This window comes from Mytilus californianus, unplaced genomic scaffold (assembly GCF_021869535.1).
Source record: "Mytilus californianus isolate M0D057914Y unplaced genomic scaffold, xbMytCali1.0.p SCAF_2, whole genome shotgun sequence".
Lineage (NCBI taxonomy): Eukaryota > Metazoa > Mollusca > Bivalvia > Mytilida > Mytilidae > Mytilus > Mytilus californianus.
Window position 1 is genome coordinate 5,103,002 of NW_026262668.1, and position 72,089 is coordinate 5,175,090.

A 72,089-nucleotide genomic window follows, 5' to 3' on the forward strand; every position below is an offset into this window, starting at 1 on the left:
ATAACGTGCTTTTGATGGACCGATCAATTCTGTTGACAGCTATGATTTTTCGACTCTGTACACTATAGCTATACTATCACGCAATCTTATCAAAGAGAAGTTTTCTTATTAATAATATTATCCTGTAAACAATCTGATTGCAGATTTATTTGCTGCAACTCATAAAATGGCTTCTTCTGTAATGAAAAAGGGGGATATGATAGATATACTTGCTGGTACTGTGATGAGATGATTAAAACTTTGAATGTTCTTCTAAACAGCAATTATGCACGTTTCGTCAATATATTTTTTGATAGGTGTGGGTATTACAATGGGTACCGGTTGCATCCCTTTAATAGCAGACTTGTTCCTGTATTGTTACGAATCACAGTATATGGCCGAACTCAGTGACGATCCGTCTGTCTAAATTACATTAAATAAATTCAAATACAATTACCGTTTCCTTGATAACATATTATCTTTAAAAAATCAAGATTTTTCGCACTTTACAACGGAAATTTACCCCAAAAAGTTACTTAAGATAAATTTAGTACAGGCAGCAATAAAAGAGAGACGAAAGATATTAAAGAGACATTCAAACTCATAAGTCGAAATAAAACTGACAACACTATAGCAAAAAGCCGACTGAACGGTATAGGTTTATCTCATTTTTGAATGTAGGGGCCTCGGTGGCAGAGTGGTCTAAGTAGTCGAACATCTGTATCCCTATCCTGTCAACACTGAGGTTGTGAGTTCCAATCCCGCGCGTGGTAGGTGTGCTCGATTCCAATCTGAATTGACAAGGATTGTCAGTTTTCCTATCAAATGGCGGTTGTTCTGTCCGGGCACTCCGGATTTTTCCACAAATAAAAACTGACCGCCACAAAAAAATCACATTAATGCTGAAAGAAATGTTAAACACCAATCAATCAATTAATCAATCAATAATTTTTGAAGGCCGTACGGCTGCCTATAATTACTTACATTCACTTCATTTGAACTCTGGTGGATAATTGTCTAATTTGCACTCAGACGTATAGATATAGTGTCAAATATGTCTGCTAAATGTCCCAAAACTCTTGAATTACAAACTTTTAAATTTTCAAGATCAACATCCAGTCTACAACCAAACAACAGTGTTAAGTTTGGAGTAAGTTGATGGATGCATTATAGAGCTAGTGCATGGCTTTTAAAAATGCCTTTGCCATTAATCGGCGGTCCAACAGCAACCAACTGTGTTCCTCTTCTTGCTAACTTGTTCCTTTATTCATATGAGACAGACTTCATCCAGGAACGTCTTAGGAAGAATGAAAAGAAGCTAACATTATCCTTTTACTTCAGTTTCCGCTATACAGATGACGTACTCTCACTAAATAATTCAAATAATGATAACTATGTTGAACCTATCTATCCCATCGAACTTGACATAAAGGATACAACAGATGCAGTTAAGAATACGTCTTATCCTGACTTTCATCTAGAAATTGACAATGAGGGTCGGTTGAGAACAAAAGTTTACGACAAAAGAGGTGATTTAAGCTTCTTAATTGTCAACTTGCCATGCCTATGTAGCAACATTCCAGCCTATGGAGTATATATCTGATACGATATTCCAGGGCTTGTGTTTCCTATTATGATTTCCTTGATAGGGTGTAGCTTCTCAAAAAAGAAGCTATTAACCAAGGTTTTCTAAGTTGTAAAGTTGAAATCATCCCTTAAAATTTTTACGGACGCCTTTACGAGATGGTTGACCGTTAAAGAATATCTGTTTCACAGATGACGACGAATATGTTCCAATCATCGTAACCACAATTCCGCCCTCCTGTTCCCCGGATGTTACCTATCAAATTAGATTTATCACCGGGTTTGTACTTGCATGAACCATACGACGGATGCCACAAAAGCAGCATGATCTACCTACCATTCGGAGCCCCTGAGATAACCCTCGGTTTTTGGTGGGGTTCGTGTTGCTCGGTCTTTAGTTTTCTATATTATGTTTTTTATACTACTGTTAATATTTTTTTACTTATGAGTTTTAATGTACTCTCTGTGTTTTTCGCCTCTCTTATCTTCATCTGACGGCCACAATCCCATAGCTTTGGAATGGAATATCGGAAATCTCAGAAATTCAACGGTATGTTGCGTTTACCTATTCCAACATAAATATAAAGTGTCTAGAAAATCAATCCAAGCAAACTTAAGTTATGTAAAACATGTGAAAACATATTTAAATCTGACAGTTAAAGTTCTGTGACTCTGGAACGACAAACCAGTAAAAAATTATAATCATAAGGGAGCTTCCATTTGTCAATCCTAACAGTCATGTAATTTTTGAGGAAATGAACCTAGGCATATTAGAGTTTGAGCGTAATATGTGAAAACTGGCTGAATTCAAACAATTAATCTCCCGTAACTCTGGAACGAAAAAGTCAAACATTTTCAAAATTGAGAGTAAATTTTCTTCCGTCAATCCCAATGTTGCGTTAAAACAACTTGAGAATTCGTATGAAGTGTTGATGGATGAAGGAAGGAGGGACGGACGAAAGATGGTATACCATTATGCGTTTAGTCTTCGACTGAAAACATTGTGTTTGATCTTAATCATTATTTATCCGAAGGCTCGTCTTTATTCATGAATTGTACATTCTTAATGGTTTGACGATGCTTATTGCTCATTGAGGATAAAAAATGACGTTTACTGGCATTTACAAAATAAGACACATGGCTACAGAGAGATATTCTGAAAGGCCCGTTTGCCTCAATGAAAAAGAGATTTCAATCATTGTGAATATTCATATATTATACGTAAAATTTTATTTTATTTTATTAAGGAATAAAATCGTACCTTATATTGTATTCTGCTAAAGCCCATGGAAGATATTCCAGTTCCATTTCCTCATTCATTAAACGTGTTGAATACATCAGCCGTTTACCTTCTAATACACAGAATTCATAAGCGTTTACCCATGTCAGTTCAATAAATGGAAAATTGTATCCTGTTTGCCCTATTAGAACAAAAAAAAAAAACAGAATAAAAATGGTTTTATTTAAAAGATATTTAAGGCTATGATACTGTAAATATGTAATTTTAGACATTAGAAAATGCCTGTACCAAGTCAGGAATATGACTGTTGTTATCCATTCGTTTTATGTGTTTGAGCTTTTAATTTTGCCATTTGATTAGGGACTTTCCGTTTGGAATTTTCCTCGGAGTTCGGTATTTTTGTTATTTTACTTTTTAATATTAATTGTACCAATTATACTACACCAGATGCACATTTCAACGATTAATGTTTAATTCATTGAAAAGAGATTCAACGTAAACTATTAATATCCTAGACACATGTAAATAAAGATAAAAAAAAAGTAAATCCAATTTGGGAAGTAGATGGATTATGCTAGCGCTTAACAGTATTCTATATTTTTAAAAGATTTTAGTCCAAATGAAATATGTCGTATTCTAGATAATGAAAACCCTTAAACCGGCAATATTGAAAGAAGTCTTTATGCCAAGTAATATCTTCCCCCCTTTGAAATCTAGGAACACCTAATGACATGTGTACGTCAAATTTAACCAAGGCTCTTAAAATGAAAACAAATTCCGAAAGTAAGCATGAATATGTGCCAACAAAAGGCAACAGCAGTATACCGCTGTTCAATTGACAGTCACCGGATTAAACAGAGATGATATTGGACATGTCCTGAGGCAAGTTTTCCAAGATGTTTTGACTGGTAAAACGTTGCTTACTCATACACGTGACACATTGATAAAACATAAGATGTTACAAATTGGACTTGAACGTGTCTTTAGTAGGTTATCAAACTATACTGATACACCAATACTAGATTTCTGTCAACGGTGAAGTTGCAGGACAGGGATTTCCGTTGTCGGGGCTGTTTATATTAGAAAATATGAAAACAATCGAGTAATTTTTAGCCCTTGTGTAGATTAGGGGCGAAAGAAGGAAACTTCTTAAGCTTTTCTTGTAAAGTATGTACAATGCAATGTAAATACAACACATTTGACATGTGTTTTTAAAATCATATTGTCGTGTCAATTTCACAATAGTTTAGAATTTATCATTTCCATTCTTTAAAATGAATTAAGGAACAAATTGTAGCTTTTATTAAATGATATGCTTGTGTGAAGTAAAAAATAAAATTGTGTGAAATTTTCGAAAAACATTCACTGAATTTCTTTTTCCAATTATTTATTGTTAATTTCTATTTCTCAAACATCCAAAATTGCTGTACGTTAAAAAAATTTGAGAAATCTTCATTGATACAGTTTTGAAGAAGCGCCTGGGGAAGTGCAAATTCGAAAAACAAAATAATAAAGAATGTATCAATACCTTTTATTAATCTTTGGAACAAGATCCACGAGAAAGTCCAATATACCTAAAACATATGTTATAAAGTGAAACTTTAGGAATTATGACATTGCCATAATGACCTTTTAAAACCTGTTTTACATATTTTTTTTCTCCCTTTTGTCTAATGGTGTATATTGAATGTCAAGCAATGTTTATCGTCTCAGATGTCTCCATGTTACAATGGTCACATCGAATTTATAAAGAAACACATTTTCCTGTGTTGTTAGAGGTAAAATATTAAATACTGGGAAAAGATGATATAATTAAATACTGGAAAACAGATTTAAATACTGGAAAATGATGTTAAATTCGGGAAAATAATGTTAGATACTGGCAAAATAATGTTAAATACTGAAAAATTAAAAAAAAGACATAAATATTGAAAAAAAAAGCTTTTGCCAAAGTTTCATAAATGAAGGATTGACAAAAATTTTGATGACTGCAAAATTTTAGCCTTAAACTGTATCTAAAGTTAAATTGTAAAAAAAAATCCATTTATCAGTAAACTACGGACAAATGAAAAAAAATATTTTGAAATTTTGCTCTTGGTTCTTTCGTTTGGTCAAAAATAAGCTTCTTCACAAATTTCATAAAATTCCACGAAGGTTTGCCAAAGTAATTGCAAGCTAAAAAAATCACCGCAGACAGAACTTTAATATTGACGCCAACGACGACGGAATATAGGGTCGTTATATCTCATATCCATGACATAAATGTCGCTGGCTAGACAAAAATGCAATTGACAACAAATCAATAAATTGCTTTTTGTAATAGATTGACCAATAACGCAGCTCGGGAAGTTGTATATATGATTATTAAGCGTGAACTACCAAGTATTTTTAGTATGTTATAAACCCTTATTTTAATTCGATGTAAATAATTGATAACTAATCAACGTACCCAAATATACATGACTAAAGTATTAGTCTTTATCTTTTTTATCTCGTAGTTTTTCCTGACATCCAATGATCTGCATCCGCTGAATGTATAAAAACAAATAACTATGAAAATACACGTGTAAATTTATAAATCAACTTTCTTCGTCTGTTTTTCGACGAATGATTTTTTTCATTGTCCCATTGGTACATTCTGTCAACTAAGTAAAATTTTTATGGAAAACAAAATGATGTTCCGTAAACACGTGATTTATACCATGGAGTTCTATACTTTATATATATATATATACTGTAAAAGAATGTATATGTTATTACTAATAATATCTGATTACTTTTTACTGAGCTTGGAATCAAGTAACTAATAACGAGGATACTCGGACTAACGCTGTAAACGAGGGACGAAAGATACCAGAGGGACAGTCAAACTCATAGATCGAAAACAAACTGACAACGCCATGGCCAAAAATAAAAAGACAAACAGACAAATAATAGTACAAATGACACAACATAGAAACATAAAGACTAAGCAACACGAACCCCACCAAAAACTGGGGGTGATCTCAGGTGCTCCGGAAGGGTAAGCAGATCCTGCTCCACATGTGGCACCCGTCGTGTTGCTTATGTTATTACAAATCCGGTAAATAGTCTAATTTGGTAAGTAACATTCGTGAAAAGGGAAGGGTATTGTAGTAACGACATAAGGAACATATCCGATCTGTGTTAGCCGAGTAAATTATTAAAACAGCAGGTATGCAATAAAAGTAAAAAAAAAATGTTGTTCTATTCAGGTTGATGTAAAGTTGATGTCTCATCTTTAATTAATGTAAACGCTGATAGTAGGATGAAATTTACAACATCATTATCATTTTGGAAAAATGTGTTCTTGACTAAGCTTTCGCTTACAAATTTTTTATCAAAAAACATCCTCATTGTTGTGTTGTTTTATATAAGACAAAATATCCCGATAGTAACCAGGCTAATAATTTTGTATGCCGGACGTGCGTTTCAACTACATAAGACTCGTTAGTGGCGCTTGAATAAAAACAACAGTTGAAATGTACCATCAATTCCCAAGTTGAAAAAAAAGGAAAAACATTTGCAAAATACTATTTTAGTATACATGACATTAATCATTGAAAATCTCAAAATCTTACCTGAAATATCTAACGGCAGCAATAGTTGCAAATGTTTGAACACGTAGACTAGTAACTTGAAAGGCCAATTTATACATATTACATATCAAAAAGCAAAATTGACTTGGAAATATCGATATTGTCCCATCAGAAATAAATGCATTTCCTTTGATGCAGTATTGAATTGTATCTTTTCATAAAGGATTTTATCAAATAACGGATAAATTGGAATCCCAATATTAATAAATTTTACAGTAGTATCCACAAACCTGCACTGTACAATCCTAAATGAGAAAAGCTAACTTTCTTTAATAAATAATTCAAAATTTGAAAATCGACCCCCTTTATATTGATATTTGTAAAACGCAATTTGATAGAGCAGTTCTTAATCAATTTATAGTCAGTGCCCATTCCCATTCAGTTGAAACAAAAACATATTCAAGGGATTGGTTATGTAGTAGATACAGAACATTGGTAACAAAAAAAAATGGCCGGTAACAACCGTTGGCGTATAGTTTTTTTGCACGAGTAGTCAGGTCAACTCCGAGGCGATAGCCGAGGACCTTAACCTGACTACAAGTGCAGAAATTCTATACGGCTGGTTGTTACCATCCCCTTTATTTTGTTACTTTTATTTTGTATCTGACTGTACGACATTTTTAATAAGAAAGTGATATACTTTGCATTTAAGACGATTGCATAATTAAAAAGATTAAACACAATAAAAAAATGTGCATACCGTTATATGTACCACGATGTTTGGAGATATTTAGTCTTTAATAAACAAGGGATTTTGCGTTAACACTAATCTCAATTCTATCAGCTGTGTGCGATTAAAAATATTGCTTATCCCTTTGATACATATCAGTGAACTAGGAGTAGATTGAAAAGATGAGATAAAGGGGGGTTTTCTCAAAGTGACAAGCAAAAGACCTTTAATCTATATTTTCTATCATAATAGTCTAGAAATAAGTTAATGTCATCTTTCGAAGCCACTTTATATTTTAATAACAAAATAAATTGCCAAAGAGAGGGGATATTATAGATTTGCTACTCACTTTTGCAAGTGTGTAATTCGGTTATGTTCCCCTTTCCCGGTTCCTATGTTCCTGCATTTATATGTACCCCTCCACACCAAGAAAAAAGCATAATACGTAAAAACAAACAAAGCCAAACAAAGAATTATGTTTTGCCTACTCCATTCCCTCATTTTGAAAGTGCGGTGATTGCCCCCTTCCCCAGCTCATACCCCTCTTAAAAAAAGAAAAAAGAAATTAAACAACAAAAATATGAATAAAAGATTTAAGACATGCAACGACGTATGCAAATGAAATTAAAAAGAGTAATCAGACAAACGTAAATACAACATGTATAGATATTGTCAAAATCAATAAAATAAAGAACAAAATATAGAAATATAGAAAAAAAAATGTTTCTCTGTTTTTTAGGAAATAACATTCAATCAAAAATAATTTATTTTGTCTCGTTTTAAATTTTTGATCAATTTATTTTGGAAATAATTGTTTTTGGGAATTTAATTTCATGCTCATTACAGTAATGTGATATTCGAGTAGGCCAAAGTATAGATCACTTGACACAATATTTTTTTTTTCATTTTCCATTCCTAAATCCAAAATGGATGGACGTGTGTTGACGTTGAGACTGATTTTGCCTTGTCACAATTCGACTTAAACAAATTCCTTGAACATGAAGAAAAAAGAGGAATCTTCCGTATAGTTTGAATTACACAAACACTTTTCATATAAATTATATTTATAAAATAAGGTAATTAGATCACAAGGTGTACGATAAAGTGCCTATGAACTCACTGAATGCACGAGTTACTCTATTCATAAAAAGTGTTCGTGTAACTTCATAAAAAGTGTCCGTGTTATTGTACTGTTTTTCTATAGCTCTGCTGGGGGTAAAGTCGTACAATTATAGATACAATTCCTTAATATTTTTTTGCCAATCACGGCCCCCATAATGAGCAGAATAATAGCAATCATGATTTTTAATCACAATACAACAAATAGATTTACAAAGTAAGACTTGATAAGTTTTAAAAGAAATGAAATAAGTAATTTATAAAAATGAAATTATAACATGTAAAAGGGGTGGTATTCTTATATTGAAAGTCATAAACGCTTGTTGCCTAGCAACAGGGAAGAAGTTAAAGATGAACACCATTTCTTTTCAGTTTGTCCACGCTATGCAAAATGAGATATACCTATTTTAGAAAATAATCACATATCTAAGTTGTATAAAATTGCTTTCAGTATTTTCTAATTACTAAGGTATATATCCAAACGGATGGTCAACAGTTCATCGGTCATTATGAAAATCACTGCACATTATATTAATAATTGTCTTTCGTTAAGAACGGTCTAAAAGAAATGTGTCTAAATCTTCAATACTGACTAAATTCAGAATTTTTTGCAATTGTTTTATAATTTTGAATATTGCAGTGGTGTACATATCGCAAAAATAAAAACTTATTACTGTGGATTCATTATTATTCGTTGGATACCAATTTTCGTGGATTTCGTGGTTACAGATGAACCACGAAATTAAATGTTCAACGAATACCAAATTTTCTAAAGGCTTGCATGTAGACTTTGTCAAAACCACGAAATTAAATATCCACGAACATGCAAGTTTCCCTTAATCCACGAAAATTGGTACCCACGAAAATAAATGAATCCACAGTATCAGTTTTGATAGCACTATTTGTATGCAGCGTTTCCAGAAATAGCCATAACTTATTTTACAATTGTGTCTATTGTTCAGCAATCGCGACAATGAGTACGCACAAAAATAAATAATTTACAGTATGTTGGCATTTTTGTACATGGAAATAAATACACTTATATTTGTAGTCATTTTGTTTTGATTAATTCTCATATGAAAGCCACTGTCACTCCTATAATATTATGAATATAGCTGAATAGAATTATTTAAGACAGCAGGGAAGAATAATTCTGTATTGTTTATTACTTAGGATATAACTGTATTGTATTTATAAGCTTGGCCTTCGTAAAACGCAGATTGTACCGTCGCAAATTGGGTTTACCTAGCGACGCGTAGCGGAGCTAGGTAAACGGATATTTGCGACAGTAAAATAAAGTTTTACAAAGGCCAAGCTTAAAATACAATACAGTTATCTCCATTATAATGCCACATATTTAAATAAATTCCATTTAATAAATATTTTTGCTTAAAATGCCATAAATCAAAAGGTCCGAGAAACAGTTGCATCGTCTTTGGTATCTTAACAATGTGACGTCATATGTATACTGCGATGTCAAACATAGACACTAGACGTATTTATACTTTTCGAACGCTTTTAAATGGTTTCAATATTGACAAATGGAAGATTTTGAGGAACAGAATGTGACTTTCTTGTGTATTTTTTGAGAAATTACATACCAAAAAACAAATCGGAATTCAAAATGGTGGCTTCTTAGTTACGGACTAGTAGAACGTGGAATCTAACCCTTCAAAATATTTGTCAACGTCCAGTGAAAATAATCGTTACAAACGAATTGCATTAGAATCAGGTTTTTCCAACTATAACTTGTCGTTTCGCAAGTCTTCTGTGTTGAGTGTATAGCAAAATAATATTTAAGCTGCTCAATTTCTCGAACGTTCTTAAAAGAAAAGATGTATATTTATCAATTCAAAACTAGAAATAAATTTACATCATCCCGATAACCAATTTTTTATGTCTCCTAATATCATCATTTTCCTGAATACATTTCAAAATGTACTAATACTTTGGCCGCAAAAAAGCAGTATCTTTGAATTGTATGTGTTCATTTAATAACTGAAAAGCCGCGCGGTGACTCTCACATAACTACTAAGAATGTTGGTTTAATAAACTTCTTATAGGCAACAATCTATTACGAAAGGCCTTGAATATCGTACAAACTTGAGAAATATACTCGATATTAAAGTACTACTAGACTGTTAGGACATATATCGATTTGGAAAATTTTTAAGTCAGAAATCCTGTCAATGATAATATGTAATAGTGTATGAAGGGGGTGTATTGAGATATTTTGCGTCGAAACCAAACGTTTTTTATTGTGCTTAAGCCTTTTAGATTTAGTCTGGAATGCAGCGATATATTGCCTGTGATATATCTTGAATTTTTGTTTTCCATGGACTTTCCCCTATGCTTTTTGTTTGGTCTTATTTACATTTACCCCACGCCTCTTTCAATTTAGATTCATGATTTGGACACTTTTACATGAATCCTAATAAAAGATTGTCAATGAGACAAGTATCCACCAGAGACCAAATGATGCAGATATAAAAGCACAATACATGTCACCATACAGAATTCAATTATGAGTAGGACCAATAACGAATAGTGAATTATGAAAACGTTAATATACATATACATTTTTGATCAAGTCACTCATTTTGAATATGGAAATTTTGATAATAAAAGCGATTGGTAATTAGGCTTCTTTCTTTCTTAGAAAAATATGAACTGTATATCAATTGTCAATTTTTGAAATATCAACCTACCTTAAGATGCATATTTAATATTTCTCTATAGGACAATTACTAACGCTTTTATTGGGATTGTTAAATTCAATATTATCATATTATTACAAGGCGTATTAGATGTGTTATCAGCCCATGTTTCAATATCAATCAAAGAACCGAAGGCTGATATTGATCGCGGGCTGATAATACATCTGATATGAAAAATGACATGTTATGATCATATTCTTCAACAATGGAGTTAAATAACAGTTTTATATATTGATCCTTTTACGTAGTTCTCGGGTAGAAGTCTAAAAAGTGAAAATTTTACAGACGACGGACGCCAAATGTAATACATCAGATATAAAATCGTTCTATCATATGCCTCAACAGAGGAGAAAAACAACAATATGATATAAGATTATTTTATCGATAAAAAATCAACAAAACATAATAAAAGGTGTTTGGAAAGGTCAACATTTGTAAAGTTACTTGCTAAGTTATGCTGGAAACTTTGAAAACTGCATTTGTTGTATCATTTGTTTTGCATTCTACATAATACATTTTCATGTTTCCTAATATTTGTTTTGTACCCTACTTTGTTGTGTTTTTCACTTTAAACGTACCATTTAGGTATATTTTCCGGAATTTGCCGAGTAACGTCGAAATGTCATGCGATAACGTTACGGAAAGGCATGCGATAATAGCCGGAAGCATTGGATAAAATTTTCATATCAGCCCGCTAAGCACCATTTCGGAAAATATGGAATTCACGTAAATTAGATGCTATTTTCATACTGTAAACTTATAAGTTATTTACTCTAAGTATATGATAACAAGTGTTGTTGTACTGTTCAAAGTGGCGAAGATAATACCAGAATTTCGACATCCGATATTACTAATATCTGACGTATGTATATGTATAGTGAAATATGTATATAATAATCTCCACATCCGCCACTGACTGATATATTATGGTACATATTGTCAGTATGTCCATTCGCCATTAGTTGTAATGATAAGTATTATTGGAGGAATATTTTTAAACCTTTTACACAATACTTGCTTTGACTCCCTTTTTGAAAATATTTCGTTCTATCATCATGGAACATGCTACTAAGTTGCTAATTTATCTTGTCATTTGATCTCCTGTGAAGAGTAGTCTCATTGGCAATCATGCCACATCTTCTTTTTTATACATTCGAAGCTGGTCTCTTCGTAGACCAGTTTTGCTTGATCAATACATTGTACATGTTTTTCATAAATTATTTTTCGTTTTATAATGGCATGAAAGACAAGTTATAAGTCGGTTGAAAACAAAACTTTACGACAAAAGAGATGATTTTAGCTTCCCAATTGTGAACTTTCCATTTTTATGTAGCAACATTCCAGCAGCACCTGCATACGGAGTCTATATCTCCCAATTGATACGATATTCCCGGGCTTGTGTTTCCTATCATGATTTCCTTGATAGAGGATTGCTGCTCACAAGGAAGCTATTAAGCCAAGAGTTCCAAATGGTGAAGTTGAAATCATCCCTTCGTAAATTTTACGGACGCCATCACGAGTTGGTTGACCGTTATGGAATAACCGTTTCACAGATGATATCGGATATGTTCCTTATGTCGTTACTACAATACCCTTCCCTTTTCACGAATGTGACTTACCGAATTAGACTATTTACCGGATTTGTAATAACATAAGCAACACGACCGGTGCCACATGTGGAGCAGGATCTGCTTACCCTTCCGGAGCACCTGAGATCACCCCCAGTTTTTGGTGGGGTTCGTGTTGCTTAGTGTTTAGTTTTCTATGTTGTATCATCTGTACTATTATTTGTCTGTATGTCTTTTTATTTTTGGCCATGGCGTTGTCAGTTTGTTTTCGTTCTATGAGTTTGACTGTCCCTCTGGTATCTTTCGTCCCTCTTTTATACTGATTTTACGATTGTAGGTTATATTAGGTATTTACAATATTGTCATATGATATTTGGTTTCACACAGGTATACTCCTTTCGATTTTGACGATTTTGTACATGGACTTTTCATAATCATTCTATAAGTTTACCGCCCTACTAACATTGTGATATATCGATATGAAAATTTTGAAATCGATTACGATGAGAAAAATACATCCTACGCTGTTAGATTAGATACAGGAAAAGTTAAATACTTCCAACGATCAGAACAAAATAACTCTACGGTAAAATTGAATGAAGGTAGAAAAAAAGAGAAGTCAATTTCCAAACTAAATTCATAGAAAAATTAAAGTTGGTAACATGAACCACGCCAAAAAATCAAATGATGTCAGGTATCATGAAAGGGTAAGGCTTTCCTTCTGCATTAGTAAAATACTACGTTTTGATTGACAAATACAAATCCATTGAATAAGTCATTAACAATAGAAAAAGACATGATCGTGGCAACTTCAATACAAAATATTCGTATTTATTTGTGAAACTGGTAGCTGGGTAACCCGACCAAAGCTGTGATGGTGTACGAGGACAATGCAAAACAAATGATATACCAAAGATGAGGACGCATTTACCTTAGGCTATCGATATTAAACGTTAGACTTGGTACACGCATTTTCAGAATAAAACATAATTCGAAGAATCATAGACAAAATTGTGACAAAAAGAAATCGATAAAATGATAAAATATAGCCAACGAAACAAAACAAAACACCGAACACTTTTTTACCAGGTTACCCGACAAAAATCAAACTTGAACTTGGTGTTTTGGAAGAGTTAGTAGCACGTGCTCCAATGAGAACACCCACTGTGCCAGTCATCTGGAAATACGTTGATCAGTCATGATTAGGAATAACACAATACAGACAAGAGCGGATTGCGAAATGTTTCATGTCTCTTGTATGTCCTTACGACATTACAAATTTTATAAAATAGCGGTTTATGTGAATTGTCTTCCTCTAACATTTAAATGAATGTGACTAAAAAAAAAAGACTGTTACCATTAGACACGACACAAAAATGAAATTAGCATACACAACACAAAATAGAAATTACAATACACTTCACTGAAAACTAAAGCAAATGCACCAAGAACACTTTTTAATGAAAATAGGGGTAAACTCAAGTGCTTCAGAAGGATAAGCAGTTACTCCTACAGTTGTGACACCCGTCAATCATCAAACATATCCGAGGTCATCTGGGAAATGAATTTTTCATAACATTCAACCAAATCATAATGGCGACGGTATAACTTTCGGATGGATGGCTTCAGCTTTATCATCTATACTCCTTGGTGAAAAAATGTCCATCTTAACAGCATATAATTATAAAACAAAACATGATAAGAAACGCAATAGGAGGGGTTAGATACCATACCTACTCCAAAGGGTGTGGCAGTTATCAGTTGCTTAAATCTAGAAGTCCTCTTTTGGTTCAAGGAGAGGTATTGTTTCTAGGATGCAAAGTCTCACATGAAGTATTGAATGATTAAACTGATCAAGATGCTGATAAAAAAATGTCAATTGCATTATTGTGAATGCTATATATATGGCCATCATTTGTATTGTATAGCCTGCTTTCATTTAATAGACAAAAAACAACACGCAAATATTAAAGAGTAAACTGTATGCATAAACATCCCTGTGGACGTATTCGTCTTTTTGTCGTTTTCTTTTTTGTCATGGCGTTGTCAGGTTTTGTACGACTCGTGAGTTTTGAATGTTTCCTAGATATCCTTCGCCTCTTTTGTTATAGCTGATAAATACTTTTAGAATTCAATAAATTTCAAGCTGGTGTTGTTGCAGGTTAAGATAAACGTTTCTTTAACTGACTACATATCCACATTTTTTTTAAGAAATGGTCTTGTTAAGACGTATGACCCATACTTTCTGTACAGGAATTGATCGAATATGAATATTTATAAATGCCCTATTTTTTTAAATCTACGGCAAAAATACAATGTAACAAACCTAACACATTTGAGATGAAATTATAATAATGCACTTCCTTTAATTTCCTTTGTAGATTATTTTTCAAACTCAAAGCTTTATTTTGTTGATCGACTAATATGTCTTAGTTTTACCAAAATCAAAAATCGGTGTTTATGTTGATCTATAAACGAAAAGGGAAAGTATTGAAGATACAATGTCTGTTAAAACAAATACATACATCTGTTACAGGGGAATATAAGAAGAAGTTAAACAACATCTGAATGATAAAACTATAATTCAAATGGCAGACATGAATGATGATTAAGTATTCACTAAAGGAGAACATACTAAAAACATTCCACCCATTAATCACATAGACAGTATTGAATAAGTTGCGAACAAAAGACAAAGATTGATACACATTGTTTGCATAGAGACGTCTATTTGTAAGGACTTTGCAGATGTTATTGTGATTGTGATACTGTTCTGATCACATGATTGTCATATTCGATTTAATTTTGTTCATTGTTAAATTTTGAACTATCATTTTTTATTTGGTGCCATTTCATTGATATGGGATTTTTGCAGACTTCTAAGAATAAAACAAAGTGTAAAATTGCGAAGTTATAAAATGCAACATAAAAGGCGTTAAAAGGTGAAAGTTACACATATGTTTTGTCGATTTTCGGCTGTCTACCTCATAACTCTGTTGGAGAAGTTCTTTGTGCAAGGAGTACCCACCTGTAAAACCTAAAACAGATCTGGCGTCTTCATATTTGGCTATTTTATCCTACAATTTCATATGATCTATTATCGTCGGTATAATCTTTGTAGCAAGCAAACAGATCCGTTGTTTAACCACTTGTTCGTCTTTTCCTTATTGCATTTTTTGCTTTTTTGCCATGGCGTTGTCCGTTTTTTCTTCGACTTATGAGTTTGAATGTCCCCTTGATATCGTCCGCTTACTTTTTCACATTGCTAAAGTTCCATAAAAAATCGATGGAGAAAGTGGTTGTTTAGTTTTGTAGTATTTTGAATTAAATTGAGTATATTGAACGTGTACCGAACTGTCTCATTGTTCACTCATTTTCATAATTTCGTTTTTGTCCTTAAACTGATTAAAATAGTTGTAGCTATAAGAATATTGAACTACTTTTGTTCAATTTCAAAGGTAACGAATAAACTCATCCTAGATACCAGGCTTAAAAGTCTTAAAATTTTGTACGCCAGACGCGCGTTTCTTCTACAAACGACTCATCAGTGATAAAGCTCGAATAAAAAAAAAGTTTAAATGGCCACATATAGTACGAAGTTAAAGAGCACCGAGGGGCCCAAATTGCGAAAAGTTTTGCAAAATACAGCTCTGGTGATATATTTCTTAAGTGGAAAATTATTCGTATTTCGAAACATTCGTACTTTTGTAAACAGTTTATTTATAGGTATGACCATGTCAATGATAATTCATGTCAACACAGAAGTCCAGACTACTGAACTGCTGACACCCTTCGAGATGAAACATCCAGCAGCAGTGGCATCGACAGTGGTTGTAAATAAACTCATTATAGATACCAGGCTTAATATTTCGTACAACAGAGGCGTGTTTCGTCTACAAAAGATTCATCAGTGACGCTTGAAACAAAAAAGAAAAAGGTAAAAAAAAAGTACGAAGTTCAAGAGAAATGTGCATTAAAACGTTAAAAGCAAAACGAAAAGCGGACTCGTAAAATATCAATATCTAATACTGATTCAACTCACTGAAATATGTACCCCTTTCATGTACAACGGTAGTACAACTAGACCATTTTAATTATTTTACCTTATATTTGGTTTTAGTTAATGATATTGGCTTGAATAAGGCAATTATTTTTAAAAAGTATAAAGTACAAAGGAAGCAATAAAAAACCATTAATAAAAAATGACAGAGAGAACCACTGCCAAAGGAAAAAATAAGAAAAGATGAATAAACTCATCATAAATACAAATAGTAGTTCAAAAAGTCTATAACAGAAAACTATTGATTTACAGAAACTACTGATACTATCAAATAGAAGCAAAGAGGAAAGGTGGATAGTTTATTTCATGATTTTTTTATCGCCATCTATCTGCAGCAATGTAGTAATCCTATGTGCACCACCAGAAACCCGAATTGTTCACATTGTTATCCAGCAAACACACAACGTTAACGTAAAAACAACTTCAGTAAAACGTTAAACATAAACGTTATTTAGCAACCTATCTTAAAAGAGGGACAAAAGATACCAGAGGGACAGTCAAACTCATAGATCGAAAACAAACTGACAACGCCATGGCCAAAAATAAAAAGACAAACGTTACATTTTTATGTTTAGGTGAACGTTATGTCTATTACGTCTTATTTTTATATTAAGTGGAACGTTATGATTATTACGTTACATTTGTATGTTAAGTTGAACGTTATAATTATGACGTTACATCTGTTATGTTATATATACTTAGTTAATGTAACATTATAATAGACGTTTGTCTTTCAACGAATTTATACCGTAAAACTTATACCATAGTTCAACGCCTAAATTACGTTTTTGAAAGACATTAATTTAAAACATGTATTTAATGTTATATTGACGTAAACATTAAACGTTTGATTACTAACCATGCCCATGCTGGAATGAGACTGCATTCCATTACAAGGAGTAGAAAATGGACAATTTCTTGTTTATGTCTGAACAACTCTGAATTATTCAGTCAATTTTTTTTAATAGATTATAATAAACATGCATTGCATTGAAAATGTAAATGCATAACTGCATTGCACGAAGAAAAGCTATGTTTTTATTTAATTTCTAAAATACAGCCGTGTAGGTTTTTCTGACACATAGTACAAGAACATTGTGGGCTGCTTAAAATCTACTTTTACTACACTCAGGGTACACAATTTTTCAAGACGATCACGTATTACATTAAAATAAAGTTAGTAAAACGTTGAAAAGAAACGGTATTTAGTAACTAATTTATCATTTTATCTTATAATGTTTTGACAACGTTATTATAACGTTATAATTATAACGTCTCATTTTTGCATTTTAATTAATTTTACGTTATAACAAACGAACAATAATTAAAAGTTATAAATAATGAAAAATAATAAGCCAAAAGTAAATCAAAAAGAAAAATAATAATGTTGAAAGTTAAGAAAAAAAAACAACACAAAAAGCAGTGTAGGACGCAATGGTAAACATGATGAAGGAGGACTGCCGTAACCCGTGCTTGAAATTTGGAAATTAAAAATCCAATGCCAAAGATTGAGAGGATGTCGCCGTTTTGGAAAGACAAAAATAATGCCAAATGTTGGTGTGCGGAAACAATTTAGAAAGCAAAAAGTTGAAGCCAAAGTCCTCTGAATTAAGAAAGAAAAATGTAAAGCCAAATTGAGGAACGCTACTATGTATTATTTAGAGAAACAAAAAAAGGTGTATGTAATTTTATAAGCCGAATGCGTGTGTTTATTGGAGGTGCAAGTGCAGTGCGTTTTATTGTTTGAGATTTGAAGTGTAAAGTTTAGTTCCTTTGTACCAGACCACAGTAGTTGTGGTACTTCAAGATGCTGGCGCACCGGGTGTTGCACGCAGAATAACAACACCCGCACAGGAAGATGACTTTTTTCCGGAAACCCTACTCGACCTCGTTCACCTGTTATGGTACTGTATTTGTTTGATTGACAGCTAAACTAGAATAATAATATCATGTGACAATCAATTTCTATAGTTAATTCGCTAATCGTGGTAAAAGGGGCAGGTCCAATAATCTTAGAATCGACTCACGCTTCGTTGACAAAAATGATTAAGACATTATTATTCATTCTTGTTACCCATTCCGCGTCATTTGATACCGTATCTGGCCTTGCATAACTTTCATGTAGCCTTGGAATTTTTTTTTTGTGTCGACACGTGACCTTTTCTCTTACCGCGACAGCTTTCTATTTTTTCAGATTTATTATCTTTCCGCAGCCATGCTTCGAAGTGTAATACTAACACAATGCTACCTTCGATCCTTCTGCCGTCTGTCAGTCCGTTTACAACACCCTTGATGACACTCTTGAATCTGCAGCCTAAAGGGATTTTAAACATGACAAATTTATCATACCGCGAGATGTTCTGTTTTCACTTGCCCTAATGAGCTTTCCTAGGTAAAATTTTTCAAACTGTTTTTCTTGAAAGATTATTTTTTATGCCAAGCACATGACACAGATCATTCATTTAACAAAGAATAATTCAGTTATCAATGACAAAAAAAATCATGTTTGGAAATATTACAAATTTAAACAAAAACCCTTAATGGCAATCAAAAAATCATCCCCAAAGCGATCTGATAATCAAATAATCGGGGTATTTTAATATGCCTTGATATTAGAAAAACATTACAATCTACAGGTTTAAATTCACCTAAATTACTGAACTTGTGTCATTAAACTTTGATCAACTTTATCCTTTTTTGAAGAAATACGTTCAGAAAAACTCATATTCCCGTATGCTCTTCGAACGCGGCACGCCATATTGATAAATTAGTTGAAAAGAAACTCTTTTTCTACGAAGATAGGAAAACTTATTAACTGTATACCATTTAAAATATACCTGTGTCCCCTGCGAACAAAGTTTGCCTTTTCGTATGTTAAAATATAAGTGAAAACTCTCTCTATCGTGGAATACGCTATTTCAAAATAGATTTGAACTAAATGGAGAAAGGAATCGGAGACAAACACAAATTTTACAATGACGTAGTTTAGGTGTATTATGAACTTCAAAATATAATATTTTTGTTTAATTTACAAGTTTAATGTCCAAAAGGAGATAACAATAATTATTTATTTGAAATGTTAAAGCAAATTACGTTAAAATACGTCAAAAACCTAAAATTCTCTTACGTGAATGTTGAATACCTGATTCATTTATCAAACAGATTATGTAATGTGATTTAAAAACAAAAACGTGGTTATTTGGGGCTTTATCTGCGGGGAACACAACATATTTGTCATAGAGATAAAACAGGTGTTTTGGGTCTTTAAAGATTGATGTAGCATGGATATTCATAGACCTGTTCAGGTTTTTAAATTCTGATTTGTATCAACAACCTCACAGCCTTAATCTATTCGTAAAGAGTATCTCGCGTTTAAACTATTGCCTAGCAGAATCCTCGAATGAATCCATCAGTATTTTGAAGTTGTGTTTCCAATTGATGGATGTGGGCTCACGATAGTTCGGGCCTTTGGATACCACATTTCGCAGATAAGTGTTATTGACAATGTTTACGACACCAGTAATAACGTGGCAAGTCGGATTATATATAAATGGAGAACTAGCATAGCTGCAATAAGGAGGTTTAGACCTGAAGTCATCAATATTGAGATCCTGAAACACGTGTTTGTAATTGAAACTTTTAGAATCAATTGGTTTGGTATAGGTATATGAAATGATAGGTACAGACTGATTTTTAAGATAGGACGGTGATTTTGGGTGAACTGATTTATGATGAAGGATATTGTCCAAGTATATGGCATCGAGATATTTGTTGGCAAAGGAAAGTTTTAGAAAGGATCTTTTCTCCTTTTCGTCTTTTTCCAATGCGAAATGGTTTGAAAAGTCTTTGACTAGCAACATCCGAGATGATAGCTGTTGTTGTATTGGTTTGAGTGGGAGTTTGTTACAGTGGTTTCCAAACATAGTTGTACAGAGAATGAAGTTTGAAAGGGTAATGAATAAATCTTCATGCGAATATGATGAATACCTAGCGACTTTTGTATAAATGGCAGCAGGTCATTAATAGAAACATCATAGAGAATAGGTGATGTATAATGTCGATAAACATGATTGCGTCTACGTCAAGGAGTAGAGTTGAAAATGTTCACCACTTTCACCGAGCTACAGGAAAGACTAGATACATAAATATATAAACTTTTTTTTCTTTTTTACGAATTATAACGTTAAATTACTAGGACGGTATAGCGACAAAATGACATTTTTCAAATACGTATTCTTTTAAATATTTATTTAACGTTAAATAATCATAATAATTCAACTTTAAACAACTAATGAGATATAACCATGATATAACATGATGATATAGGCTAGTATATGACGTCGTTTGAAAAAAAAAGAAACATAACATTCCATTACAAGGAGTTGGGAATGAACAATTCGTAAAATTTATGCTCTATGTCATTAAGCCAAAAGAAAAATACGGGTGTTAAACATTCTGATTTTGTCTATGCCCATTAATTTTAATTGAACAATTCGTAGGAATTTGTTATTCATCTGTGCATTGTTGACACTCAAGTTGATCCTTGCCAAAATTGAACAGCTACCCTAATTGTAAATACGCATACTTTAAGCTCAGTTAAATTTGGACTATAACTGAATATATTTTTATTTTATATTGCTTATTCTGAAATTAAATATTTCAATATTTTTCATACCACTTTTATTGATTTTAATGCATCATAATTCAGATTTAAAATTATAAAAAGAAGGGTTTTTGGTATTACAGTTTCGTATAATTTTTCGATATTTACAATGAGTTACCTGTTACTGTGGATTTATTATTTTTCGTTGGATACCAATTTCCGTAGATTTCATGGTAACAGGTGAACCACGAATTTAAACATTTAACGAATTACAAATTTTCCATAGACTTGTATGCAGACTTTAGCAAAACCACGAAATTAAATATCCACGAAAGTGTAAGTTTTCCTCAATCCACGAACATTTGTTCCAACGAAAATAAATGAATCCACAGTATTTGTACAATAGTTGGCAAATATAGGACAAAGTATGACACAAGTCATTAATGGAATATGTCCACGAGAATGAGTGGCTAAGAGTTTTATCGATTATAATTGTTGATTTTTTAATAGAAAATTTTTTTCAATGGAATGTTTGAAAGTGATGTACTAAAAAATGTATCCAAAATAATATTGCAGTTTTTATTTATAGTTTGCAAATATCTCCTTTGTATCTTTGAATTGTAAAGGGACTTTCCGATTTGAATTTTTCTTGAAGATCGGTATTTTTCTTGTTTTACTTTTTACTTTTTGGCACAAATAACTGCGTAAGTCTAATCAATAGCATAAACAAAAAGATTAACCATAAAAACTAACCAATTACCACAAGCGTTATACATTGGACGGATTCATATATTAATATTTACAGTATTACAATTCGTGCAAATACTTAGCTTTTATTGGCTGAAATACAAGCCATATTGATTCCTTTATATTCTTTCAATTCGTTGGAAAACCACCCATTTCTTATGAAGGAAACTCAAGAATATAAAATTATCAGCTCGTCCTATCAAATTGATCAACATAAAAATTAGGAGATGTGGTATTATTGCCAATGGAACAACTATCTTTCAGAGTTAAAATGTAGTGTGGTAAGCAATTATAGGCCTCTGTACGGCCTTCAGCAATGAGAAATTCATACCGTATAATTGGCTAGAAAAGGCCATGACATGACATTTGTGAAACAATTCAAATGAGAAACTTAACGGCCTTATTAAAACAAACACATTTACTAAAAACAAATATGACAGACAGGTACCAACGACAAATACTGTACTACAGGTTCCTGACTTTGGCATGCACATAACGAAGGTGGCAGGGTTAAACATGTTTGCAAGCGCCGAACCTTCCCCCAAATCTGTGAAAGTGGTGTAACAGCACAATATAGGAAAAAACTGTAAACATCAATTGCAATTTGCACAACTCAAAAGATTGTAACAAGGAACAAAAACAACTTCTACCGCGTTTGGTTTCTGGTGAAAAGTTGTCTTATTGGCAATAATACGACATCTTCTAATTTTTATATTAACATAAAAAACAATAGACACAAAGAACCGATATAAGAGTACTCCAAGTTACTGAACGCTAGTTAAAAGACAATTACAACTAATGAATTAATCTAGTTCTCCCAGCCTAATGTATCAATCAGTAAACATGTAACGGATTTAGTGTAACGACGTCAACAGTTTTAGAAACGCATGACCTTGTGCAATGCCAAAGAATAAGTTAACAGTATCGACAGAATTTAAGATCATGAATTCTCATAACTGTACATATAGCAATATATATTTAGTTTTTTTTGCATTGTTTGTGTACAATGTACAAACGATTATACTTTAAAAAAAATCGCAGATTTTATTTATTTGATAAACAAGAAATTTATAGTATATTTTTAGATAAGGAGAATTGATATATATATACAATTGTTAAACTATGATATACAAATACAATAATAATTGGAATCTGCTAAATATGTATCGAGTTATCTACTTGAAATCGATATCTTAATATGTCGATTTCAGCTTTATGACGTATTAAAATTTATTTCACGTGAAACTATATTGGATTGTACATTTAGATACAAAATGTGAATATTATAAAAATTGACGGCTCGTATTTGAAAATTTGTACGAAGTGAATACAAATGACCATCACATTTTAACACAGAGCACTTCATGGAAAATCTGATAGTTACTTGTTTAATTTCGTATTAATTTTCTAACAAACGGCATTCAATTCTATAGTGTGTTGAATCTACACGGATATCAACCTTTCGTTTTATTTTTTGTTAGTTCGTCTAAACAAAAATAGAATTTAAATGTGTATCTGGTGCAGTCAAATTATTATTACTCTTCATTTTACCAATGGTAATTCCATACAGCATATGCGCATTACAACACATAACGTCTCGTGTGTGGTGCTTGGGGCATTGATAATACGAAAACAAACGTGAAGGAGCTGATAAAACAAAAAATGACAAACATCAATATCAAACTTGGACAAGATATTTTGGATTTACACGAATGACATACATTCTTCATTCAAAATGATTTCACGCCATTTTCAATAAAACAATATCCGCATTGTTTAATAGTTTTCTTTGCGCCAATGTATCTTCTTACATGTTGAAATGACATTTGTGATTTAATATTTAGCCACAATTTAACAATAAACCAACCCATTGTAACTAAAACCACCACACCTTGGCAGATACAATGCTTTTCAGTTAATATTATCCATGTGACAATTTGGTGGAATGTTTAAAGTGATTACACTTTCAGTGAGTATTCTTTCACCGTCTTCCTCTGACATTTGAATTATAAATCCATCATTTAACTGCTCTTCAACTTCCTTCCTTGTTATTTTCCCCTGTAACATAATTATACTTTTTGTAAGTTGATGTGAATCTTACCTGTCATTCACGTTAAATTGAAAAACGATCCCAAGTAAAAACAAAATCGATTGTTCAGTTACATTACCCTAAAATCATAGCAGCCGATGACAAAAACGAAGTTTACTTATGGAAAAAAAATATATCAGGGTAGCTAAAAAGTATTTGTATACTTTTAAGAAGCTCTTCCATATAATTGCATCTCGTCTCTATCATGATAATACTATAACATACTGTTTTGTCCGTACATTGAAAAATGTTAGAGTTCTTTTTATAGTCTAAACCGAAGGAAAGTATACGTTATTTTCATGATGCCTCAATAAGACAACCAGTTCTTAAGCAGAATGATGGATGATGGAAAACGTCACAAAAAAGGTTACATTATTCAATCAGTTTCATATTAATTGAAGGTCTAGACCATTGGTCCACTGTTGATGGTTGTTTATATCAGTCATATATCCTAGTTGAAGTCATTGCAAAACAAATGGTTGTAATGGTATACAAATGACTTTGATCCAAGGCATGTTTCAAGAATATTATATTTCTGAAATCAAATTTATAGTTTCAAATAGACAATTTCAAAAATAGTGTTTCACTGGTATTTGTTTTTTCAATTTTCCAGTACCGTGTTAAATGTTTTGTATAGATATTTACCCATCTACAAAGACCGTGATAATTTGTTATGAAGGTTTTTAAACAATCTTCCAGCACAGTGTTGAGACGTCATTTTTAAAAATTCGTTTCGCCATTTAAGATCCATTGCTATCAAAAATGTTACCGTCTGTTAAAAATGAGATCATCGACAACTATTCTTGACTTCAGCTGAATTGTTCTCGTACGACAGAATCACTTTTAATTATTAACTTTATTATCGGTCCAATATTATTTTCCATTTGATACGATATTATAGAGCAAAGTCTATGATGATTTTATTGAGAAAAAAAGATGTTTACTATTTACAAGAAGCAATTGCCACATGTGTTCCAATAGGTAAAGTTGAATTGAACCCTTCGAAAGTTTTACGAAGGTCATCCTGATTTGATTTGAATTGAACCCTTCGAAAGTTTTACGAAGGTCATCCTGATTTGATTTGGAAAACAGGTTTTTCGCTATGCATTTGTTCACAAATAACCACGACCATTTGTGTTCTTTGTAGCCACAATCTTGGCTCTGTTGCTCGTTCAATATTAATAACCTGTTTTTCAAATATTGTGAACAAAACATTGGGTTTTTACAGTGGAGAAAAAACTACTTACTTACAAATTTCACGGACGCCATCAAGAGTTGGTTGACAGTTCTGGAATATCTGTTTCGCAGATGACGACAAATATGTTCCAATATACGTAACCAAAATTTAGGCCTCTTCTTTGAATGTGACATAACGAATAAGACTTATCACCGGGTTTGTACTAACATGAGGAATACGACATGTACCACATGTGGATCAGGACCTGCTTACCCTTTAGGAGTACCTCAGATCACCCCCGGCTTTTGGTCGGGTTCATGTTGCTCAGTCTTGAGTTTTCTATGTTGTGTTTTGTGTACTGCTGTTCGTCATGTCGTCTTTTTTTTTTGTTTTTTGCCATGACATTGTCAGTTTGTTCTCGACTTATGAGTTTGAATGTCCCTTTGGTATCTTTCGCTCTTTTTTCATTTTCATACCACCTGGCATGAAAACAGAAATCTCAACTGGCTTGTTTTGCCAAATCGAGAATAGAAAAAGGAGATATGTAAGGTTATTCTTCAGAAGCAACGACGATCACCCCTGGTTTTAAGTTGGTTTCGCGTTGCTCAGTATTTAGTTATATATATATATGTTGCGTTTTGCATATTATTTGTCTCTCAGTCGTTTTTCGTTTTTTGCCCTAACGTTGTCAGTGTGTCATCGACCAACGAGGTTCAATATCCCTTTGCTGTATTCCACATCTATTTTAGTTTTTTTTTGTTATAAAGTCTTATATTTATTTTTTTATTCATTTTTTTTTACTTCCCCTTGATCTCATTTCTCTTGTCGCAGACCTTTTGCTATTCACCCTTTTTATTATTTATGAAAATTAGATTATTTGAAGCAATTGTGTCAACTAAGGGAACAGGAACTTCAACATTTTCAAAACTAATGCTTACAATACAATATTTTCGTCTGGTTATTTCTGCGTTATTTTTTTTTTCTTTCTGTGTAGTATGTTGTTAACTGCGGAGTTTGAAATATTGTATTGACACATGTCTATTTCTGAAGATTGTGAGTTGTGTTCAAAATGTCTAATAATGTTTTGTCATTGGATTGCTGTCTCTTTCTTTTATATCTTACACATAATTTTATTCATTGTTATTTGTCTTTAACCATTATTTCCATTATTTTGTTAGTTCCCCTCTGAAGTTCAAGTTTGATTGACGCTTTAGCAACTTCTCACCTTCAGTTTCATTAAGACCAAAAAATGTGGTTCCCAACTTTTAAAAAAATCGTCAAAATTGCAAAGGAGGTGTCTGCATAAAACCAGAGGTTACGTAAACATTTTGCTAATGAATGAATTAATCTAAAATATTATAGTCAAATCCATACATAGCTAGTCTTATGGAACCAAACATTTTAAACTGGGTAAAAGTTAAATTTTAGAACGACCTTATGAAGCAGATTTTTTTTACAAAGAGACTGGCTTTAAATACCAGAATGGCTTAAGTCCTATTAAAATGCAGCAAATTAGCTAAAATGTAAATGAAAGGATATGGAATAATCATTGTGTACAAATTTCGTACATTTTCCACCAAGAACACTCGAGTTGTTGTACTACGTCCCAGGGCGGATTGACAGACCAACATGGAAAGCCTATAATATATCAATCATGAACTCTCGTATAAAATCATATCTTATATCTAGTCATGTATATATTTACTTACGTCAGCAAGTAATAATTCCATATTTTTAACTTGGTGTAATATTGGTGCGGCTTTGTAAATCAGAATAACACATGATACTGTGCAAATCAACCCCATTGTAATCGTCAATAAGCGTCCTATGGGAAACGAAGTAATTTATAATTTCAGTTTTGATTGCTGATCAAATAAATGTTTGGTGTATCAAAGTTGACCTTAGATGGATTTGTTTATTTTTTAAGTTCATTTTTGAACATATAGCTCTCCAAATTTTGAGGTTCTAACACATCATTGGCTTTTAAATATTGGGATTTAATAGTTCCTGATGAAGGTCAATCCAGAAAAGCGCTTCCGACGTATGGCATTTATATTGTGTTTTTTTTTTTATGTTAATAATTTGGAAAAATGATGAATATAGCATTTGTCAGAATCAACCAAATAACATAGTTTGCAAAGACTTTTATAAAATTTGAATATCCAGTACAGTGAAGGAAGATGATATTATTTTTGTTGTTGTGGTTGAAATTCCAATGGAACATACAATCTTCTTACGATTGTTCAATATTATTACCAATTATTATGTAATTGCGTAGACTGATGATAACAAGACCTTTGCAAAAGAAAAAAATCACCCGTAACATCATGTTTAATGTTTACCTGCCTGAAACACTGTGAAGTACAATTATCGTGTTGATAACTGTATATTTATTTCGTTTACAACAGATATTTATGACAAGTGTTTCCAAGCATGATTTGTACAAAGAATGACCGTTAGAAAGAAGAGAAAGTGAATATAGTTTCCTGTGAATAATTGCCACCAAACAGATTTGGTATAAATAGCAGACAGTAATTTGAAGATAAATAATTAACAATTGGTGATGTATAATGACGATGACCATGGTTGTATCTATGCCAACAACAAATTACAAACGAACACTAAAATGTTATATTTAATACTGTTTTACAACAGTAACATACTATCTGTTTCATCTTTAATCAGTTAATACGTTACGTTCGTGTGTGTTCACACAATACAGACGTTATAAGTAGGGGTGCACTCATTACACAAACACTGCTCCAACAGAGAAAGAACGACTGAAATCATCATGCATAAGTTAACGGTCACCATAAATTGGTTGACCGATACGAGTGGCCGGTGTCTTAAATCACGATATGTTTCACGTGTTAGATCTTCAGATACAAGTATAGTCGTCTGATCTGCCATTTAACATTTTTTGTTCATTTGTTCCTTCCAAATAGATTTCCAAGATTTTAACATCGGTCAAGTAATGTCGCCTTTTGTAGACGAAACGCTCTTCGGACGTACAAAGTCATAAGCCTGGTATTTTTGGTGAGTTTTATTTATAAAGCTGTTGAAATATTTAACAAATAGAAATGTTTGTGCTAGATAGAAGTCATTCGGGTTGTATATAAGGTACACGAAAGCAAATTCATACCTGCAGCATTCTCTCCAAATGTGCTAGTTGGTTTAATTGTAGTAGATGTTGAAGCTTGAAATGTTAAAAGTATATAATTTTCATTACACATGATTATAAATAAAGTTGTAATATTAGGATAAAGTTAAATCAAATGTGATTTTATAACTATCAGAAATTATCTCTGTTTTTGCTGAAAGATGTTTAACAATGAAACTAACAGGTAAAGAAGATGCACATGGGCAATTCAACATTATAGTTAAACTCACTAGTTAACCGATGTTCAAATCTTATAAATCGATAAGAGAAACAAATGAAGGTAACAAACAAAATTGAGGCAATCGCATTGTCAAAAAATGGAGCGAAACCGGATGCATCGAAAATCGAACTGACAATGCCATGGCAAAGAAATGAAAAATTACCAACACCTCAACCACTTGCATATGATGAAAGTTTAATATGTGCTAGATGTTGATCCTTCTACATCTCCACGTTCTCTGTTAAGCGTATTGTTTCAATAGATTATTTTCATATAACCGACTTTTGACTTCGAAGTTTGTATTTGTTCGACAGGTTACCTACTCTGTGGTCGGACATGCTGGTACCAAGTCTAGTGAGAGCAACGTAAAGAAGTAAAATCAAGCTTTCAATCGGTAAAATTTTTTGGGGAAATTATCTGATTTATATTTTCTTTACACGACAAAATCATCTGATAACAGGAAACTTTCCCCTCAAAAAGCACCGATTATAAGTTTGATTTTACTAGTTTTGGTTTCCCTTTCTTGACCGAGTAACAGGATGTCCTACCACAGAAAAGGTTACCTGTTGCAAAATTGTATAATCCCGACTCAAAAGTCGGTAATATGAAAATAGTCCATTGAGTTACATGTTTATTCTTTGAATTACAATTTAATGCAATTAACAGTGATACTGAATGTGTTTTTTGTTTTTAATTTCAAATCAAATATTTTATCAGATCACCAGCTCTTTTCTAAAAATAATAAGTGTGAAGAAAATAAATTTGCATGACGGGTGAAACATTTTCAGCAGGAGTCTCTTACCCTGACGACGCATCCGGTCTCTTTCTGTAACAGTTCATGTTGTTCTCTCAGTTTTGGTTACCTTGAATTATCTTCTTAATCCATATATGAGATTTGAGAATTGGTAACCTGATGTTGCCTTTATTTAACGTCAGACTATAAAGAAAGTATACGAAATGCTAACGCTCAACTCTGAACTATGAAGCGAGAAATGTTATAAGATTGTATGAAAAGGACATCTTACAAAGATAAAACATGAATAAACATCAATATTGAGACATGGCTATCAATACTTATGCAATAAAATCAAAAACGTACCTTGTTGAACAGTGACCATAGAATCTGTGTTGGCATTATCCTGAAATTGGAACTCTGTTGACCCAGGTTCATTAATATGTTTGTAATATCCTATTGTTACTGAAAATTAAGAATTGGTGATGTATAATGACGATGACCATGATTGCATCTATGCCAACAACAAATTACAAACTAACACTAAAATTGTATCTTTAATACTGTTTTACAACAGTAACATACTCTTTGTTTCATCTTTAATCAGTTAATACGTTACGTTCGTGTGTGTTCACATCAGAAAGATGATGAACCAGGGTTATGTCAAAGAACGTTTCGTCCTTTTTCTAAACATGTTCATTGGAAGATACCAAGACCTTGTTGATAAATATTCCGTAATAACCTCACAAATAATGTCTAGATACTGACGTTGTTTATCATCTTAATTACGTGTTATAGTGTTCTTTTGTTTGTCTTTTGAAAATATTACTTTTACTGTTAATTCTATTTTTGGTACTATCCTTTTGACGTAGTTCGGTACTTATACATCCCGTCTTTGTGTTATTGTGCTATGGTAACTTTTGTATTCTTGTCTTTCGTTTTTTTTATTAATGTGATTTGTCTAAATGCCTTTTGTATTTTCATTTGTTGACATTTTAGTTTGTTTTTATAGCGATAAAGATTATAACACAATGTTGACTGCTGTACCACTATTTTTGACTTGTATACCTATTATGTCTGTTTGTTTTGTTCACATATTGTTGTCAATATAATGGAATTTTATCCGACTTTCATACAAGTGAGAGGTTTAGCTAGCTATAAAACTAGGTTTACCCCACCATTTTTTACATAAGAAAAATGCCAAGTCAGGAACATGACAGTTGTTATCCATTCGTTTAATGTGTTTGAGCTTTTGATTTTGCCATTTGATTATGGACTCTCCTTTTTTAATTTTCCTCGGAGTTCGGTATTTTTGTAATTTTACTTTTTAGAAAATGATTTGTCGAACTTTCAATATTTTAGAACGTTTTGATTATATCATTACGAATAGCTAAATAGTAAAAGTGTTAATTTACAGAACTGATATATATATTCTCTGGTGGTGTCTACATCAAAATGAAAGATGTATGATTACATTTATTTCAAAGAAAGTATTCTTGGAAATCTCGAATGTTAGCCTACAATGCTGAATGTTTTGGGCTTCAAACTTTGCGGAGATTACTAGAAACGGGTAGTTATCAAAAAGTAAAATTACAAAAATACCTAACTCCGAGCAAAATTCTAATCGGAAAGCACCCAAGCAAATGGCAAAATCAAAAGCCCAAACACATCAAACGAATGGATAACAACTGTGATATTCCCGACTTGGCACAGACATTTTCTCCTGTAGAAAATAAAGGATTAAACCTGGTTTTATACATGTAGCTAGCTAAACATCTTTCTTGTATGACAGACACAGTATAGCACATTAGCAAAAACGAAAGACAAGAATACAAAAATTTACCATAGCAAAATATCACAAGGACGGGACGTATAAGTACCGAGCCACGTCAAATGGATATTACCAAAAATAGACTAAACAGTAAAAGTAATAATTTACAAAGACAAATAAAAGAATAATATAACCAAGTGCTTTTCTTTCAATCAAACGGCATTTAAGAGTAAAAACCAAAGACATGCTGGAACTGAATAACGTGCCTAGGTACCACACATCTTCTTGCAGACTGTAAAGATTTAGCATGTATAGAAAATGTTGTCTACGCAAAAAAAAAACACGATATACATGTATGTCGTTTGAAGTCAGCCAGCTTAAATTTAGACTACCTTTGAAAGGGATAAATTAAAGGCAATCAAAATAAGGTAATTACGGAGGAGAAAATAAGTTCCAGTATCCGATCGACCTACCAAACAAATACTATGGTAGCAACGCTTTTATTGCGTTTCTTATTCATAAAATAGTACAGCAGTGTTAATCAGGCCATACTACTACCTTATCAACACTTCAAAACAAAAGATAACTTTTCACTTCAATTTTAAGACAACCACTAGCATCTGATGGAAGCTTAATATGTGCTAGATGTTGATCGTGTCACATCTCCACGTTCGTGAAGTGTATTGTTTCAATTGCGTTACATGTTAATTCTGTGAATAAAAATTTAGTGCAATTAACAATAATACTGAATGTATTTTTGTTTTTAATTTTAATTCAAATATGTTATCAGATCACCAGTTTTTTTCTCCAAAAATATGTGTGAAGGAAATGAATTTGCATGACGGGTGAAAAATTTCTAGCAGGAGACGCTTACCCTGACGACGCATCCGGTCTCTTTCTAATGAGTTCATGTTGTTCTCTCAGTTTTTGTTACCTTGAATAAAATTGAGAATGGAAATGGGGAATGTGTCAAAGAGACAACAACCCGACCATAGAGCAGACAACAGCCGAAATATCTTCTTAATCGCTATATGAGATTTGAGATTTGGTAACCTGATGTTGCTCTGATTTAACGTCAAACTTTAAAGTATACGAAATGCTAACGCTCAATTCTGAAACTATGAACCCATTCATACGAGAAGTGATATAAGATTGTATAAAAAGGAACGCTTACAAAGGTAATACATGAATAACATCAATATTGAGACACGAAAAACTGAAACATACTTTGTTGATCAGTGACCATTGGATCTGTGTTGTCATTATCCTGAGTTCGAAGCTCAGTTGATCCAGGTTCAGTAATAGGTTTGTAATCTCCTATTGTTACTGCAAAGTAAAAAAGTTAAATTATATTTTTTCGTAGAACCCATTCATAGGTTCTTATTTCATTTTTACTGATTCCTGATTTGTATGACATATTCATTAGATTTGAAACCCGGTTATGTTTTCTGTTATTGTCAGAAGTAGAATAACAACTGCTTATCGTTCCAAAGCACACTGAATTTCTATTGCTACTTTTTTAGTTTCATTGTTGTATTACATTTAAGTTCATGTTATGGTATTCTTTGTACTTCTGTGATTTGTCGTTTCGATTATCCTTTTCCTATCTGCGTAGGTATATTTTCTTTATCCGAAAAAAAACTTTTTTTATTGTCAAATGTAAAGGATTCCCTTGTTATGTTGACTACTAATTAAAACTGACAACATTCTGCACATGGAATGAACGGTATAGATTTTGTCTGGGTTGGAATCATTGCTGAATAAGTTTTAAAAAAGACATATGCTATGATTTCCATGTGTACAATAAAGGCAATAGTAGTATACCGCTGTTCAATAGTCACAAATCGATTTAACTGAAACAAATCCGGGTCACAAACCAAAACCGAGGCAAACACATCAACTATAAGAGGAAAACAACGGAACAACAGAAACACTGAACTGCTACAAAAACAAACGCCAACATACATAGAAATGGACTTTTTGATAACAACTGCCATATTCCTGACGTGGTAAAGGACATTTTAAGAAAAAATGGTGGGTTGAACCTGATTTTATGGGTAGCCAAACCTCCCGCTTATATGGCAATGTAAAAAATACTGCTAAAATGACATCATTACGTGACAGAAATACAGTACAAATAAACGCAAGAACATTCAGGACAGAGAAATACAGAAATAAATAATATAATAGTACATTACAACATGTAAACCACAGAACACATATTTCTGCAATACGTGTCTGCAACCTCCCTCCAATACAAAGATATCTATTTAAATTATTCTGAAAAGGAATATAACACTAACTCCGGAATATAACGAAGAAGACTGAAAAATCCCATTGTTTCCTATCATTAGATATAACTGATTCATTATGCTAGATGTCCTTCAATATTATACGTAATGAGAGGTTTATAGCATTGTCAATTGGGGGACTGTTTACAATATCTAGACAACCCAGTAAATACAATTTTGCTACGAACAGTCTTAAACAAAAATTGATACATGATAAGTATTACATACGTTAATCAATTGATAATTTTTATTTATTTATCGCTATGAATATCATGTCTCATTCATATGCTGGAGTTCTTAAGCATATGTCGTCATTGATCTCTTATTTGTATGTATACAAATCACAAGTTAACGGAAAGGACATAGAAAGTAGTTTGGTCTACATAATTAAGATTTCACATAGTAACACAGTTAACTGATGTAGAATCCTAACACCCATATCTTAAAATCTTTATGCATTTGCTGGTATTTGTTCTCAACTGTATTTTACCAATTAAAGCTTTGTCAAATGTTAAACTTGTTGTTCTTGTACTACTTGAATAAGATTCAATCTTAAATTCGCAGTCTAGTGTATTTTGTACAATTCATCCTGAAAAAATACTTTTCTGATTGAACTTTACTACACATATTTTCCACCTACTGTTTTTCACTTTAATGCATGTCAGAAAAACAAATACAAAAGATAACAGGTTAATAATTTGGTGCGCCGTTTTCAAAAAGACATATCAGTGACGGTCGAATCAAAATCTTAAAAGGTAAAATCAAGTAAGAACTTGAATTTCATTGTTTTTGAATAAGTTTTGTTTTCATTTAAAATGTTCGCCGGTTTTTATCATAATTAATCAAATCACGTTTGAACTTATATATATTTCTTTTAAAACATTACCATGGATACTTTCTCCCATGATGCAATATCGTATTGCTTGTATTTTATAGATACGAATTACCTGTTGAAACTCATTAAAAATACCAGATAATCTATTGCGCTTTACGTGCGTTTCATCTACCTCAGAATCATCGTCTCGAATCGAAGCAACTGGAATAGCGAAGTAACTAAATCGAAGATCTGTGAAAACCGAACATTCAAAACATTTTGCCAAACCTGGTTAAGGCCGTCCATGCATGGTAGAAAATACCTTAAACATGAATTGAGCATTTGTTTCCACAAATTTGCTATAAACTAATTCAAAATTCTAAAGTGAATTTATTCCAAAATAAATAAACCACACGTTTCTACATCGTTTGTCTGTTTGATAGAAAGTAATCATTTTTACCGACCTTACGAGACCCTCATTTGTAGTCAAGGTCGTTAAACACCCCTTAGTAGTAGAAAGTCATGCAGCTTATAGAAATAAGAAGATGTGGTATGAGTGCCAATGAGATCACTCTCCATCAAAGTCCCAAAGTAAATAATTATTGGTTAAAGTACGGCCTTCAACACGGAGTCTTGGCTCACACCGAACAGCAAGCTGTAAAGGGCCCAAAATGACTAGTGTAAAACAATTCAAACTGGAAAACCATCGGTCTAATCTATATAAATAACGGGAAACACTTATGAACTACATCAACAAACGACAACCACTGAACAACAGGTTCCTGGCTTAGGACAGGTGCAAACAAATGCAGCGGGTTAAAACGTTTTATCAGGCGCCAACATTCATCCTGAAAGAGTGGTGTAACATTACAACATTGAAAGACACAACTATAAAATATCAATTGAAATGGCTTAACTCTATCAAAAAGGCATATAAACAAAACAAGTAAACATACACTGAACGAATAAATTTGATCTATATATATATGACACAGTATAAATACATTATAAATAAAAAAAAAAGGAGATGTAAAACAATGTCAAAAAGACAACTATAATCTGGGACAAAATTGCATTAAATAAAATAATGTACACAGGTAAATTTACCTATAAGAAGTTTGTGGTTAGGAGTACGGAAATACTTTTTACACAATAAATAAATTTGTTGTTCATAGTACGAGAACAGAACTGAAAATTTATCGTCATACTAAATACTTATCAAAAGTGGTACATAGTAAGGAAAAAACTGAGAAAGAGCGAGACCAGGTGTGTCGATAAGGTAAAAGCAACCTGCTATGCATACATCACCGCTATGTGAATCCATCCTCAGTCATCAGGGACCAGTTGTGTCGATAAGGTAAGAGCCACCTGATATGCATACATCACCGCTATGCAAATCCACACTCAGTCAAATTATCGAGAATGGGACACAATCAGTTAATTTCGATTCACGTTATTGAAAGATCCAAGACCGCGCAGAAATCATGACGCTAGTGAGTTGAGACACAGACACATCGTATCGGTCAACCTATTTGTGATTGTGACCGTTAAACTAATTAGTATAACCATACAAATGAGGAGATAAGGTATGATTGCCAACTAGAAAATTATCCACAAGAGACCAATGACATGTGAAATATATGTCACTGTACGGCTTTAACAATTAGGAAAACCTATACCTTATAGTAAGCTGCAAGATGTCCGTACATGAAGTGTCGATTTTATCTTTCCGCTTCACAAGATTTTCAGAATGTATTTTGATTTGTTTTGGTTTTCGATCCACTCCAACTTCTTATTGATTGTTTTTTAATGTTTTTATTTAAGCACCGCTAATAAGTCTACCATAGACGAAAAGAGAAATTTGCGGATAAAATAATGAGCCTGGTATCTTGTATGGGCTTTTTACATTTATCTACGTTTCGCATGCATTTGAATGTCAGTAAGATTTGTTTGGATTAAGCCTTCTTTTCTTTTGAATTAAACTTTTGCAGATAATGTTGTTTCTCCTTTCGACCAAAAAGTACCACCACTAACCATACTGCGAAATACCTCTGAAGAAGTTTTTTTTACACATATTTTATTTAATTGTATAAACAAAAACGCCTTATGACGCCATAGCAGATGGATATATTTTCTCTCATCATTTCTATTCATCGAGCTAGTATACAGATGTTATTAAAAATGTGATACATTTTTTAAAATTTAAATGAGAAAATTATCAATAAAGGTTACTTTGACCATGTCATAAAACAAAAAATTGTAACATACTTGTGAACGGTTTCATTACGAATGCCGACATTCCTTCAGTCGTTGATAATACAAATTTATAACATGTACAATCCAGAAGATTTGCAAGGAGTGAACACTCTTGAAGTGTCCAATTATAGTTGAATCCAGCACAGTATATGCCATAAGTTATTAAGGTAATACATTGTTCCTCACATTCGACTGTACTGCTTACTGAGATATTTTTCATTGATACTAGGTTTACAATCATAGAATTATTCATTTCAACAAAGGGATTTATTTCTGGAAATACAAAAAATATGTAAAATTACAGATGCAAAAGCAAAATAACCCCAAATGATTACATATTGATATCGATTTTCAATATTCTGAGAAAAAACATAAAGGGGAGGTTTTATTTTTTGTGAATTTTAAGTTTATTTTTGTGGTGTGATGTTCGACATTAGAGTAGGGTTGAGAAATCACAAACGCGTTTACCCAGAACATTGTGCCTGTTATTACTGGTTTTCGATTGTTATTGTCTGTAATATTTGTTTTTGTTTGTTTGTTTCTTTGTTTGTTATCCGTTGAATTGTTTTACATTTTGTCATAGGTAGGCTCTTAATAGCTTTCTTTACTGTATAGGTTTTCCTAATGGCCATTCTATTGCAAATAGCTCTTTAATTCATCGTCAGGTACTTTAAGGAAATTTTTACTAAAATGGGTAGTCCATTGGGACTAACAAAATCAAAAGTTAGACTTAGTCAATCAACGAAACAACTGTCATAGTCCTAACTGCGTACGGGCATTTTCCAAAGAAAATGGTGGGCTTAACCTGGTTTTATAGCTATCTGAACCTTTCACTTGTATGACAGTTGTTTTTAGTTCCGTTATAATGACAAAATTGGGTGAGCAACCTAAACAGAGATAATTGATTAATGTGACAATAATTGGGATCAAGCGGCCAAAACTGTGTAAACATAAACTAAAACAATACTGTAAACACCTTTATCGTTCGAATCACACGATGGACCCACATGTACTAGGAACGCCCAAAGCCACAAACCCCGATAGCTGCTAAAATGCATAAATACCGAGTCACGTCAAGAGTCTTACGACCAAAAGGCATATAAAAGCACAAAGACAAATAATGGGAAAACTGTAAAGTAGATAATAAGATACAGAACTTCAGCACATAGAATCTATAACACGAGGCCATTTTGTTTTATTTCTGAAGTAAACATGAAGTATTTATATAGTATGTCTTTGTGTTGTGAAGAACTTTTAAAGAAAAAATGACATGACGAGACGCTCTCTAACAAAACCCTGCCTTATCAATTTTTTGCTCCGACACCGATTACGTTCTACAAACTGTGAGTAGCAACTGCAATATCTTGAACATCGTATGAGTTGAGAAAGGTATACTCCATACTCGGGTGAAGTTGGTATATTGCTGCTAAGGTGAGGAAAATTTATACTTTAAAACTTGAAATCGTTTCGTAAAAGATTCTGGTAACGAGATAACCGCTGTAGTCAAATTTAAGGTATTCGTCTAGTAATTAGGCGAAGGAATCTGTATCTGAGATTTCTGTAATCTGTAGTTCAGGAGGATATATATTAATGGGACCTAATCAGAAAAGTCTGGATTGTTAATGGAAAGTACAAATGACTGAAAGAACTACAAATAATAAATAAGCGTCATAGCATGTGTGATTATGATTATCTTTTGGTCCACCTAATGTTTCGATTGTACCCGAAATGATGAGTCTCATACTGGCGATGTCAATTTATTTTTGACTTATGAGTTTGAATTTCCCTTTGGTAACATTCGCCTCTCTTGAATATAGACAAAACGCGCGTTTGGGGTACAATATTATAAGCCTGATATATATGATGAGTTTTAACAACTACTTGGTCGATTCCACTGCTGGTGGACTTTTCGGTCTGGAGGGTTTCACCATCCCAGTACTCAGTAGTTTTTCTTGATATGAATATAATTCGTAAGTTGATTTTCTGTAAAACTTACTTTATATAAAATGATGAATCGTTCTTTAGACTACGGGTTTTTTTTACAGCGAGACATATTCTCCTTGTCGTATTTGGCACCATTTTTCCGATTTTTTTGTTTGTATTGCTTATGTAGATGACATGCCAGTCTGGTGTAACAAAATATTACGGGTTTTAATGATTTTCAATTTTTGTAATGATTTAGCATTATTTAATTTGAGTGGCACTGATGGTTTCTATGTAAACGAATTGTTCCATGGCGACGACAAAAATACAGTCTACAAAACATTTACCAGAAAAGGAAAAACTGAGCAACACGATCCCCAACAAGAATGTGGTGACATCAGGTGCACCGATGCAAAGTTTAGCAGTTCAGTATTTTCTAATGCATTCAAAAGAAAAATGGTTTAGTGAATTGATATAACGGAGACAGAACATAAGGTAAACATTTGTAAACTTTACAACAAATCTGCTTCAAATCAATGCTATTTATTGACAATGTTGAGGAAAATGTCATTTTGTAACTTGACCATTTCGTACATTATGGACCAACTGCATATACCATGTCATATTTCATTTACTAAATACATGTTTATTATTGGTAAATTGCCAAAAAATGTACCAACGTCAGTATGGTTAACAAAAACAGATAAGATCTTTCATACTGACTCATTTCAAGTTTTTAAAATCTTTTGTAATAAATGCTTACAGGTCCATTCAACAAGATATAAATAATTATTTTCTTGAGATAAATATGTAAAATTGGTATAACACAATTTGTGATGAATTAATTTAACAAAGAAAATAATTTAGATAAAATACCACCAGTGGTAGAAATTTTCTTAATGCCTATGTTTGGTTTGCTTAAGCAGCACATGTTAACTCAAATAGTTTTAATTACACTTTGTCTGTTTGCAGGGTTTATACTTAAATGATTTTGTTACTCTAAAAATATGAGGTTAATTAACCAATAATGAAGAATAATTATCTGCAACTGTATTTCTAACAGTTGTTTTGCCTGAAAATGCAGCGAAAAGGGACACAAGCTGATAGTCACTCAAAAAGGAAGCCATTACTTAAAATCTTTGCATAAGAATTATTTAATCTTTCTTGAGATACCAAAATGCCATGCATATAAATATTCCATAAGGTATGAATTTACAAACGTATAAATATTCAATAAGGTATGACACGCATACATGGAAATATTCAAGGGGTTTATGAAATGACAATTATTCGAATAGAAGATCGAAATCAAAGTAGATAGAATTTTTAATAATTTGCCAAAATGTAGTTTATTTCATTCTTTTTCAAAAATTACGTAACACGTAACTTTTATCAAGCTTCAAATTGCACAAAATTGTCAGATTTTCTATAGATTATACATGGAAAAAACAATAGAGGCGAAAGATACCAAAGGGACATTATGACTAATGATAAGAAAATAAACTGACAACGCCATAGAAGCCGACCCTCATAACCAATTATGTGTGATAGAAATAAAATTAAACAGTCAAATTTGCAGATAAAATATGAGACCGAGATAATAATTATAATGTGTTGTCAGAAAATGAAACATTATTGAGGCCACAGGACTTGATCTTGGCTACAAAAAAGAAAACACCAGATAAATTCCCTGCACATTTTGTTATCAAAGCGAGGGTATATAAGTTATCTTCTCTTCAATGGCGAAATTAAAATAAAAATAATCCTAGAAAACAAAATGTTCTGCGTTTTTTAAAAACAGTCGTAACAATGAGATAGAACATACTTTCTTCATTTATATATATTAAAATTAAGTTCTTACAAATTAGAAACATTCGTTTTTTTAATTTGTATATTATATCAAAGATCAAGACAGATTGTGTACTGCTATTTTACAATCCAAGTTTGCAGAAGACTCCCAAATTATTTTAACAACTAAGTATTTAAAAATTTGTCAGGTTTGATTGATACAGTCTCCACAAACATTGTTTTAGATTAGAAAGTACCATTGTGTACAAATGAAGTTTATGTTTATCTCATTGCTTAATGAAGAAAATGGTAGATTAAACCTGGTTTTATAGCTAGCTGAACTTCTCACTTGTATGACAGTCGCATAGAATTCCATTATAGTGACAACAATGTATGAGCGAAACAAAAAGACATTATAATTAAAAATGTCAAAAATTGGTGTACAGGAGTTAACATTCTGTTCTAATCTTAATCACTATCAAAACAAACAAATATATCAACCAAAATAAAAAAACAACATGGCATATAGACACTCTATTGACACAACAAACTAGAGACTCTAAAGAACCTGTGTCGCTCACCAGGGTCTATGTGCATCTTCAACAACGAATACTCTCCGTCTTTGTGGGCTAGAATAGAATTCATGACAAAAATATCTTCTTTTGGTGATTTAGTCTGGCTGATCATTTTTACTTATTTAAGTTTCTATCTGTCTAAAGAGTTTTGCAGATAGAAGGCAACAACGCTTAAAATTGATAAAATCGTTATTAAAGAGAACAAAGCATATAACGGATCATCAGACGATTTAAACCATGTTAACTTATTTGTAGATCTTGTCATTTTTGCTTATTTAAGTTTCTAACTATCTTTTATAGTTTTGCAGATATAAGGCAAACACGCAAAAAAATGTTCAGTACAATCATTAATGGGCAATAGCTCCAATAAGGGGTTGTCAGACGATTTCAACTATTCAACTTATTTGTAGATCTAGTCTTGCTGATCATTTTTGCCTATTTAAGTTTCTATCTATCTATTATAATTTTTATAAGATAACAGGCAAAAATTTTAAATGTTTGGAAAATTTGTCATTCAAGGGCAATAACTCCTATAAAAAGTCGTCTGACAGTTTGGAAATAAGAAGACAATATGACGTTCCCATTATTCCAAGCATTTCTATCCTTTCCAGTTTTCTCTATTTATAGTGGTTTTCAAGATAATAGACAAAACTTGCATTTTACCTCTATGTTATATTTTTAGCCATGTCTGCCATCTTGGTTGGCAGGCCGGGTCATCGGACACAATTTTTATACTAGATACCCTAATGATGAAAGTAGCCCAGCTTGGTTAAATTTGGATAGGCAGTTTCAGAGAAGAAGATTTTGTAAAAGTAAACGACGACGGACGACGGACGCCAAGTGAGGAGAAAAGCTCTCTTGGCTCTTCGAGCCAGGTGAGCAAAAAATGAAAAACACGAATAAAGTAAATGAACCGTGACCAAAGCGATACAGCTTAAAATTTGTAATGGGTAAGAGATTCGAATGACAGCATAAACTCCCGTCTTATGCGATTCCCTAGTTTTTGTTCGTTACCTTGATTTCTCTTCTCAGCTTGAAATAAATGATATAACAGATACAATTCAGTCTGCCTCATATCTAGACTAACATCTAGAAAATGACAGTGAGGGTCGATGAGAACAAAGCTTTACGACAAACGAGATGATTTCAGTTTCCCAATTGTGAACTCTCTGTTTCTATGTAGCAACACTCCAGCAGCTCCTGCATATGGAGTATATCTCTCTCAGTTGATACGATATTCCAGAGCTTGCGTTTCCTATCATGATTTTGATTTTCTTGATAGAGGGTAAATGCTTACAAGAAAGCTATTAAACCAAGAGTTCCAAGTGGTGAAGTTGAAATCACTATCCCTTAGAAAATTTTACGGACTCCATCACGAGTTTGTTGACTGTTATGCCTTAATCTTGCAACTTCTCTGTTCATAATACTTATAAACTATTCGAAAGTTTAAGGTTTTTCTTTCCCTATGGATACATGGCCTTCATTTGAATTTTTGGTTTTCATTGCTCACAACTTCCTAATAAATTTGATTTCATCTGTACAGGTTTTTGATTCGAGCGCGACCAAAGAGTCTTGTTTAAAGTTAATGTGCGTCTGGAGCGAAAATTTTAAGCATGTTATCTTTTATGACTTTATCTAGCATTTATAGTATTGACCCCTATTAAATTAATGATTGAATATTGAATTTTGATCCCTACACAACGTTTACAGTTTTAATGCATTGTTGGTTTGGTGTCTCCTTGACGAAAATCTAGAATTCTTCATATTCATATATGAAGAAATCTACTCATCTATTCGCATGGTGGGACAAAATGAAATGACATTTCGCTAACTCATCAATCAAGCTAAAATAAACAGTGAATCACAGTCCATTAAAAAGTCACAGTCTTAAAAGAAGACTTTGAAAAGTCAAATGACTGTGATTGCTAGTTTGAAATTATATCAAATAAATATACTTTGGGAGAATATACAAAGTTTGACAATGGAAAACCCCTTTCACCTCCTTCACAATTTAACATAGTTCATGTGCAATTAAATAATCCATTAAGAGATTTTCAGTAAATCAAATAATTACCTGTTTGTTTTTCACACATAATGGCATGGATAGGATAAGTACAATCAAAGAACGACTCTAGCAGTTCAAATTCATCAGATAGGTGAAGTTCAAAGCCAAGTTCATAAGAAATTAGTCGTACAACGCCAACTTCACAAATTGATTCATCAGACACCACAGAAGAAGTAACGTTCGAATACTTAGGTGGCTCAATCCAAAACGAAATCAAGCTATTAAAATGGAACTTCTATCGATTAAAATAGTGAACAACACGTTATAAGTGTCATGCGTCCGAAGCGCTTTTCTGGATTTACTATGTATTAGTTCCTAAAAAACCATATTATAAAATAGAATATGTCCGGGATAAACATATTGAGATAAAGATAGTTTCCATGACAATTTTTGTGAATTGAAATATAATTAGGATGATCACGTTAAACCTTACTGACCTTCTTTTGGCGTAATGAACTTTGTTATAGACCTTTTGAATTGTTATATACTCATACTATCTTTTCGTTATAGTTTTCGAAACGTCAGGTGTTGAATAAAAATAATGCGGCAGTGGTTTATTGATTTTCAAATTTCATCAATCGATTAAGAAGATACACATTAGGTAACATGAAAAAACCGCGGAAATCGAGAAACAAAACCGAGTGCGATGGCAAGGTAAGTGCTATCGACATTCATGTGTAAAACATCAAGAGAATCCCCACATGTCACAATAGCGAGAAATGTTAAAGATCAAGCGAACATTCTGTTAGCTAAGGCTCGAAGAATACGAAAGCATGTCGCGATTGAGTTGACACAGACATTTCGTGATGGTGATCAAAAATCGTATGGTTTGTTGATTTTTTTTTCTCTTCATGCTGTTGTTACCACAATACTGACATTTTTGATTTCATGTGCGACACGACATATGCCACATGTGGAGCATGGTTTGACGACATTTCCTGAGCATCTGCGATCACATCCAGTTTTGATGAGGTTGTGATAATAAGTCTTAAGTTTTCGATGTTGTGTTTTGAAAATAGTTGTTTGTCTTTTGAGCGTTTTCCTTATTTTGCCATGGCATCGACTTGTGAGTTTGAATATCCCTATTGTATTTTAATTTTTCTTGTGGAAAGGATCAATTACTATAATGTGTACCTTGTAAAGTTCGGTTTCTGTGAATATTCAAAAACTCTGATAAATAATAATTCATTGAACAGGTTGATCGGTGCACTATTTGTATATTCACAATACTTCTTCGCTTCTGTCCAAACCACTTTTTCTTCATAGAAAGTTAGCTGCGGAAAAGCTTCAATAATGGAAAGCAAAGGAATTAGTGTTATGTATTTCACAAAATAGATAACTTTTTGTAGATTATATGTATTTTTTTTTCATGAAGAAAATAGTGATGACAAGTATATATTCTTGCGTTTTTGAGATTGTATTTAAAATTATTGTCGAATTGCAATATCATTAACGAATACCTTTCATTTCTTTCAAATAAATATTTTACGACACTTTTTACATTGTTCACTTACTTAATTTCCTCTTATCACTTTATTAGATTGTTGTTGTATTGAATTTTGTCCCACACGCCCTACTATTCACGAATAGGTTTTTTTTTAATTTTTTTTTTTACTGAACATACACAGCTAATTTGGGGCTTATTAGATGTATTTTGAAGATATTTAGTAGTTAGCGTTATTTATGTAATGGATTTAAAAACTCATAAAAGATTGAGACAAAAACAATAACAACATAGATTAGGGATTAGCAATCATAAAATGTAGGTACTGAATATTTCATGTTGTGTTATGTTTAGTAGAGTTTTATATGCTTTAATTTTATTATCCAGTTGTATACAAACAGTCACTGTGTCAACAATTATTGTTAAAAATTAACCAGGAATGATTCATATATAAAAAGAAAGAGATGTGAAAATGAGATACCTTTCAACCAGAGATCTAATGACGCGGAGGAAAGCAACTAGAAACACAGTACAGCCCTCGGTTTACTAAGTTTGGCGTTAGGAATTATCATTGTCTAGTTAAAAAAGGGGCGAAAGATACCAGAGGGACAGTCAAACTCATAGATCAAAAATAAACTGACATCGCTATGGCTAAAAAATAAAAAGGCAAACAGACAAATAAAAGTACACAAGACACAACATAGAAAACTAAAGACAAAGCAACACGAACCCCACCAAAAACTGTGGGTAATCTCAGGTGCTCCGGAAGGGTAAGCAGATCCTGCTGCACATGTGGCACCCGTCGTGTTGCTCATGTTATTACGAATCCGCTAAATAGTCTAATTCGGTAGGTCACATTCGTGGTTGTTAACTGACGGATTTTAAAAACGCTTCACTAAATAAATCTTTTAATTCTCATTTTCAAATAAGTTATATGTATTTTTTGTATTATAAATAACTAACTTTATTGTCTAAAAACAATTTGTAGTTCGATTGTTTAATGATCAAATCAAGTGGTATGTATGCACTGGAACCTTGGTTTTCCCCTTATCAATGGATTTAAAACCATCAAAGGTAATGACTGCCTGTAACCAATGCCAAAATGATTGACAGAAAAGTCAACAAGATCTGTTGGGCATGTTTTGAGTTTTGTTGTGTACCTTCTGATTTGTCCTCAGGCAGTTATGCGGTTTAAACTTTAGGGCTTAAAATGTTTTCCTGGTGTCGATTGTTTGGAATTTAAGTATATGGGAAAATTAATGGTTTGATATGGCAGCCATGGCTGTCGACGAACTAATTAGCTGTTGATGATCGGCTGTATACATGTATCGAAAATGACGTTACGTAATCAAATGTTATTGTAATTGATGTGGCGTTATCACAACATATTGATCTGGTCATGGGTGGTCATCAATAGTCTGTCTGATTAAGATTTTCCTTGCTCAGTCTCAGCAATATGGAAGTGCACACATTTTTGTTACTGATTTAAGTGTGGGTATGGATTGAAAACATTTTTTTAACGAAGACAAAACCTTACAAAAATCATTTATGGGTTTCAAAAATCGCTTTAAGAAATTCGTGCGAAATAAAAAAAATCGGTATGAGCCAAGACGACTCCGTGTTGAAGGCCGTACTTTGATCTATAATTGTTTACTTTTTACATATTGTGAATTGGATGGATAGTTGTCTCATTGGCACTCATACAAATCCTTCTTATGTATATAGACAGATCACTATATGGTAAAGAAATTGAGAAAAGGTATCAAAATATATTAATATTACCTGTGATACCATTTACTGCGTCAGCACACAGTACATGATGCACCACTGCTGCGTTTTTGCAATCGTCTGCTTCCCATCCACTAAATTTTAATTCTTCGTAGACAAAGTAAACACATAATACGGATTCAAGATCATCCAGGTTGTATTTAATTGTATAAGGGACATTTTCATAAGATCTGGTAACTTTGGGTGTTTCGTAGTTTACCTTGTGTATCGTCCATATAGTTATTAAACTGGTGAATATATATATATATAATATACATTTGATACTAGTAAGCTAACATCTGAAGTTCTAAACGTTATCAAGTCAAACTGAACAAACTATTAAAGAGAATAATTCAACTGAAAATTACATCCCCTTGAATTTCCTATTGTTATTTTTCCCTTTTTGGACGGTGATGTTCCTTTGCACCGTCTTAGGGTGTTTATATAGCCCAACTCGTTCGCTATGCTCGTGTCTGTAGTGACGTTTTGGATTTTAATGAGCGTAATCTATGTATTACTAGTAAATTGTTAAGTCAGGGATTTCGTTACCACAAATTTCTTAAAACCTTTACTAAATTCTGTCATACTTACACAGATTTGGTCTGCAAGTTGGCTTTACTTGTAGAAAACTTATTTCAAATGGAATAGCACATCCTAAGTTGTACGTTGATGGTGTTAACCGAGCCCGGAAATTTAGATACGATCCGGGTAAACTTATCAATCCTTCAAATAGACTTATTCTAAAAGGTTACCTATTCAACACTGTAAGTTTATCTTTGAATATTGTTTTTATTGGTATAAATATTGATTGTGTTATCAACAAATTAAAACCTTAATAACTATAACACATATGTACTTTTACGGTACTACAATCTGTCGATACCTATAGTTTGTTATTGCACAAGGTCATGTTTTTCTCTGACTGTTAATGACGTCTTTACACTAAATCCATAGGATGTTGGATGTGTACTGATTGATATTTTAGTCTTAGATATAGGATTTTTTTCATTAGTTGTTACTGGCTTTGAACTAGCTTTCAGTAACTGTGAGTACTCTCAGATCTGTACTTAGTGTCATTTTGTTTTGGGGGTGTATAAGTACCCGTCAACGTCCTCTCTGTTTTTCTATTTGTATCCATCTGATGAGTTAAGCCTTGTCCAACTAATATTTTTAGTTTGTTTTTAAATTGTACTGTTACAACATTGTCCCAGGTTAGGGGAAGGCAAACTAGTTTAATCCCGCCACATTCTAAATGTGCTAGTCCCGAGTCAGGAGCCTGTTATTTAGTGGTTTTAGTTTATAGTTTTCTATAGTTTTTTTCTTGTGTTAAATAATCATTCTTCACGACAGACAAAAACAACTGATTTGCAAGGTTTACAATCTTCTTGCTACTATACACGAACACTATGTACTGTGTAACAACCTTAGATAAAGCCGACGAGGAAAGGCATTTCTCGACAAACGAAAGCTATATTTTTATAGCATTCTAGTAGTTAATCGAGTGGTCTCGGGCGATGGACACACCGAAGGCGATGTTACAATGATGGCTCAGATGTCGAGGTTTGAATCCCACTGAGGGAAGAACAAACCTTTGCTAAAAAAAAATACTATAAATCATGTACTATATTACAACCCTAGATAAAGCCGACGAGGAAAGAAATAAAGCGACAAACGAAAGCTATATTTTTCATAGCTTAGTTGGTCGGGAGGTCAAGGTCGCTAGACACAGTGCAGGCGGTGTTGCTACGATGTCACGGTATCAAACGTTCGAATCCCGTTGAGGAATGAATCGGGGATAAAATCTAACACATTTGTTTGGCTAATGATCTATAGTTATATATGCCTTTATACAAGAAACAATGTACGATGCAATTGAAGCAACCAAGAAAATAAAGTTTTCCTATTCATATAACATGATTCTTTTGAATTTTACTTTCCAGAAATATATTTTCACGTGTAGTAACTTCGTCATATCGATGAGCGTTTAGTACAGTGATTTTGTAATAGTTTGGTTAAATTAGACATGATTGTTTTACGTGTTTTTTTTTTCACAAACAATGACACAATGTATATATTCGGATGTTTTGAGAAGGAACTTCTGAACATAAATTTAAACTGGTAAGAATCTTTGTCTGTATGTAATATGTTATGATATAAAAATGCATTACAGACTCTGGACTTGGGACAAGCAAATACAGAATATGGCGGGGTTAAACATGTTTGCGGGCTCCCAACCCTCTCCTCGCGTCAACATTGCCATTGGTGTAACAGCACATCAGAAAAGAACAAACTATAAAAATCAGTTAAAGAGGACTTGACACATCAGATCGATACAAAGCAAAATAATCAAGTAACATAAACACAAAAGACACAAAGAACCGATCTGTGAGTAATCGCATTTAGTTGGAGCTAGTTCCAAGCCAATAATAACTAATAAAAAAAATCATGAATCCGAGTCAAAACGTTACTTTTTTCAAATGGAATTCTGTCGTCATATATTCATTGGCATCCACCTTATTTTCTGCTATTTAAAACGATTATTTCTTGTCTTGTCGGGTCAACTAGTTTAAATGGACTTGTGCCAACCAAAATAACACGTGTATTTTGGAATTTAATTTTTTTTTTCAATTTGACTAGCTGCTACGTTTTGCAACTTTATGTAGACGTCTTAAACCATTTGACTAGTGATGCCGCTCACGATATCCCTTTATGGAATTAAGGAAACATTTTTCTGGCTTAAAGGAAAGATTACGTTGGGCAGTCTGCAAATATATATTTGTTTATTGTATTTATATTATGTATTATATTGAGATTTATGGTATAAATTGCAATGAGATTACATCAGTAACGTGTGTACTTATAATTTTCCGCGTTTCGCAGTATAGAGGAAAATTATTGTACTAACGTTCCGTCTGATTAATCATGTGATTAATCACATGTTAATATGTACATGTTATAAATGAGCGGGAAATATTCTAGTGTAGTAATCACTCTCTACCCAACACTGATACAGTAAGATGGACACCGGTGTGTTGAGCAGCCCCATAAGAAATGCTATTTCGAGAGAAGCCTCTAATGCTATATCAACATCTCAACAGGATTTATTGAACAGTATAAACGTTATAATGGACAGTAAACAGACAAATTTGCAGACCACCTTACAAGAAAGTCAACAAGAAATTTCGCAGACTCAAATGGCCAAAATGGAGGAAACTCTGACCGATAACTATACTTTTCAGAGGAAAGGTAATGAAAACCAATTCAAGTATGGTGTGAAGGTTCTAACAAAACTGAAGGAGGCGAAGTCAAGCTTAGAAAATCAAGATTTGACGAGAGCGACCGTACAAAACGCTAAATCCAGGATGTCAGAAGGTATTGACAGTGTGCAAGAGAGACAAAAGTTGATAAAACTTGCAGATTCTTTTCAACTCGGATGGAAAGTGGTAAATGAATATGTTGCCAACCCAATAGAAGAAGACTCCGAAGATAAGAGAAAAATGTTAAGAGCTCAATCTAGAACAGAGCGCTAGTGTAAAGCAGAGAAAACCAAGACAAACATCAAATCTAGACAAGTTCCTTATGGCAGGAATGCAGAGAAAGATGATTCCTTTAAGCCAGGAAAATGTTTCAGTTGCGGAAAAAGGGGGCTCTAGGCAGATAAATGTCCTGATAAGAAACAAAAGATAAGTAATTCTTTATATTTATCAAACTTAGATAGTTGAAGCTTATTTTGTAGCTCAGATGCTTATTTTTATTGCAATAATTCAAAAATAAGAAACGCCATTGAGACGGTTTCAATAACAATTGATTGTATACAACCTGTTGATCTTGTTACTAATGTGGAAAAACTGGTGAGTCCAGTAGGTAGATTGAAAACTGCTATCGATGAATGGAGATTAATCACAGATAATACACATACAGTTGATGTATTACAAAACGGGTATAAGATACCTTTCAAAACAGAACCAGAACTTAAAATTATTAGAAATAACAGATCATCTCTTGATAATGCAAGTTTTGTTAAGTCAGAAATTAAAACTTTACTTTCAAAAGGTTGTATATCAGAAGTAAATGAAATACCTTGTATAGTTAATCCTTTGCTTGTTGCTTTTAACAAATCGAGCAAACCCAGGTTGGTATTGAATTGTAGACATATCAATCCTCATTTATTTAAATTTAGATTTAAATATGAAGACACAAGGTTAGCAATTGAAATTTTTCACCAACATGATTTTCTATATGGTTCTGATTTAAAGAGTGCTTATCACCATATAGAGATTGTTGAATTGCACAGAGAATATTTAGGGTTTGCATAGGAGATAGATGGTGCAAACAGATATTTCGTTTTTAATGTCTTGTCATTTGGATTGGCTACAGCTGGTTACATATTTACCAAAGTTCTTAGAGAAGTTGTAAAGTATCTCTGATCTAAAGGCACACAAATTATTATGTTTTTAGATGATGGTTTGGGAGGGTGCAAAAATTTTGAATCTTGTCAAAAAAGTAGTCAGTTTGTTAAAATTCAACTTGAAAAGCTAGGTTTCTTAATTGCACATGAAAAATGTGTTTGGGATCCATGTCAAAAATTGAAATGGTTAGGTTACATTAGGAACACTGTAACTGGTAAAATATTCGTCAGTTCTGAGAGAATTGATAAAGCAGAGCAAACTGTAAACTATATACTTTCTGAGATTGGAAAAGGTAAAGTTTGTTAAAGGCTCGAATTTTAGCGGGCATAGTTGGTCAACTCATATCAATGCAAATAGTATATGGTGATCTGGTGAGATTGAGAACAAGATTTTTATATGCTTGTGTTAACGGTAGAGCAAGCTGGGATGCTTCTGTGAAAATCACATCAGAAGCTATTGATGAGTTAGAATTTTGGAGATTTTCTTGGAGAGCAAGGAATAGTAAAGGTGTGAATATAAGCACAGTTGATTTTCACGACAATTTTGATGTCGATTTGTTTTGTGACGCCTCAGATGTAGGCTTTGGTGGTTTTTGTTCCACATATGATAGTACCGAAGTATTTGGTAACTTGGTAGGAAATGAACCTTTTGAGAGTTCAACTTGTCGTGAACTTGAAAGCGTCAAGAGAGTTTTGTATACTCAAGATTCGTTGTTTGAGAACAAATTAGTTCGGGTCAACAGTGACAATCAAAATTGTGCACGTATTTTGACGGTTGGGAGCAGAAATTTGTCACTGCAAAATACTGCGATTAATATTTTAGAATCTTGTGAACAGAAAAACATTTATATTCAGACTCGCTGGGTCCGTCGGGCTCAGAATGTGTATGCAGATCAACTTAGTCGTTATACAGATCACGATGACTGGTCTTTAAACGATGAAACATTCAGTTTTTTAAACAACATTTGGGGTCCGTGTAGCATAGACAGATTTGCCACTCATTATAATACACATTGTTCGCGTTTCAATTCAGTTGTATGGTGCCCAGGAACTGAAGCAGTTGACAGTTTTGTCAGTTTTGGGGAAATGACAACAATTGGTTGGTACCCCCACCTTCTTTGATTGCAAAAACAGTAAACAAAATGTGCAATTAGCGTGCTAATGGTATTTTGATTATACCAGAATGGAAATCGACGCATTCTGGCCTTTACTTTGTGCACAAGAAATTTTCAAGAGTTTTGTTTCAGATGCAATTTATCTCACAAATGACAAAGTTATAGTAAAGGGTGCGGGGGAAAACGGCATTTTCGGAAAATGGCCACTTAAATTTAGGTTGATCGCTTTAAATATTATGTTCTAATGATCCATATTTGCAATTTTCAGGGTTAGGACTGAGGCAACATGTTGTGGATATTGTAGAGAAGAGTGGTGTAGGATGTTCGGGTGAACTTGGAAAATTAGCAGAAAAGATGTCAGTTTATCTAATCCAGTCTAGAAGTGACAATACCACAAAAAAGTACTTAGCTACGTAGCTAAGATTCTAGGTGAAACGGAAGTAACCTATTTGATCGAATGCCTGTTAAAACGAGCAGTGGCTATGTTAATTCTATCTTAGAAAACAGACGAAAAGTTAAAATGTGTAATGGGGGGAGGGACGGGGGCGGGGTTGCAGATTACGCCCACCAAATTTGGTTTAAAAGGATTTTCTTCTTCTTAGTCAATTGGTAAATTATGATAATTGGTTTTTTCACAAGCGCCTTCAAACAAACTATCAATATTATGACGAAACAAATACATATATGTATTTATTTTGATCTTAACAGTGACCTTTTTTTTCAAAATCATGACGAATTTCCAGACACTTAATTGAACCATGTCATTCGCCTAACCAAACCATATCAATTTCGATATTTTGGTTATCCTGCATTAATTTTTAAAAACAACAATTTCACTGTAGATCGTTTGATTAACAATATCGATTCAAACAATCGTTATGAGAAGTAACCTAACCAAACCATGACCATCTTAACCAAACTATGACAAAATCACTGTACCAAACGCTCCTCGATATGACGACGTTACTATCCGTGATTATTGTTTGACAATACAAACAAAAGTAATTCAATAATATTAAGATTTATTATGAGATTACAAATGAAATATTAAAAAAAGTCGAAAAAATTATTCTTTACGGTTGGCATTTATAATATCTGACATTGACTAAATACTAGATTTTAACATAGGTCTCTTTTAGCAGATCAGAGTATGTTGGGCAACTGTAGGATTTGTTATGAACGGCTGTTAAATTAGAATTTTGCGTGATTGTAGTAAAGTGATGATATTATTAAAACATCTTTTTCACTATATAAAGGTTGATATTTGGTTTGAAGTAATTAACAGTTGAACTATGTCACTATTTTTTAACACTTTTTATGTTATAGGAAATATTTGAAAAGGTGATGAGTAATAAAAACAAGTCATAAATATACCAAAATGCCTTTGATGAGTGTAAAGTTTTCCGTATTCTCATTAGGGGATTAACACAAAAATACTTCTCAGCATCTATTAGGTTTTCTACGAATCATATTTCTGTACTGCTAACTAGTTCGCTTAGGTCTACTAAAGAACTGGTTATTAATTTTTTGTAATTAAGCATCTGAAAAAAATGGAATTATCTTTTTTTGAAGTGTCAAAAACTCTTTGGATTTTGTGGATAAATTACGTGCTTTTGATGGACCGATCAATTCTGTTGACAGCTATGATTTTTCGACTCTGTACACTATAGCTATACTATTACGCAATCTTATCAAAAAGAAGTTTTCTTATTAATAAAATTATCCTGTAAACAAACTGATTGCAGATTTATTCGCTGCAACTCATAAAAAGGCTTCTTATGTAATGAAAAAGGGGGATATGATAGATATACTTGCTGGTACTGTGATGAGATGATTAAAACTTTGAATGTTCTTCTAAACAGCAATTATGTACGTTTCGTCAAGATATTTTTTGATAGGTGTAGGTATTCCTATGGGTACCGGTTGCACCCCTTTAATAGCAGACTTGTTCCTGTATTGTTACGAATCACAGTTTATGGCCGAACTCAGTGACGATCCGTCTGTCTAAATTACATTAAATAAATTTCAAAAAAATGACCGTTTCCTTGATAACATATTTTCTTCAAAAAATCAAGATTTTTCGCACTTTACAACGGAAATTTCCTCCAAAAAGTTACTTAAGATAAATCTAGTACAGGCAACAATAAAAGAGAGACGAAAGATACTAAAGAGACATTCAAACTCATAAGTCGAAATAAAACTGACAACACTATAGCAAAAAGCCGACTATACGGTATGGGTTTATCTCATTTTTTAATTTAGGGGCCTCGGTGGCAGAGTGGTCTAAGTAGTCGAACATATGTATCCCTATCCTGTCAACACTGAGGTTGTGAGTTCCAATCCCGCGCGTGGCAGGTGTGCTCGATTCCAATCTGAATTGACAAGGATTGTCAGTTTTCCTATCAAATGGCGGTTGCTCTGTCCGGGCACTCCGGATTTTTCCACCAATAAAAACTGACTGCCACAAAAAATCACATTCATGCTGAAAGAGATGTTAAACACCAATCAATCAAACAATCAATCAATAATTTTTGAAGGCCGTACGGCTGCCTATAATTACTTACATTCACTTCATTTGAACTCTGGTGGATAGTTGTCTAATTTGCACTCAGACGTATAGATATAGTGTCAAATATGTCTGCTAAATGTCCCAAAACTCTTGAATTACAAACTTTTAAATTTTCAAGATCAACATTCGGTCTACAACCAAACAACAGTGTTTAGTTTGGAGTAAGTTGATGGATGCATTATAGAGCTAGTGCATGGCTTTTAAAAATGCCTTTGCCATTAATCGGCGGTCCAACAGCAACCAACTGTGCTCCTCTTCTTGTTAACTTGTTCCTTTATTCATATGAGGCAGACTTCATACAGGAACGTATTAGGAAGATTGAAAAGAAGCTAGCATTATTCTTTTACTTCAGTTTCCGCTATACAGATGACGTACTCTCACTAAATAATTCAAATAATGATAACTATGTTGTACCTATCTATCCCATCGAACTTGACATAAAGGATACAACAGATGCAGTTACGAATACATCTTATCCTGACTTTCATGTAGAAATTGACAACGAGCGTCGGTTGAGAACAAAAGTTTACGACAAAAGAGATGATTTAAGCTTCTTAATTGTCAACTTTCAATGCCTATATAGCAACATTCCAGCCTATGGAGTATATATCTGATACGATATTCCAGGGCTTGTGTTTCCTATTATGATTTCCTTGATAGGGTGTAGCTTCTCAAAAAGAAGCTATTAACCAAGGTGTTCTAAGTTGTGAAGTTGAAATCATCCCTTAAAAATTTTACGGACGCCTTTACGAGATGGTTGACTGTTATAGAATATCTGTTTCACAGATGACGACGAATATGTTCCAATCATCGTAACCACAATTCCGCCCTCCTGTTCCCCGGATGTTACCTATGAAATTACATTTATCACCGGGTTTGTACTTGCATGAGCCACACGACGGATGCCACAAAAGCAGCATGATCTACCTACCATTCGGAGCCCCTGAGATAACCTTCGGTTTTTGGTGGGGTTCGTGATGCTCGGTCTTTAGTTTTCTATATTATGTTTTCAATACTGCTGTTAATTTTTTTTACTAAGAGTTTTAATGTACTCTCGGTATTTTTCGCCTCTCTCATCTTCATCTGACGGCCACAATCCCATAGCTTTGGAATGGAATATCGGAAATCTCAGAAATTCAACGGTATGTTGCGTTTACCAATTCCAACATAAATGTAAAGTGTCTAGTAAATCAATCCAAGCAAACTCAAGTTATGTAAAACATGTGAAAACATATTTAAATCTGACAGTTAAAGTTCTGTGACTCTGGAACGACAAACCATTAAAAAATTATAATCATAAGGGAGCTTCCATTTGTCAATCCTAACAGTTATGTAATTTTTGAGGAAATGAACCCAGGCATATTAGAGTTTGAGCGTAATATGTAAAAACTGGCTGAATTCAAACAATTAAACTCCCGTAACTCTGGAACGAAAAAGCCAAAAATTTTCAAAATTGAGAGTAAATTTTCTTCCGTCAATCCCAATGTTGTGTTAAAACAACTTGAGAATTCGTATGAAGTGTTGATGGATGAAGGACGGACGGACGGACGAAAGATGGTATACCATAATGCGTTTAGTCTTCGACTGAAAACATTGTGTTTGATCTTAATCATTATTTATCCGAAGGATCGTCTTTATTCATGAATTGTACATTCTTAATGGTTTGACGATATTTTGAAAATCGGTTAACAGTAAAAACAGTAACACTTTTGAGGTTGCCTCGTCAATGATGTTGTAAAAGACACACCAACTTTGAATGAAATAGGTATCGCGATAATCTTCTCTTATCTTAATTGGTTTATTCTAAATTTCTTTATGAAATTTGAACATCGGTTAAGTACTGTTATTGATTTAGAACTATCTGGTCGGAATCTCTGCTTATAGAAAAACCTGTTGACGACGGTTCGACCAATCCTTCTTAACAACATGTCAAAAAGAACTATAAAAAAAAATCAATTAATACTAGATGGAGCGTCTTCCAGGATAATAAAGGTTGCATGGACTCGAAAGGAGTCATACGAACAAGAACTCAAAATGATATAGGTGTTTCTATGATCGTCTTTTATCTTGATTTGTATTTATTGTGTATGAACGTTTACAATTTTGTAACTCCAACATGCCATACTGAAATATTGTTTAATGATTCAAACAAAGCGAAGAAAGCAGATTTGTCTAAGAAAACTGTTTTTTTTTATGATCTTTGTTGTACTCAGATTTCACCTTTAATGGTTTGCCTCTTCGTGTTCTTGAATTAAATGTCATCAAATGATGTATGCATATTGTTGTTGAAAACGATGTTTAAGCTTGACTCATCAAAGAAACCATGATTGAAATTGTGTACGCCAGACGCGAGTTTCGTCTACAAAATATTCATCAGTGACGCTCGAATAAAAAAAAAAGTTAAAAAGGCCAAATAAAGTACGAAGTTGAAGAGCATAAACTATTTTACTGTGACATTGTACAAGTTGTAGAAGTGAGTATTGAAGCAACTTCTATGGGTTTATATATCTGACTATGTGCCTTAGCAAAAGAATACAGTTTTTGATTCTAGAAATTGTTTTTTTTTTATAAATACTAACCAGAGTGACGTCATGGAAAGTCACCCTAAAAGTTGTTTTATTGTTAATGATGGGGTTGCTGTGGGGTGTACTAAACCATGGACGCAGGGAGTTTTCTTTACATGAAGTAATGCCTTAGTATGAATAATTGAAACTCATATACAAAAATGAAGAATTATTCTGTTTAGATAGGCACACTGAATAAATAAGTTCGGAGACGAAACAATTATTGGAATAATTATGGTGACAATCATATACTTCATGAGGGAAATTTTTATTATTGGAATGGGAATATAATGCCAATTATTGACCTATATTCTAGTATAATGGGCGGATGCTTATTGCTCATTGAGGATAAAAAATGACGTTTACTGGCATTTACAAAATAAGACACATGGCTACAGAGAGATATTCTGAAAGGCCCGATTGCCTCAATGAAAAAGAGATTTCAATCATTGTGAATATTCATATATTATACGTAAAATTTTATTTTATTTTATTAAAGAATAAAATCGTACCTTATATTGTATTCTGCTAAAGCCCATGGAAGATATTCCAGTTCCATTTCCTCATTCATTAAACGTGTTGAATACATCAGCCGTTTACCTTCTAATACACAGAATTCATAAGCGTTTACCCATGTCAGTTCAATAAATGGAAAATTGTATCCTGTTTGCCCTATTAGAACAAAAAAAAAAACAGAATAAAAATAGTTTTATATAAAAGATATTTAAGGCTATTATACTGTAAAGATGTAATTTTAGACATTAGACAATGCCTGTACCAAGTCAGGAATATGACAGTTGTTATCCATTCGTTTTATGTGTTTGAGCTTTTAATTTTGCCATTTGATTAGGGACTTTCCGTTTGGAATTTTCCTCGGAGTTCGGTATTTTTGTTATTTTACTTTTTAATATTAATTGTACCAATTATACTACACCAGATGCACATTTCAACGATTAATGTTTAATTCACTGAAAAGAGATTCAACGTAAATTATTAATATCCTAGACACATGTAAATAAAGATAAAAAAAGTAAATTCCAATTTGGGAAGTAGATGGATTATGCTAGCGCTTAACAGTATTCTATAATTTCAAAAGATTTTAGTCCAAATGAAATATGTCGTATTCTAGATAATGAAAACCCTTAAACCGGCAATTTTGAAAGAAGTCTTTATGCCAAGTAATATCTTTCCCCCTTTGAAATCTAGGAACACCTAATGCCATGTGTACGTCAAATTTAACCAAGGCTCTTAAACTGAAAACAAATTCCGAAAGTAAGCATGAATATGTGACAACAAAAGGCAACAGCAGTATACCGCTGTTCAATTGACAGTCACCGGATTAAACAGAGATGATATTGGACATGTCCTGAGGCAAGTTTTCCAAGATGTTATGACTGGTAAAACGTTGCGTACTCATACACGTGACACATTGATAAAACATAAGATGTTACAAATTGGACTTGAACGTGTCTTTAGTAGGTTATCAAACTATACTGATACACCAATACTAGATTTCTGTCAACGGTGAAGTTGCAGGACAGGGATTTCCGTTGTTGGGGCTGTTTATATTAGAAAATATGAAAACAATCGAGTAATTTTTAGCCCTTGTGTAGATTAGGGGCGAAAGAAGGAAACTTCTTAAGCTTTTCTTGTAAAGCATGTACAATGCAATGTAAATACAACACATTTGACATGTGTTTTAAAATCATATTGTCGTGCCAATTTCACAATAGTTTAGAATTTATCATTTCCATTCTTCAAAATGAATTAAGGAACAAATTGTAACTTTTATTAAATGATATGCTTGTGTGAAGTAAAAAATAAAATTGTGTGAAATGTTCGAAAAACATTCACTGAATTTCTTTTTCCAATTATTTATTGTTAATTTCTAATTTCTCAAACATCCAAAATTGCTGTACGTTAAAAAAATATGAGAAATCTTCATTTATACAGTTTTGAAGAAGCGCCTGGGGAAATGAAAATTCGAAAAACAAAATAATAAAGAATGTATCAATACCTTTTATTAATCTTTGGAACAAGATCCACGAGAAAGTCCAATATACCTAAAACATATGTTATAAAGTGAAACTATAGGAATTATGACATTGCCATAATGACCTTTTAAAACCTGTTTTACATATTGTTTTCTCCCTTTTGTCTAATGGTGTATATTGAATGTCAAGCAATGTTAATCGTCTCAGATGTCTCCATGTTACAATGGTCACATCGAATTTATAAAGAAACACATTTTCCTGTGTTGTTAGAGGTAAAATAAGTGTACCGTCTATTAAATACTGGGAAAAGATGTTATAATTAAATACTGGAAAACAGATTTAAATACTGGAAAATGATGTTAGATACTGGCAAAATAATGTTAAATACTGAAAAATTAAAAAAAAAAGACATAAATATTGAAAAAAAAAGCTTTTGCCAAAGTTTCATAAATGAAGAATTGACAAAAATTTTGATGACTGCAAAATTTTAGCCTTAAACTGTATTTAAAGTTAAATTGTAAAAAAACAATCCATTTATCAGTAAACTACGGACAAATGACAAAACATATTTTGAAATTTTGCTCTTGGTTCTTTCGTTTGGTCACACATAAGCTTCTTTACAAATTTCATAAAATTCCACGAAGGTTTGCCAAAGTAATTGCAAGCTAAAAATATCACCGCAGACAGAACTTTAATATTGACGCCACCGACGACGAAATATAGGGTCGTTATATCTCATATCTATGACATAAATGTCGCTGGCTAGACTAAAATGCAATTGACAACAAATCAATAAATTGCTTTTTGTAATAGATTGACCAATAACGCAGCTCGGGAAGTTGTATATATGATTATTAAGCCTGAACTACCAAGTATTTTTAGTATCTTATAAACCCTTATTTTAATTCGATGTAAATAATTGATAACTAATCAACGTACCCAAATATACATGACTAAAGTATTAGTCTTTATCTTTTTTATCTCATAGTTTTTCCTGACATCCAATGATCTGCATCCGCTGAATGTATAAAAATAAATAACTATGAAAATACACGTGTAAATTTATAAATCAACTTTCTTCGTCTGTTTTTCGACGAATGATTTTTTTCATTGTCCCATTGGTACATTCTGTCAACTAAGTAAAATTTTTATGGAAAACAAAATGATGTTCCGTAAACACGTGATTTATACCATGGAGTTCTATACTTTATATATATATATATACTGTAAAAGAATGTATATGTTATTACTGATAATATCTGATTACTTTTTACTGAGCTTGGAAATCAAGTAACTAATAACGAGGATACTCGGACTAACGCTGTAATCCGAGTAAATTATTAAAACAGCAGGTATGCAATAAAAGTGAAAAACAAATGTTGTTCTATTCAGGTTGATGTAAAGTTGATGTCTCATCTTTAATTAATGTAAACGCTGATAGTAAGATGAAATTTACAACATCATTATCATTTTGGAAAAATATGTTCTTGACTAAGCTTTCGCTTACAAATTTTTTATCAAAAAACATCCTCATAGTTGTGTTGTTTTATATAAGACAAAAAATCCCGATAGTAACCAGGCTAATAATTTGGTATGCCGGACGTGCGTTTCAACTACATAAGACTCGTTAGTGGCGCTTGAATGAAAAAAAAAAACCAGTTGGAATGTACCATCAATTCCCAAGTTGAAAAAAAATGAAAAACATTTGCTAAATACTATTTTAGTATACATGACATTAATCATTGAAAATCTCAAAATCTTACCTGAAATATCTAACGGCAGCAACAGTTGCAAATGTTTGAACACGTAGACTAGTAACTTGAAAGGCCAATTTATACATATTACATATCAAAAAGCAAAATTGACTTGGAAATATCGATATTGTCCCATCAGAAATAAATGCATTTCCTTTGATGCAGTATTGAATTGTATCTTTTCATAAAAGGATTTTATCAAATAACGGATAAATTGGAATCCCAATATTATTAATTTTACAGTAGTATCCACAAACCAGCACTGTACAATCCTAAATGAGAAAAGCTAACTTTCTTTAATAAATAATTCAAAATTTGAAAATCGACCCCCTTTATATTGATATTTGTAAAACGCAATTCGATAGAGCAGTTCTTAATCAATTAATAGTCAGTGCCCATTCCCATTCAGTTGAAACAAAAACATATTCAAGGGATTGGTTATGTAGTAGATACAGAACATTGGTAAAAAAAAAAACTGGCCGATAACAACCGTTGGCGTATAGTTTTTCTGCACGAGTAGTCAGGTCAACTCCGAGGCGATAGCCGAGGACCTTAACCTGACTACAAGTGCAGAAAATCTATACGGCTGGTTGTTACCATCCCCTTTATTTTGTTACTTTTGTTTTGTATCTGACTGTACGACATTTTTAATAAGAAAGTGATATACTTTGCATTTAAGACGATTGCATAATTAAAAAGATTAAACACAATAAAAAAAATGTGCATACCGTTATATGTACCACGATGTTTGGAGATATTTAGTCTTTAATAAACAAGGGATTTTGCGTTTACACTAATCTCAATTCTATCAGCTGTGTGCGAGTAAAAATATTGCTTATCCCTTTGATACCTAACAGTGAACTAGGAGTAGATTGAAAAGATGAGATACAGGGGGGTTTTCTCAAAGTGACAAGCAAAATACCTTTAATCTATATTTTCTATCATAATAGTCTAGAAATAAGTTAATGTCATCTTTCGTAGCCACTTTATATTTTAATAACAAAATAAATTGCCAAAGAGGAGGGATATTATAGATTTGCTACTCACCTTGCAAGTGTGTAATTCGGTTATGTTCCCCTTTCCCGGCTCCTATGCTCCTGCATTTACATGTACCCCTCCACACCAAGAAAAAAGCATAATACGTAAAAACAAACAAAGCCAAACAAAGAATTATGTTTTGCCTACTCCATTCCCTCATTTTGAAAGTGCGGTGATTGCCCCCTTCCCCAGCTCATACCCCTCTTAACAAAAGAAAAAAGAAAATAAACAACAAAAATATGAATAAAAGATTTAAGACATGCAACGACCAGGGATGGGCACGATTACTGACAAATGTAATCGATTAATAATCGATTACATGAAGGATTTTTGTGCAATCGATTAATAATCGATTACTCAGATTTTTGTATGTAATCGATTGCAATCGATTACTTTATCAAAAGTAATTACATTACTTTTGATTACTGTCAATTACATGCTTCAAAATTTCAAAAATAATAGTAAGTTAAACACAATTTTCAATGATCATGTTGCTCAACGTTTGTATAGTGGAAATTTAGAACTTTACCAAAAACAGCATATAAAGCATTGTTTCCAAATTATTAGTTGACAGTTGTTTTCTAGATGGAATCTCTTACTGAGGATCAGAATTATTAAAAAATCTTGAAATTTTGACTTGCAACATGAATGAGAGATGACATCGCATTGCATCAATCACTTATTCATATTTAAGGTTTTTCAAATTTTGCTTTCGTACTGACTTAAGTAAGCTTTTTTGTTTTTACTCATTAAAAATAGGTATATTTTAGCATAGTTAATTACAATGTTGGAAGTTTTCTCTGAAAAAAATATAAAAAGTAGAATAATAAATAAGTTCAGCTAATTTTAAAGATCAAAATTTATAGTTATAATGACATGCATGATCTAATCCTTTTGTTTGAATAAACACCCTAATTACAGGTTATAAAACTGCCGATGGAGTACAATTTATAACCTGGGGCAAAATAATGTAAATCTTCTTCTTAATTAGACATACAGTAATTGAAATAAAAACAAAGTCTGTATCTTATTGATTAGAAGACTTTGATCTCATCTGATAAGCAAGACAAGAAGTTTGTTAAAGATTTTTTTATTCTCTAATCAAATTATAAACAATATTTAATTATAGTGTCAAAGAGGGATACATGTAACTATTCCTGAATAGAATTTCAATGCATATCCATTGGTTCATTGTTAAAAGGATTTTGTGTTCTTTCTTAATTTTTATATCCAATGTATATCATAACATTATAAGAAATCAACTGTTTATCTTTTCTAAGATTGAATTCCAACTCTTATTGAAAATTATGATTTACAGAATTTTAATACAAATAAGCTTACTACTTTAATGTAGTACAGTACTTAACTTAAGACACATTTCTTATTTTTAATCTATTTTCTTATTTTAATATAGATTCTTGAATTATTGACAAGCATATACATCCATTTTTTTCAAAAGCTAGATATAAAGTAAATTTTGGTAGGGAATCTGGTTGATCATAATGCAGCTTGAGACAATAGATAGAAATAAGGCAGTTGATTAACTCTTAAGTCATATCAATACATTCTATTTTATCTGTACTACAAAGTGAATACATACATATTTTCATTTAAAATAGGTTATATTTCATCAACCTATTCTACTAAAGTAATCGAAATGTAATCGAAAAGTAATCGATGATTACATCATACTTTTTGCTGTAATCGATTTAATTACGATTACATGTAATCGAAAATGTCTTCGATTACAGATTACTGGAAAAAACGTAATCAATTACAATCGATTACGATTACAGATTACGACTACCCCATCCCTGGCAACGACGTATGCAAATGAAATTAAAAAGAGTAATCAGACAAACGTAAATACAACATGTATAAATATTGTCAAAATCAATAAAATAAAGAACAAAATATAGAAATATAGAAAAAAAAAATTTTGTTTCTCTGTTTATTAGGAAATAACATTCAATCAAAAATAATTTATTTTGTCTCGTTTTAAATTTTTGATCAATTTATTTTGGAAATAATTGTTTTTGGGAATTTAATTTCATGCTCATTACAGTAATGTGATATTCGAGTAGGCCAAAGTATAGATCACTTGACACAATATTTTTTTTTTTCATTTTCCATTCCTAAATCTAAAATGGATGGACGTGTGTTGACGTTGAGACTGATTTTGCCTTGTCACAATTCGACTTAAACAAATTCCTTGAACATGAAGAGAAAAGAGGAATCTTCAGTATAGTTTGAATTACACGAACACTTTTCATATAAATTATATTTATAAAATAAGGTAATTAGATCACAAGGTGTACGATAAAGTGCCTATGAACTCACTGAATGCACGAGTGACTCTATTCATAAAAAGTGTTCGTGTAACTTCATAAAAAGTGTCCGTGTTATTGTATTTTTTTTCTATAGCTCTGCTAGGGGTAAAGTCGTACAATTAAAGATACAATTCCTTAATATTTGTTTGCCAATCACGGCGCCCATAATGAGCAGAATAATAGCAATCATGATGTTTAATCACAATACAACAAATTGAATTAAAATAGATTTACAAAGTAAGACTTGATAAGTTTTAAAAGAAATGAAATAAGTAATTTAAAAAACAAAATTATAACATGTAAAAGGGGTGGTATTCTTATATTGAAAGTCATAAACGCTTGTTGCCTAGCAACAGGGAAGAAGTTAAAGATGAACACCATTTCTTTTCAGTTTGTCCACGCTATGCAAAATGAGATATACCTATTTTAGAAAATAATCACATATCTAAGTTGTATAAAATTGCTTTCAGTCTTATCTAATTACTAAGGTATATATCCAAACGGATGGTCAACAGTTCATCGGTCATTATGATAATCACTGCACATTATATTAATAATTGTCTCTCGTTAACAACGGTCTAAAAGAAAGGGTGTCTAAATCTTCAATACTGACTAAATTCAGAATTTTTGCAATTGTTTTATAATTTTGAATATTGCAGTGGTGTACATATCGCAAAAATAAAAACTTATTATCAGTTTTGATAGCACTATTTGTATGCAGCGTTTCCAGAAATAGCAATAACTTATTTTACAATTGTGTCTATTGTTCAGCAATCGCGACAATGAGTACGCACAAAAATAAATAATTTACAGTATGTTGGCATTTTTGTACATGGGAATAAATACACTTATATTTGTAGTCATTATATTTTGTTTAATTCTCATATGAAAGCCACTGTCACTCCTATAATATTATAAATATAGCTGAATAGAATTATTTAAGACAGCAGGGAAGATGTCAAACATAGACACTAGACGTATTTATACTTTTCGAACGCTTTTAAATGGTTTCAATATTGACAAATGGAAGATTTTGAGGCACAAAATGTGACTTACTTGTGTATTTTTTGAGAAATTACATACCAAAAAAAAATCGGAATTCAAAATGGTGGCTTCTTAGTTACGGACTAGTAGAACGTGGAATCTAACCCTTCAAAATATTTGTCAACGTCCAGTGAAAATAATCGTTACAAACGAATTGCATTAGAATCAGGTTTTTCCAACTATAACTTGTCGTTTCGCAAGTCTTCTGTGTTGAGTCTATAGCAAAATAATATTTAAGCTGCTCAATTTCTCTAACGTTCGTAAAAGAAAAGATGTATATTTATCAATTCAAAACTAGAAATAAATTTACATCATCCCGATAACCAATTTTTTATGTCTCCTAATATCATCAATTTCCTGAATACATTTCAAAATGTACTAATACGTTGGCCGCAAAAAAGCAGTATCTTGGAATTGTATGTGTTCGTGTAATAACTGAAAAGCCGCGCGGTGACTCTCACATAACTACTAAGAATGTTGCTTTAATAAACTTCTTATAGGCAACAATCTATTACGAAAGGCCTTGAGTATCGTACAAACTTGAGAAATATACTCGATATTAAAGTACTACTAGACTGTTATGACATATATCGATTTGGAAAATTTCTAAGTCAGAAATCCTGTCAATGATAATATGTAATAGTGTATGAAGGGGGTGTATTGAGATATTTTGCGTCGAAACCAAACGTTTTTTATTGTGCTTAAGCCTTTTAGATTTAGTCTGGAATGCAGCGATATATTGCCTGTGATATATCTTGAATTTTTGTTTTCCATGGACTTTCACCTATGCTTTTTGTTTGGTCTTATTTACATTTACCCCACACCTCTTTCAATTTAGATTCATGATTTGGACACTTTTACATGAATCCTAAAGATTGTCAATGAGACAAGTATCCACCAGAGAACAAATGATGCAGATATAAAAGCACAATAAATGTCACCATACAGAATTCAACTATGAGTAGGACCAATAACGAATAGTGAATTATGAAAACGTTAATATACATATACATTTTTGATAAAGTCACGCATTTTGAATATGGAAATTTTGATAATAAAAACGATTGGTAATTAGGCTTCTTTCTTTCTTAGAAAAATATGAACTGTATATCAATTGTCAATTTTTTAAATATATACCTACCTTAAGATGCATATTTAATATTTCTCTATAGGACAATTACTAACGCTTTTAATGGGATTGTTAAATTCAATATTATCAGATTATTACAAGGCGTATTAGATGTGTTATCAGCCCATGTTTCAATATCAACCAAAGAACCGAAGGCTGATATTGATCGAAGGCTGATAATACATCTGATATGAAAAATGACATGTTATGATCTTTTTATCATATTCTTCAACAATGGAGTAAAATAACAGTTTAATATATTGATCCTTTTACGTAGTTCTCGGGTAGAAGTCTAAAAAGTGAAAATTTTACAGACGACGGACGCCAAATGTAATACATCAGATATGAAATCGTTCTATCATATGCCTCAACAGAGGAGAAAAACAACGATAAAATATAAGATTATTTTATCGATAAAAAAATCAACAAAACATAATAAAAGGTGTTTGGAAAGGTCAACATTTGTAAAGTTACTTGCTAAGTTATGCTGGAAACTTTGAAAACTGCATTTGTTGTATGATTTGTTTTGCATTCTACATAATACATTTTCATGTTTCCTAATATTTGTTTTGTACCCTACGTTGTTGTGTTTTTCACTTTAAACGTACCATTTAGGTATATTTTCCGGAATTTGCCGAGTAACGTCGGAATGTCATGCGATAACGTTACGGAAAGGCATGCGATAATAGCCGGAAGCATTGGATAAAATTTTCATATCAGCCTGCTAAGTACCATTTCGGAAAATATGGAATTCACGTAAATTAAATGCTATTTTCATACTGTAAACTTATAAGTTATTTACTCTAAGTATATGATAACAAGTGTTATTGTACTGTTCAAAGTGGCGAAGATAATACCAGAATTTCGACATCCGATATTACTAATATCTGACGTATGTATATGTATAGTGAAATATTTATATAATAATCTCCACATCCGCCATTGACTGATATATTATGGTACATATTGTCAGTATGTCCATTCGCCATTAATTGTAATAATAAGTATTATTGGAGGAATATTTTCAAACCTTTTACACAATACTTGCTTTGACTCCCTTTTTGAAAATATTTCGTTCTATCATCATGGAACATGCTACTAAGTTGCTAATTTCTCTTGTCATTTGATCTCCTGTGAAGAGTAGTCTCATTGGCAATCATGCCACATCTTCTTTTTATACATTCGAAGCTGGTCTCTTCATAGACCAGTTTTGCTTGATCAATACATTGTACATTTTTTTCATAAATTATTTTTCGTTTTAAAATGGCATGAAAGACAAGTTATAAGTCGGTTGAAAACAAAACTTTACGACAAAAGAGATGATTTTAGCTTCCCAATTGTGAACTTTCCATTTCTATGTAGCAACATTCCAGCAGCACCTGCATACGGAGTATATATATCCCAATTGATACGATATTCCCGGGCTTGTGTTTCCTATCATGATTTCCTTGATAGAGGATTGCTGCTCACAAGGTAGCTATTAAGCCAAGAGTTCCAAATGGTGAAGTTGAAATCATCCCTTCGTAAATTTTACGGACGCCATCACGAGTTGGTTGACCGTCATGGAATAACCGTTTCACAGATGATATCGGATATGTTCCTTATGTCGTTATTAAAATACCCTTCCCTTTTCACGAATGTGACTTACCGAATTAGACTATTTACCGGATTTGTAATAACATAAGCAACACGACGGGTGCCACATGTGGAGCAGGATCTGCTTACCCTTCCGGAGCACCTGAGATCACCCCCAGGTTTTGTTGGGGTTCGTGTTGCTTAGTCTTTAGTTTTCTATGTTTTGTCATCTGTACTATTATTTGTCTGTTTGTCTTTTTATTTTTGGCCATGGCGTTGTCAGTTTGTTTTCGATCTGAGTTTGACTGTCCCTCTGGTATTTTTCGTCCCTCTTTTATACTGATTTAACGATTTTAGGTTATATTAGGTATTTACAATATTGTCATATGATATTTGGTTTCACACAGGTATACTCCTTTCGATTTTGACGATTTTGTACATGGACTTTTCATAATCATTCTATAAGTTTACCGCCCTACTAACATGGTGATATATTGATATGAAAATTTGGAAATCGATTACGATGAGAAAAATACATCCTACGCTGTTAGATTAGATGCAGGAAAAGTTAAATACTTCCAACGATCAGAACAAAATAACTCTACGGTAAAATTGAATGAACGTAGAAAAAAAGAGAAGTCAATTTCCAAACTTAATTCATAGAAAAATTAAAGTTGGTAACATGAACCACGCCAAAAAATCAAATGATGTCAGGTATCATGAAAGGGTAAGGCTTTCCTTCTGCATTAGTAAAATACTACGTTTTGGTTTACAAATACAAATCCATTGAATAAGTCATTAACAATAGAAGAAGACATGATCGTGGCAACTTCAATACAATATGTTCGTATTTATTTGTGAAACTGGTAGCTGGGTTACCCGACCAAAGCTGTGATGGTGTACGAGGACAATGCAAAACAAATGATATACCAAAGATGAGGACGCATTTACCTTAGGCAATCGATATTAAACGTTAGACTTGGTACACGCATTTTCAGAATAAAACATAATTCGAAGAATCATAGACAAAATTATGACAAAAAGAAATCGATAAAATGATAAAATATAGCTAACGAAACAAAACAAAACACCGAACACTTTTTTACCAGGTTACCCAACAAAAATCAAACTTGAACTTGGTGTTTTGGAAGAGTTAGTAGCACGTGCTCCAATGAGAACACCCACTGTGACAGTCATCTGGTAATACGTTGATCAATCATGATTAGGTATAACACAATACAGACAAGAGCGGATTGCGAAATGTTTCATGTCTCTTGTATGTCCTTACGACATTACAAATTTTATAAAATGGCGGTTTATGTGAATTGTCTTCCTCTAACATTTAAATGAATGTGACTAAAAAAAAAAGACTGTTACCATTAGACACGACACAAAAATGAAATTAGCATACACAACACAAAATAGAAATTACTATACAATACACTTCACTGAAAACTAAAGCAATTGCACCAAGAACACTTTTTAATGAAAATAGGGGTAAACTCAAGTGCTTCAGAAGGATAAGCAGTTACTCCTACAGTTGTGACACCCGTCAATCGCCAAACATATCCGAGTTCATCTGGGACATGAATTTTTCATAACATTCAACCAAATCATAATGGCGACGGTATAACTTTCGGATGAATGACTTCAGCTTTATCATCTATACTCCTTGGTGCAAAAATGTCCTTCTAAACAGCATATGATTATAAAAAAGTCATGATAAGAAACGCCATAGGAGGGGTAAGATACCATACCTACTCCAAAGGGTGTGGCCGTTATCAGTTGCTGAAATCTAGAAGTCCTCTTTTGGTTCAAGGAGAGGTATTGTTTCTAGGATGCAAAGTCTCACATGAAGTAATGAATGATTAAACTGATGAAGATGCTGATAAAAAAATGTCAATTGCATTATTGTGAATGCTATATATATGGCCATCATTTGTATTGTATAGCCTGCTTTCATTTCATAGACAAAAACAACACGCAAATATTAAAGAGTAAACTGTTAAGCATAAACATCCCTGTAGACGTGATCGTCTTTTTGTCGTTTTCTTTTTTGTAATGGGGTTGTCTGGTTTTGTACGACTCGTGAATTTTGAATGTTTCCTAGATATCCTTCGCCTCTTTTGTTACAGCTGATGAATACTTTTAGAATTCTATAAATTTCAAGCTGATGTTGTTGCAGGTTAAGATAAACGTTTCTTTAACTGACTACATATCCACAATTTTTTTTAAGAAATAGTCTCGTTAAGACGTATGACCCATACTTTCTGTACAGGAATTGATCGAATATCAATATTTATAAATGCCCTATTTGTTTTAATCTACGGCAAAAATACAATGTAACAAACTTAACACAATTGAGATGAAATTATAATAATGCACTTCCTTAAATTTCCTTTGTAGATTATTTTTCAGACTCAAAGCTTTATTTTGTTGATCGACTCATATGTCTTAGTTTTACCTAAATCAAAAATCGGTTTTTGTGTTGATCTATAAACGAAAAGGGAAAGTATTAGGGATACAATGTCTGTTAAAACAAATACATACATCTATGACAGGGGAATATAAGAAGAAGAAGTTAAACAACATCTGAATGATAAAATTATAATTCGAATGGCAGACATGAACGATGATTGTGTATTCACTAAAGGAGAACATACTAGAAACATTCCACTCATTAATCACAAAGACATTATTGAATAAGTTGCGAACAAAAGACACAGATTGATACACATTGTTTGCATAGAGACGTCTATTTGTAAGGACTTTGCAGATGCTATTGTGATTGTGATACTGTATTGATCACATGATTGATATATTCGATTTAATTTTGTTTATTGTTAAATTTTGAACTATCATTTTTTATTCGGTGCCATTTCATTGATATGGGGTTTTTGCAGACATCTAAGAATAAAACAAAGTGTAAAATTGCGAAGTTGTAAAATGCAACATATAACGTGGAAAAAGGTGAAAGTTACACATATGTTTTGTCGACTTTCGGCTGTCTACCTCACAATTCTGTTAAAGAAGTTCTTTGTGCAAGGAGTACCCACCTGTAAAACCTAACACAGATCTGGCGTCATCATGTTTTTCTTCGATTTATGAGTTTGAATGTCCCGTTGATATCGTCCACTTACTTTTTCACATTGCTAATGTTTCATAAACAATCGATGTAGAAAGTGGTTGTTAAGTTTTGTAGTATTTTCAATTAAATTGAATAATGAACGTGTACCGAACTGTCTCATTGTTTACTCATTTTCATAATTTCGTTTTTGTCCTTAAACCGATTAAAATAGTTGTAGCTATAAGAATATTGAACGACTTTTGTTCAATTTTAAAGTTAACGAAAATACTCATCATAGATACCAGGCTTAAAATTTTGTACGCCAGACGCGCGTTTCTTCTTCAAAAGACTCATCAGTGATAACGCTCGAATAAAAAAAAAGTTTAAATGGCCACATATAGTACGAAGTTTAAGAGTACCGAGGGGCCCAAATTCGGAAAAGTTTTGAAAAATACATCTATGGTGATCTATTTCTGAGGTGGAAAATTATTCGTATTTCGAAACATTCGTAATTTTGTAAACAGTTTATTTATAAGTATGACCATGTCAATAATAATTCATGTCAACACAGAAGTCCCGACTACTGAACTGGTGACACCCTTCGAGATGAAACATCCAGCAGCAGTGGCATCGACAGTGGTTGTAAATAAACTCATCATAGATACCAGGCTTTATATTTCGTACAACAGAGGCGTGTTTCGTCTACAAAAGATTCATTAGTGACGCTTGAAACAAAAAAGGTAAAAAGGTAAGAAAAAGTACGAAGTTCAAGAGAAATGTGTATTAAAACGGTAAAAGCAAAACGAAAAGCGGACTCGTAAAATATCAAGATCTAATACTGATTCAACTAACTGAAATTTGTACCCCTTTCATGTACAACGGTAGTACAGCTAGACCATTTTAATTAATTTAACGTTATATTTGGTTTTAGTTTATGATATTGCCTAGAATAAGGCAATTATTTTGAAAAAGTATAAAAGTACAAAGGAAGCAATAAAAAACCAATAATAAAAAATGACCGTGAGAACCACAGCCAAAGGAAAAATTAAGAAAAGATGAATAAACTCATCATAAATACAAACAGCAGTTCAAAAAGTCTATAGCAGAAAATTATTGATTTACAGAAACCGATACTATCAAATAGAAGCAACGAGGGTAGGTGGACAGTTTATTTCATGGTTTTTTTATCGCCATCTATCTGCAGCAATGTAGTAATCCTATGTGCACTCCAGAAACCCAAATTGTTCACATTGTTATCCAGCAAACACACAACGTTATCGTGAAAACAACTTCAGGAAAACGTTAAACATAAACGTTATTTAGCAACCTATCTTTAACGTTTCATTTTTATGTTTAGGTGAACGTTATGTCTATAACGTCACATTTTTATGTTAAGTGGAACGTTATGATTATTAAGTTTTATTTTTATGTTAAGTTGAACGTTATAATTATTACGTTACATCTGTTATGTTATACTTAGTTAGTGTAACATTATAATAGACGTTTGTCTTTCAACGAATTTATA